The sequence below is a fragment of the Amborella trichopoda genome, chromosome 6 (assembly GCF_054954075.1).
Source record: "Amborella trichopoda isolate Santa Cruz 75 chromosome 6, AtrichopodaSantaCruz75HAP2 v2.0, whole genome shotgun sequence".
NCBI lineage: Eukaryota > Viridiplantae > Streptophyta > Magnoliopsida > Amborellales > Amborellaceae > Amborella > Amborella trichopoda.
This window is the reverse complement of record NC_142341.1, coordinates 33,211,314-33,277,207: the sequence shown is the minus strand read 5'-3', so window position 1 is coordinate 33,277,207 and position 65,894 is coordinate 33,211,314. Positions and strand designations below refer to the sequence as shown.

Here is a 65,894-nt window from a genome sequence, read left to right as displayed (position 1 = left end):
CAAATCTTAAAAAACTAGATTGGGGACCTAGATTGTCCATCAAGAAAACCAATCTGGATCCGCTGGATTTGGCCTAAAAAAAATTAAAAAAAAAAAAATCACTAAAATTTATTTAAAATTAAATTTTTTAGGTTTCCAATAAAAGTAGTATTGTATCATAGTTTTTCATTATTTTAACGAAAATTTTAAGAAAGATAAATAAAATTTCTTTAAAATCTTGTTTTTTTAGGTTTTCAATAAAAAATGTAGTATTGTACTATACTTTTTTTTATTATTTTAACAAAAATATATAAATACTGAGAATATGTATCATGTCCGAGTGTTTCTCATGCTTTTCCTTTTTAAAAAATGGTTACGATGAATTTCATTCACTAAAGAAGATTATAAGGGAGTATCAAAATAAGGGTGTAACCACCAACAATGATTGTTGTATACCACCCTTTGCTAATAAATCAACTTTAGCATTAGCCTTCTGAAATAACTCAAAAAGATCCACTTGTTAAAATTGAAAAAACTTCATAAAAATGCTGCCTAATCTCTACAGTAGCTTTGATTCTCTTTTTGCCCAAGCAATGGCATTATTTGAATCTCTTTCAATCACCTTATGACCACCATGATCTTTTAGTAATTTTAGGCCGTCCACTTCATTCAGTATTATATTCCCACATGGCCCCAAATAAGTATAGATATAGTTGCCCATATGATCTCTAATGGCCCCACCAAGACATGCAGGGCATGGGTTTCCATACGAGCTTCCATCAAAATTCAATTTCACACAGTTTTCAGGTGGAGGATACCAATTTACCTTTCTTTCTCGTGTACAAGTATTTATCTTAGAACTTCAAATGGATTCTCAAAGATCTGTGATTAGGGAATAAACCTGCAATTCTTATAAATTGAGAACCATTCAGCTGCCATGGCTAAGATATTTGATTTTACAATATCAGCCTCACATTGTGCATCTTGGAATGTCGAATATCAGCCTAAGATTATGCATCTTCGAATGTCCTCCTATTTCTCTCACTCTCGAAATGTTCCACAAGGTGCTATCCCTTAAAGATCTCCATAGTATAGTCCCAATCATCGATAAGCCAGGTACATCCATTGTTGAAGGATCATATTTCTTGTATGTGGAATCTTTGCAAATTCAGCAATCTCCTACACCAAGCCCATAACTCTTGAGTAAAAGGGCAGTGTAACAGAAGGTGATCCACACTTTCGTAGCCTCTTAGGCATAGTCGACAATCATTAATTATTATTATTTCCCTCTATCGGTGATTATCAACAGTAGGCAACGTTTTTTGAAATGCCACCCATAAGAATAATTGGATCTTTAACGGCAACTGCAATTTCCAAACATTAGAAAGATTTTGATCAAGGAGTCTACGGTGATCATCATGTAACAGTCTATAAACTGATTGTACTGAGAAATCACCCGAGGGTGTGAGGTCCCAGACCAAACAATCATCTTTGGCGAATGCATAGTAGAAGTTATGCAGCAAATCCATGAGCAACTGAAACTCATGAGAGGAAGTATTTGTGACTCTCATGTGACTGCAAACAATGTTCCAAGAAGAGTTAGTAGTTTCTAAATCTTTCATTGAGGCCAAAGGATTAAGAACTTTGGTGAAGACCTTAGGGAAAAATTATCAATTAACGAAATCCCCCAGCCACTTGTCGAACCAAAATAAAGTGTGGTCACCCTTACCAACAACCATATGACAATGTCGAAGTTAAATAGGTCGGCAAAGATCAATTCCTCTTCAAATAATTGAGAAGCCAACTTTTGATCTAGGACTTTTGATTAAGCCAATCAACACATTCATACCATATTTCTCTTTTAATACTTCACCTCATAACCCTTCTTGCATAGAATGGAAACACCACCACCATTTCATCAATAAACTAATATTCATCAACCTTAGTTTCTTGGTCCCCGCCCCACCATCTTTCAGGGAGGCACATACACCCTCTCCCATTTCACAAGCTTAAGTTTGTTTCTCACTTCTCACATTGCCCCACAAAAAAGTTCTCATAATATATTCAAGTTGTTTGACAGCATGCTTCGGCCTCCAAAAATTGGATATAAAATAGACAAGTAAATTGGATAATGCAGATTTAATAAGAGTAGCTCTCCCTCCAAATGACAAAAGTTCTAATTTTCAAAGATCTAGCTCCCTATTAAATCTTTCAGCAATAGGTTCCCATATAGCTCTCTACTGATTTCCTCCAATTAAAGTGATGCCCAAGTATTTACAACGTAAAATGCTTATCCCACATCCAAGAATTTTAGCCAAAGCAGCTACCCTAGCCTCAGGACACCAAATCCCTATCAAATTTGTCTTTTCCAAGTTCACCTTTAGACCAGTGGCTAACTCCATACATTTTAGATAAACCAATAAGTTTTTTACTTCATGTTCCTCTGCGTTACAAAAGAAGATAGTATCATTTTCATATTGTAAATGAAAGACAACCAAGCTTCCAACTTTAATACCAGAGATGAGGCCTTTATTTACCACTGAATTCAACATAATTCTAAAGCTTTTAGTTATTATAGTGTACAAGTATGGAGAAAGTAGGTCCCCCTGTCGAATATCTCTTGAGGCTTTAAAATATTTACAAGATTTTCCATTAAAAAGGATAGGGAAGTGTGTTGAATTCAAACAACCATGTATCCCACAACGACCATCTAGATCTAAAGCCCATCTTCCCCAAAATTCCATGTAAAATTTGAAAATCCATTTTATCATAAGCTTTTCCAAAGTCCATTTTGCAAAGAAGCCTTGGAGTTTGGTCTGTCAACCCAGTGTGTATGCATTCCTACGCTACTAAGATGATATCCAGTATATGGTTGTCTTTAAGAAAAGCAAATTGAGGGCTTTTAACCACCAAATGCGTAGCCTTGGAGTTTGGTCTTTCAACTTGTGTTTCTCATGATTTAATTTGGAATCCAAATAAAGCAGGGAAACAAATGAATGTAATGAAAAGCGGCACTCAATTACTCATAATATTGGGTCTCTCTAAATAAACTGAATAGATGACTAAAGCGGCTCCACAAATTAAACAAAAAGTTAAAACATGCCTTGTCCTGCCATCCTAGATCTATCTGCTTTCAAAATAATTGAAACAAATGCATCTGAGGGGGGACATGGTGGTATACTTAAACAATAAATTAAAAATAAAGAACAATTAGTAAGATTTACTTCCGGAGTTTGGAATAAGGCTCATCATAATTATTCTACTATTAAAAAAAAAATTTCAGCCATAGTAAAAGTTATATTAAATTCCAAAGTGATATCTTAAATCAAAAGTGTTTACTCATAATTGATTATAATTCCGCTAAAGAAGTCTTAGAAAAAGATGTTACAAAATTTGACATCTAAGCAAATATTTGCCAAATGACAAGCTATTTTGTCAATATTTGAGTTTGCTATTGAGTATATTAAAGGAAAAAGTAATTCTCTTCATGACTTCCTAACTTGTAAATTTATGCAAAATGGCGTGGTACAATCCCAAGGGCAAAGCCAAACTGTATGCTGATAGCAAAGCATTAACAACTAATTCTCCTTTGAGCAGCGGAATAAATTTCTTTAAAAAAGTTTATCTTCAACTCATATCCATTGAAGAAAAAGAATTGCAAATTCTTCCCCCAGATCTAGAGAAAAAAATATTTTGGTCCTAATACTCATGTCCCTATAAAAACTCCAAAAGAGGATCATTCATGAACAAGTTTTGATTCAAACAAATAGTGTTCATGTAAACCATCAATACCGAGGAATTCAAGACGATTATGCTTATTCTTGGATAATTTAAAGTGTTGTCTGCAGAAGATTTTAATGATAAACCACCCTATTTCTTTAAAAGATTAGAACATAATGAAGGTTCTAATACTCGATTTAATTATTTCGGTTATATCGAAGCTTTGACTTATGTTTTATGCATACAAAATAAAAGATTACTCGTACTTGGTTGTTATGGTTTACTGATGATTGTATTTAGATAAAATTCCCTAAATGGTTTTTAATTTTGTGGAATCACTTTGGTGCAAGGCATGACATATTACCAGATAGACTTATTAATTATTTTTATTAAAGATGTGGATATGATGAAACGTTGTTACTTCACTTTATAGCTGAAAAGCACATTCCCTGGATAATAAGATGGAGATATATTATAAAAAATGACTATCAACCCGCAACTTTAGCAAGAATTATTGAAGCTCGTTGGTATGAAAAACATGATATTGAACGATACTTATAAAGAAAGTGAAGATCAAAATGAAGATTTTTCTCAAAACTTAGATCCTGAAGACCCTAATGAGGGAGAATGGCTACCCAGCCCAGAAGACTGGAGCCAAGCTTACCAGGATAATTATCTTGTCAAAAGATTCCTAAAAACTTATTTATCAGCCTTGAGTTAGGCAGATCCACTCCTTGTAATACCTTGAGTTTGGCAAGAGTTAGGGACAGAAAATTCCCTCTCTATTCATTCTCTCGATCGAGATCAAGGAAGCCAAGTCATTGTTGTACAATCGGCCTCAGATCTTATACTTTTCGGTGCCTGTTTTGCACCACTTTACCAGCAAACGTAACGCCTAGGGATTGGTCTACAAGCCTCGCGTTTGAAATGAAAAATATGAAATGAAAGAAAGGATCTCCCATTTGCCAGAAAATTTAGTGGAATTTGTGTCATTATTGGACTCCAAAATGCTAAACCAGGGTTTTAAAACTCTGATCGGAATCACCCAATCTAAATTGGTAACCGGTGGGACCAGTCCGATTCCCACCATATATCGAGTCTAGATCGATAACCAATGGCACCAGTCTGATTGCCACCATATATCGAGTATAGGACGGTTCCTTCCAAGATGCTAAACCATTTTAAAACTCTGATTGGAATCACCTGATCTAGATCGATAACCGGTGGGACCAATTCGATTCCCACCATATATCAAGTCTAAATCGGTAACCGGAGGGACCAATCCAATTCCCACCATATGTTTGATTGGAATCACCCAATATAGTTCGGTAGCCGGTGGGACCAGTCCGATTCCCACCATATATTGAGTCTAGATCAGTAACCGACGGGACCAGTCCGATTCCCACCATATATCAAGTCTGATTATCGAGTATCAATTCGACCAGTAGGAACCGTTTGATTTCGCTAAGAATTCCCGTTTCGCTAAGAATTGGCTGCTAGGCAGCCCAATACCCACATGTGTTTTTTTAAATTTAGAAAGTTTTTCTTTTTGCATCCTTACACATTTCATTTATTTGAATTTTTTTTAATTTAGAGAGAAGTATTTCTTTTTCATCCTTACACATTTCATATATTTGAATTTTTTTTAATTTAGAGAGGGATGGTCAAGTGAATCACCCCTCCCTTTCCAATCGGGCAATTTCTTTGTTTATAAATAATTTTCAAATAGTTATTATTCAAATTTTTTTATTTACCAAAGGGCCAAGACATCCATGTGAATGGCCCATTGGCGTGATGGGGTAGGAAGCCCCTAATTAGGTTGTCTTTTATAGAGCAAACTCCCCCATATTTAACCTACATCCTCAATGCGGGATAAAACAAACCTAGCAAAAAAAAAATGTTCAAACCATATCAAGCCTATGGTTTGCATTTGGTTTGTTATTTTTTTAGTTTTATGCTTGTTTTCGCATTACCATCTACCATTCTGTGTTTGTTATTTGAGAAAAATAACAAACAAAATTGAGTTTAAATGCATCTTAAAGTCAAAATTTCAGTTCACAGTGCAAGTAAACAACTAAATGAGCAATATTAATAACCTATATCACAATCAGCGATGACTAATTTGACATAATAGATAAAATTGAATTCAAAGCAACTTTTCAAACTTAATTTTAATCATTAATCTAACAAATGATAAACTGTGAATAATCTTTCATGTTCTTCAATAAAATTATTTTTTTAAGCTATTTAAAAAAAAAGCATTGTCTACAAAGAGTCTATTTATCTTTTTGGACATGGAAGTCACTATCATTCTTATCTCTTAAATTTAAAAATGGGTGGTTGTAAGTGTGTCAGTAAATAGACACAAATTTCAAAAAAAATTCTCGGACTTCGTGACTTACCCCAAGCCATCCAATTTAACATCTAATGAGTGTGAATGATTGTGACCTTCTTGTGGAAAAGATAAATGGTCTCTTTGTAGACAATCTTTTTGAAAAATACACCATTTAGATGAGGAAAAAGTTTATATAGAGCCGAGGCTCTAACAATCAAATTTGAGCCTACCTCAAACATTTCACTAGAAGCGGTTGTTTTGATGCCCTAATATCTTCAAATTGATAATTTCGACATCAAGATGCAAGGACATGAGAAAAAAATAGATTACAAGTTTTGGAAATAGTGTATTTTGTAACGTATTTTTTTACTATTAATTTTCAAGATTTTCAAATTTTCATATATATGTCGGATCTATACTATTTTTGAAGCTTTAAACTATATAAATAAATATAAAAATATACTTTAAGGCTATCACAAAGATTTCCAATATTTAAACCACATTTCTCAACATTATTTGAAGGTAGGCTCTAATTTGATTGTTTAGAGCCTAGGTTGTATAAAAACCACACCCTTTAGATAATCTTTCCAAAAAATATACGAATAATTTTTAGGGAATATGCATTTGTAACATAGTTTTGCGCAATTTCATCCTATCCAACCAAGCACATAATTGAACCTCATCTCTCGATAAAACACATCAATATTATGAAGTCGACTGCCCCCTCTCTCTCTCTCTCTCTCTCTCTCTCTCTCTCTCGAAATGCATGTTGGTACCATGAAAATAGTATCAAAAATCACATTTTCCCTCATTTCTTCACTAAATTCACATAATAAGAATTTAAAACTTTATAACAGTATTGTATCAAAATCAATATAAAAATTAATATCAATAAAAACAACGTCTCACATTTTTGCAAAATGTTGAGAGTCCATAATGCACTACTCTCAATTTTTGGGAAACACCGAAAAAAAAAAAAAAAAAAAAAAAAAAAAAGTAGTACAAGGATTTTTATACTTTTTAAAAAAAAATTGGCCATATTAGGCCAATCCATCAATCCACCGAACGATGCAATGGCCGATCCAAACCAGTTTTTAAGATTGGCCATGTGGGTCACTAATCCAGTTTTTCTTTTTAACATTTTTCTAAACAAACAGCCATTCAAGTTCAGGTGTAGTTTAGCCATTCGTTTTCAATTTTTGATGCTTGATGCAACACAATCAGGGAATAGATGGTTTGTACTTTTCTTTACCTTTGGAACAAAAGGTAACAAATCACCCTTAGTTGTTAGACTTGTAATTAGATACATGGTTATGTGTAACTCAATATGCTCATAGTTCAAAAGCTTTTTCTCAAGCTTGGTAACTCACTTTATTTGCTTGATTTTAGGGCTTAGGACTGCCAAGACTGATAATCATTCATGGGCAAAAGATAAAGGATTAGGTTTCTTTAGGGCCTAGGCTTTATGAAAACGTAATACAGCATCACTTCAAATCCTCATCCAAAAAGCACTTTTGGCAATAAAAATCTCTCTAAAATCAATTTCCAACACCAATAATGAAAGTCAAAACTCAAAAAATAGTGCAGATCTTGTGGATCTATGAACAATTATTTTTGGGGCGATAATTTATTACAATAACTATATTTTTAGGGCTTGCAATCCTTTTTTTTCACAACCATAATGTTCAAGGCAAGATGATCGCTGTAAAATTTTTCTAATGCTTGAATTGCAATTTTGGATGAATTATAAAGTAAGGCTTTACTTATTTCCATCGGGATGTAGCCCTATCAAACCATTTTCCAAAGAGAAATCGTCTTATAGCATGCAATCCTTACTTACACATCATCTGCTCATTGTTTCATGAAGTTGAAGTTTCTATTTTCTTTCCTCAAACTTCACACACAAACATTTAGCGGAAAACCCACTTTATCAAATGCATCTCCGAGTTGCAGATCAATAGGTCATAGTGAACTCAGGCTGAACTAAGAAATATACAATCACATGGAATCACCAAATAAACAATTAGATTGGCAATGCAGGTCACTAATCCATTTTTTCTTTTTAACATTATGCTAAACAAACTGCCACTCAAGTTCAGGTGTAGTTTAGCCATTCGTTTTCACTTTTTTATGCTTGATGCAACACAATCAGGGAACAGATTGTTTGTACTTTTCTTTACCTTTGGAACAAAAGGTAACAATAGCCGTCAGACTTGTAATTAGATACTTGGTTTTGTGTAACTGAATATGCTCATAGTTCAAAAACCTTTTCTCAAGCTTGGCAACTCACCTTTAGTTGCTTGATTTCAGGGCTTAGGACTGCCAGGAGTGATAAAGGATTAGGTTTCTTTTAGGACTGCCAGGAGTGATAAAGGATTAGGTTTCTTTAAGGCTTAGGATTTATGAAAACATAATAAAGCATCACCTCAAATCCTCGTCCATAAAGTACTTTTGGCAATAGAAATCTCCATGATGGCTCTAAAATCAATTTTCAACACCGATAATGAAATTCAAAACTCAAAAAATAGTACAGATCTTGCAGATCTATGAACAATTATTTTTGGGGAGATAATTTATTACAATAACTATATTTTTAGGGCTTGAAATCTTTTTTTCCACAACCGTAATGTTCAAGCAAAGATGATTGATGTAAAAGTTTTCTAATGCTTGAATTACAATTTTGGATGAGTTATAAAGTGAGGGTTTACTTATTTCAATCGGGATGTAGCCCTATCAAACCATTTCCCAAAGAGAAATCGTCTTATAGCATGCCATCCCTACTTATACATCATCTGCTCATTGTTTCATGAATTTGGAGTTTCTATTTTCTTTCCTCAAACTTCACACACAAACATTTAGCTGAAACCCACTTTATCAAATGCATCTCCGAGTTGCAGATCAATCAGTCATAGTGAACTCAGGCTGAACTAAGAAATACACAATCACATGGAATTGCCAAATAAACAATTAAATGGAATGTGAACAAGGTTTGACAATCACTGAATCTCTAGAAATTGAAAAGTTTGAGCATCCAAAAACACAAAGTTCAACATAGATGAGATACATATATGCACAAGTTTATTAGAGAGAGGGAGGAGTGAAGGGAATAGATGAATGGGGTGTTAACATTTGACCAAATAAATCTCCTCTATAAGCTATTAGTCCTGGGGTAGTGTGAAACCATTTTCAGTAAAGGTATTTTATTGCCAATCTCAAGAGTTTATATTCAATTACAGAATGATTAGTAGATGAAACAAGAAGGTTATAGAAGGAGATACAGGAATGATACAACCACCTCATGAACAGAAAAATGGTGAAGGATTGACATGAGAACCAGGGTTATTAACTTGTCAGTGGAGGAGCAATTATCTACAGTGTCGCTTTCCACGCGTAAACTGTTCCACCTTTTTCCTTGTGCCTTAGCTTCTGTTTAGAATTGTGACATGACGAGCCTCACTTAGGGAATGTGAACCAGATAGCCAACATGTTAGGTCACTAGAATCATTAGAGAGCATACGAAGGGGTGATGTCATGTTCACCTCCTCAACAATTCCATCACCAGATGATAGAATGCGGAGGACGCATTAGCTAGTAAACTCGTTGGTGAATCGTACTCCACAATGTGCCCTATAAGTATCCCGACGAGCCAACAACATAAATGTCTTGCCCATGTATCCCAAGTAAATATAACATAGATTCATGTTAAAGGAATAAATAAATGTTTGCTGCTCCCAGGCAAAGCAAGCAGAACGTAGAGCCAATAAGAAAACCTCAAGGGATTGGTTGGCTGCAAAACCCGCTTGCGATCATCAAGTTACAAGATTAAAAAAAAATGCAGCTGGAGAGATTTTAAGTACAATATACAACAAACATTTCTTGTAAGCTAATTAAAAACTATGTTGTTTTGAGAGTAACAAAGCAGCCCATGGCAGCAATTCATGAACCAATATCTTCTATGGAAGCGGACACTAACTGAATACTAGATCATATCAGTTATTCTTTCCTGATAACTCCATAGAAATATTTTTGGATTGTCTATGAAGAGACCATTTATCTTTATTACAAGGAGGTCACAACTATTCTCACTCATTAGATGTCAAACTGGATGGCTTGGGGTGAGTCATGAAGTCCATGAAATATTTTTCAGAACTTTATATCGAGAAATATTTTTCGGAACTTTATATCTATTGACGCTCTTACAACCTCCAATTTTAAAATTTAAGGGACAAGAATGATTGTGACCTCTTTGTACAAAAAGTAAATAATCTCTTTGTACAAAAAGTAAATAATTAGTTGTATTTGAAAAGTTAATGTACCAATTCCTTACAGAAGCAAATGTGCCTGGCGATTTGTTGAAATAGAAATCATGCAATTTAACCTAAACATTTTCCTAATTAATTTCCTAATTTGTGTCTCATTCGAGTCAATCATACCTTGGTGGAGAACTAGCACAAGGTCACTGTCAATTATAGTGGGTATCCGATGGGCTATCGTGATCACAGTGCATTTGGATGTCTCTTCTCTAATGGTCTTTTGAATGGTTCTGTCAGTCACACTGTCAACTGAAGCAGTCGCCTCATCCAACACAAGAATTTGGCTCTCTTTCAATAGTGCCCTTGCTAAACACACCAATTGCCGCTGTCCCAAACTCCAGTTATTTCCATCTTCACCAACTGCATCCCACCACATCTCATCACTTTCAACACTAGTTAATCAACATTAAATTAGTACATGTTATGCACGTCTGATATTCCACACACACACAGACAGCAGTAATAGATGTTAGGGAATATGAATCTTGTAATCAGTTGCCCCAAGTAATACTTTTAGTTTTTTCTTTGGCTAAGTTATACATGTGGTTGTTACAAAAACTAAAAAAGAAAATATAAAAATTCAAACGAAGGAATGAGATCATTATGATAAATATATTCACCAGGTGCATCGAGCAAGCGTTGATCACGCCTTATTACGTCCACCAATTGACACTTCTTAAGAGCCTGTAAGGTTCAAAACCCAAGAATTTATTAGCCTTCCCAAGCATAACTTTTGATCTATAAGAAAAAGTAGAAAAGTATAAAAGAAAGAGTTGTTAGTCGCTTACTGCCCAAATTTCAGGATCAGAGTGCTGCTGAAGTGGGTCCAAATTGATTCTCACGCTCCCTTGAAACAAAGTGGGGTCTTGTGGAATGATACTGAGTCTAGACCTCAGATCATGCAAACCCAAAGATGATATGTCCACTCCATCAATCAGAATCCTTCCTTCTAAAGGTTCGACTACACGAAACAAGGCCTGTATGAGTGTAGATTTTCCACTCCCTGTTCTTCCAACAATTCCTATTTTCTTGCCTCCAGGAAACTTACAAGAAATCCCACTTAAAACGAGAGGAAGGTGTGGCTTGTACTTGACTTGGAGATTTTCGATTTCAACTGTGCCTGTTTTAGGCCAATCTGGACTCAGTATTGAATCCTCAATCATCAATGGGGCTTCGCTGGGTAATTTGGTGAATTGAAAAATTCTTTCTACAGAGATCATCTTGTTTTCAACATTGCATAAGTTCCATATAATCCAGGCCTGTAACACGTTCAGGTTCAGGCCATATGTTGCTACCAAACCAGAAAGGCCTGAAAGAACAACATCCCATGTTAATTATAGAATTGAATTCCCCAAAATTTCATATAAATCTTTCCACAACAGTATGTTGGCAAATTTTACTTCAAACAGTGAGCCATTTTTGGCAGCTCAAGATTGAGACATTTTCATGATGCATGTATACCCTACTACTTTAATGAGATGCAGTTAATTTATTAGACAGTCAATTTATGAAAAAAATAAAAAATCAATAAGATTGAAGTCCTTTTCTTTTGGGTAGGTTTGCTTGGTTTGTATAAGAGAGGAGCCATAGACCTCTCGCTCAATGCAGATCAGGTGCCTCATAACTGTGCCAAAATTTTGATAGCGGATAAAAGTAAATTCCAAAGAACAGAGAAATTCAAGTTAGTTCATCATTCAACACTGGCTGAGCATATCAATGTCGGAAGCCCAATTCAAAAGAATTCCATAAGTCACAAATGTTGAAAAGGAAGAAACAATTCCAAAGGACACTTTTATTTTATGCAGACCATTTTTCTAAATAGAAAGGCAGAGATTAGTTAAAGCAACATAACAATGGGCAAATAGCAAGAAAGGATGAGACGAACTCTTGTAAGTTGAGGGGAGAAAATGTTCACAGAGAGAGAGACTTACTTGTATGAATTACATTAGTTGGCAAGCGAAGTATGACAAGGAGGAGACAAAAGAAGGCCATGTTGAAGAGGAAGTTGATGCGAAGGCAGAGCCACTCCATGGCAGCTGAGTTGTGGAAGGCAAGACGAGAGTAATTATCGATAAGACGGAAGTTAGTAGTTAGGAAGCGGTGCTCCTGCCCAAAGCATCGGATGGTAGTGACACCAGAGATTGTCTCAGACAAGTGGTGGAGAATTGGAGCCCTTCTCGACCCAACGTTTCTTGCTAGCTCTCTAGCAGTGGAGATGTAATATACCTGGAGCCACAAAATTTATCAGTTTATTCTTTCCCAGAAGAAGGTTTGAAAATGAAATAAAATTCTGAGGAATTGATAGAATGATGGAGAATGGAATGATGCTTGCCTGATACCACGCAGAGAGTGAAATGACTAAGAGGAAGATGAAGAAGAGAGAGAGAGAAAGGAACGAAGCAAGAGTGACAAGGGCCAGGAGCTGAATGAGAGCAAAGGCCAGGCCTGCCACTCTGTAGGGAATATCTGTGTCCACTGTGCTCTGGTCCGTTGATGCCTGTTCATTTCAATTCAATTCCATTCATAATATAATATGTGAAAACCATGAAAGTATGCTATTTTTTAGTAGAATATTGAAAAACCACAGGCCGTAAGGTCATCACCCTCCATTAAGATCATGGATGATGATGAAGAGAGATTGAGAGACCATATCATTTTTAAGTAGATCATTGTTTCTTAAATCCACTCTCTCGCTCACATCACGTCAATGGAGAGTGATGAGCCAATTCAATTTCTTTCTATTTTCTAGTTAGTTCAGTGGTGGTGGGTGCCCTCTTTATGATAGGAATAAAATTTAAGACGTCATGTTGTAATATCTCACCCGACTTAATAGGTTCTTTCTCTACAATAAGGATGAAACTCAAGATGACATGTTGTGGCGTCCCGTGATAACCTTGACTAGTGAAGAAATAGTTTTACTATACTGAGCCATGTTATACGAATAGTTTGAAATTTGGATGCAAGTGGTCAAAACATAAGAGTTCACAATTTTTGCACACACAGGAGAATAGTTCACAAATAAGAGAGAAGCTCCTTCTTACTCGTGAAAGAATGCAAGTCGAGGGCGTGGAGTGAAAGAAGGAGAGTGGGGCTCGAAAGACAGAGTGTAGCATCCTGTGGAAGAGACGTTGTGCCGTCTCAACTGCAGCCGTAGCGAGGAGTAATGCACGTGCCAACACGCACAGGCAGCTCCCAGCAGATAGCACCGCATACCCCACCATCATCCGTCGAGCAACGGGCGCTGTTGCACCCACACCATCACCGTCTGGTCGGGTGCACCAAGCCATCCAATAATTACCTCCCATCTGAAGGCATTGGAACATCACGTGAGAGCCTAGTATCAAAGGCACCAGGGCTCCCCCATAAGCTGCTGTCACAAAAGCCTTGTACACTCTCCATTTCACACTCCCTCTTTCACTCTCTTCTCCTTCTGCTGCTGCTACTTCTCTCTCTTCAATCACTTCATCCGTTAAGAGCTGGTTTGGAAGGTGATGGGGGCGATTTTGGTCGACCGGTGCGGCCATATCTCGTATAAAGAGATTGTGTGCCAGCATGAGTTGGTTTAGCTCGCCACTGTCACCCTTACTCACCAATTCTTCCAACCTGCCTACCTCTACGATCTTTCCATCTCTCATCACCTGTTAAATTTCCTCAAACTCTTGAGTGCTCATGCCTTAACAAACATGTTCTATAAACAAAGCCACTACCTTATTTCATTTGCATCAAGCTCTAGGGTTTTTTGTCGTCCTTTTGTCCGGTATGTAATTTGTGCTTTTCTTTTAATTATTTTTGTTGTCTTTTTATTTTTTAAAAAAAATACTCACTCAAGTTTTATTGAATTTCACTTATGGCTCATCACCATCCAAAGTCTATTAAACAGTCATAATTGTCTGATAGTATTTAAATTTTAATAATTTATTTACAAATATGATTAACCTCAAATTTTATGTGTGTGTGCACCTTTGATTAACCTCAAATTTTATGTGTGTGTGCACCTTAGTGGTGTGCAGCTAAATAATATATAAAAAATAATTCAAGTAATAAAAATAACTATATTGCCTCCATAAATATTTTAGGGATATTTTTGTCATTTTATTTTTATAATTATTCCTAAATACTTTATTGAGGTTTGAGTTGGTTAGATGCAAACAAGCCCCAACATTTTGATAAATTTGATTTATAAAAAAGTAATAAAAATTCAAATACTATTAGACAATTATGGCTATTTGATGGACTTTATAAGGATGTGACATCACTCACATAGAGCATTAAATGTCACTAGTATGCTTCATGTGAGTGATATCGCATCTCATGTGGATAATGTCACACCCCACCTAATAACCAAAAATAACCTTACTAAAAAAATATCGCATTATAAGATAAGAGTATATATAAGTGTCCAAAATTTAACCTATATATATATATATATATATATATATATATATATATATATATATATATATATATATATATGTGAGTACGGTTTGTATGGAGCCTAGGCTCTAATCAATCAAATTAGAGGCTACCTTCAAATAATGTCGAGAAATGTGGTTTCAATAATGGAATCTTTGTGATAGCCATAAAATCTATTTTCATATCTATTTATAAAGTTTAAAGCTTCAAAAATAATGTGGATCGACATATCTATGAAAACTTAAAAATAGTAAAAATTGACGATCCAAAATGCGTTACAAAATACACTATTTTCAAAACTTGCAACCTATTTTTTTCTCATGTCAATGCATCTTGATGTTCAGATGACCAATTTGAAGATATTTTGGCATCAAAACAACCTCTTCTAGTGAAATTTTTTAGGTAGGCTCAAATTTGAATTTTTAGAGTATATAAGTGTTCAAAATTTAACTCTAAACAATCAAATTAGGGCGTACATCAAAAATTTCACTAGAAGAAGTTGTTTTGATGCTCAAATATCCTCAAATTGATCATCTCAACATCAAGATGCATGGACATGAGAAAAAAATAGATTTTAAGTTTTTGAATAGTGTATTTTGTAAGGCATTTTTGGACCGTCAATTTTCAATATTTTCAAATTTTCATAGATCAGTCGATCTACAATATTTTTGAAGCTTTAAACTTTATAAATAAAGATGAAAATATATTTTTAAGGCTATCTTAAAGATTTTTAGTATTGAAACCACATTTCTTGACACTATTTGAAGGTAGGCTCTAATTTGATTGTTTAGAACCCACATACACACACATACTACAAAACACCTATAGGTGGAAGTTCTACAGTACTTCACCTACGGCCTTATCACCGTTCAAAATTTATCACACGGTCAAAGATGTCTGATAGTGTTTTAATTTTAATATTTTTTTTTTACAAACCATAATGATTTGAATTTTTGTAAGTGTGTGCGACTTAGTGAGATGCACATGAATAAAATATAAAACAAATAATTTGAATGATAAAAATTATGAAAAGTACCCCTATAAAATATTTTATTTTGGTACGACTTAGTCATATGTACACAAGTCTCAAATTTTAGATAAATCTGATTAGTACCATAATTATAAAAATTTAAATACTACCCGATAACTGTGACCGTATGAAGAACTTTGGACGGTGATAAAGTGTAGGTGAAGTACTGTAGAACTTCACCAATATGTGTTTTGTAGATGTTAATATATATATATATATATATATATATATATATATATATATATGTATATATATATATATTTATATATATAGATAAGTCGCACTTTCATATTTTTTCATAGCATGTAATTTTGTTATAAAATATTAAGATTATCTTAAAATCTATTTTCATATCTAATTAGAAAATTTTAAATTCCAAAAATGGTTAAAATCAAGTAGATCTATAAATATATGAAAATTTTGAAAATGGACAATTTAGATAATGTGTTGCAAGATGCTTCAAAATCGCTTTTTTTTTTTTTTTCATATTCATGCATGTCGATGTCGAGATGATTAATTAGAGGGGTTTTCAACAATTTAACAACATTTCAAATACATTTTTGAGGTGCACATGTAATTATACATTTGGGCAAGCTTTCTATGCTTCCCTTATAGCATAGAAGGTCTATCTTCCCCCTTATCCAACCGTCCATTCTGAATGGAGGGCTAAGAATGCCCCAATCACAATGTCACGTCTCTAGACTATTTTATTTTTAATTTTTTTCAATAAACTATTTTGACACCAAATTTTGGACGTCCATTCATCTATTAAACTGGCACTAACAAAAAATATATAAAAAAAAAGATTCAACAAAATAAAATGACCAAAATACCCCTAAAAGTTTCAAGAGTATTTTGGTCATTATATTTTATCGAAAAATCATTTTAAATATTTTCATAGGTGCATCCCAATGAGAAGATGGCATATACCAAATTTCATATTTATACAATTTGTATAAAAAAAATTAAAAATAAAATACTTTGAGATGTCGGATCTAAGATCGATCGGTATGTGGCTCTCTTGATCAAAATTGGACGGTTGGATACTAAGGGGAGGATAGAACTTCTTGTTGTAGGGGAAGCATATAAACCTTTCTCAATACATTTTAAGGTTGCAACCTTATACAAGCTTATATATATATATATATAAAATGCCTATAGGTGAAGTTCTACAATACTTCACCTACAGCTCATTACCATTCAAAGTTCATCACACGATCACAGTTGTCCGATAGTACTTGAATTTTTATAATTATTGTACTCATCAGATTTATCTAAAATTTAAGGCGTGTGTACATATGACCAAGTCGCACCAAAATAAAATATTTAAAAAGTTATGTCATATAATAAAATGATTAAATTACTCTTAAAACTTTATTAGGGTATTTTGCATAATTTTTATCATTCAAATTATTTGTTTTATATTTTATTCATGTGCATCTCACTAAGGTGCACACACCTACATAATTTCAGGTCATTATGATTTGTAAAAACAATATTAAAATTCAAACACTATCTGGCATTTGTAACCGTGTGATAAACTTTGAACGGTGATAAAGTCATAGGTGAAGTACTGTAGAACTTTACCTATAGGGGTTTTGTAGATACTATAGGGAAAACACTACAAAACGTCTATAGGTGAAATTCCACAGTACTTCACCTACACCTCATCACCGTCTAAAGTTCATCACACAATCATAGATTTTCGGTAGTATTTAAATTTTTATAATTATTGTACTAATCAGATTTATCTAAAATTTAGGCCATGTGTACATATGACCAAGTCGCACCAAAATAAAATATTAAAAAATAATAGACATAAAGATCCCTTGTAACTTTATAAGGGTATTTACGTAAGTTTTATCATTCAAATTATTTGTTATATATTTTATTCATGTGCATCTCACTAAGGCACACATACTTACAAAATTTCAAATCATCATGATTTGTGAAAAAAATATTAAAATTCAAACACTATCATACATTTATGACCGGGTGATAAACTTTGAATGGTGATAAAGCCAAACTTCACCTATAGGCGTTTTGTAGTGTTTCCCTCTCTCTCTCTCTCTCTCTCTCTCTCTCTCTATATATATATATATATATATATATATATATATATATATATATATATATATATATATATATATATATATATATATATATATATATATATATATATATATATATATATATATATATATATATATATATATATATATATATATATATATATATGTGGGTGTGGTTTCTATAAGGTTGCAACGTTCAACAATCCAATTAAGGTGCACCTCCAAATTGTATCATAACATGTAATTTTTGTGTAAAAAATTATTAGGATTATCTCAAAATCTATTTCATATCTATTGTAACAGTTGAAACTTAAAAAAATTTTAAAATCAAGTAGATCTATAAACCTAAGAAAATCTTGAAAATGGATGGTCTAGATAATGTATTGCAAGATGCACTATTTTTTAGACTCAAAATCTTTTTTTTTTCCATATTCATGCATCTCAATGTCAAGATGACCAATTAGATATTTTTTCAACCTTAACACAACATTTTCCGATGGATTTTTGAGGTGCATATTTAATTCTACATTTTAAGTTTTCCCAACACCTATAGACGCCTACCCTCATAACCGTCCAAAGTTCATTGTACGATCACGATTGTCTAGTAGTGTTTTATTTTTTATTTTTTTCTACAAATCGGAATGATCGAAAATTTGGAGCATGTGTACATCTTAGGAAGGCACACATAATAAAAATATAAAAAGAATAATTTGTAGAAAATAAATTGACCAAAATACCCCTGAAAGTTTTCTATGGTATTTTGGTCAATTTATTTTATGTAAAATTTCTTTTTTTATATTTTTTGTAGATTCTCCTATTTTTTATTAACACATACTCCAAATTTCAGATCATTCCGATTTGTAGAAAAAAAAATGAAAAATGAAACACTACTAGACAATCGTGACCGTGCGAAAACTTTGGACGGTGATGAGGGTATCGAAATCACTGTTTATTTTTGCCATATGTGTTTTGTAGTATCTTCCATTTATATATATATATATATATATATATATATATATATATATATATATCAATGCTACGGTGAATCCACTAACTGAAGGAATAGTATAAGCCCAAGGGCCCAGATTGAATATGAGTCGATCTGATGGTCAGGACTGTATATCGATAATATAATTTTAATATTTTTTATATAAATCCATATAGTATGAAATTTGGAATATAAACTTTCTCATCAAAATGCACCTAATAAAAATATTAAAAAAATAATTCACATAAAATAAATTGACCAGAATACCCCTATAACTTTTTCAAGGGTATTTTGGTTAATTTAATTTATGCGAATTATTTTTTTATATTTTTATTAGATTTTACTATTCTTGAAGAATAGACGCTCCAAATTTCAAATAATTTGGAATTGTAAAAAAAAATTAAAATTTCAATTACGAAATATAATAGTGATTATTTGATCGGTCCAGATTCAATCTAGGCTGTTGGGCTTAAATTGTTCTAAGAGCCCATGAGCCGATAAGAGCTTTTTCCTATATATATATATATATATATATATATATATATATATATATATATATATATATATATATATATATATATATATATATATATATATATATATATATGTACGTACGTATATATATATGGAATGGATGTTGTCAGCCCATAGCCTGATTGCTACAGTGTTAGCCAATGGCTCAGATTGACTATGGGCCGATCTGACAGTCACAGCCTTATTTCATATTTAAATTTTTATTTTTATTTTACAAATCTAAATCACTTGAAAATTTTGACGTACATTCTACTCATCAAAGTACACCTAATAAAAATATAAAAAAATAGGGAAAATATCTACATATCCCCTATTTTGAAATTTCATTTCTTGATAAACCTAAGGTTTCAAAAAATGTCTTCTACCCTTGCCACTTTAAACCTATTTTTTAACCTAAACAAATGTGAGAAGGACATGCTCTTTCTAAACCAAATCATTTCTCTCTTCAATTATATACCCCAAACTTTTCTCTTTCTCTCTTTTCCTACGTCTCTCACTCTCTCTCCCCTCCCATTTTCTCCAAATGCCTCTCTCTCCTCCCTATAACCTTTCACTTTCGTGAAATCTACCCCAATCTTTTCTTTCTCTTCACTTATATACCCCAAACATCTCTCTTTCTCTCTCTTCCTATGTCTCTTACTCTCTCTAAAAAAGTGAAGAGAGAAAAAAATGAGGGGAGGGAGAGGGAAAAGATAAAGCTAGAAGAGGTTCGAGGATAGAGAGATAAATTTGAGAGTATGAATTTTAGAAAAAGCATGTCTTTATAGATTTGTTTGGCTTAAAAACCAAGGTTTACATTACCCTAGGGGGTTATAACCCTTTCTAACTTTAACTTTTGTATTTTGAGGGGTTGTTAACTCTAAGCAAATAAATTAGAGCTTACCTCAAAACATTTACTAGAAGAGGTTGTTGTGATACCCAAGTATCCTCAAATTTATCATCTCGACATCAAGATGCATGGACATGAGAAAAAAATGGATTTCAAGTTTTGGAAATAGTGGATTTTGTAATGCATTTTTGGACCGTCAATTTTCAAGTTTTTATAAATCTGTCAATCTACACTATTTTTGAAGCTTTAATCTTTATAAATAAAGATAAAAATATATTTTAAAGCTATCACAAGGAATTCTAATATTGAAACCACATTTCTCGACACTATTTGAAAGTAGGCCATAAATTGATTATTTAGAGCCTGGGCTCTATACAAACTGCACCATATATATATATATATATATATATATATGTTTGTTGTATTGAAGAAGTTTGTAATTGTTCTTCAATGGCTTTATATTTAATTTCTTGTTTGAGTGTACAAAGAAATCTTTCTTTATCCTTTAATTGGCTTTTGACATTATTTAATTCTTTTAATTTTGGTTTATGAATAAAATTAAATTGTATGGGAATATTTTGAATTGTTGATGAGATTCTTGTTTCATCTATGGTTATAGGATAGAGCAAGGTTAAGAATGGGACTCCTAAGATTACTGATTGGCTTAATCCTTTAACCATGATAAATGGTGTATCAATACACTGGTGATTGTTGCATACAGAAGCATTAGATAATTTATATTTAATAAATAATCTACTGTCATCTGCTGTATTTAATATTTGAGTGGTTTTGTCAAAATATTTGGAAGGTACGAGTCCTTCATTTATACAATTTAAGTCAGCTCCTGAGTCTATCAGAGCTGTGGTTTCAAAACTATAATTTTTTGCAACTATAATTTTGACTTGAACAAACCATTTTTGTACAACTATTTTGTTTATTAAGTTGACAGAAGGAATTGGGACTGTAGGTACTTCTGAGGATTCAGGAGTATCTATTACTTGATTTGGATCCAAATTTATTAAGTCATTGAATTCTATTTCATCTGTATCAGACTCTTGCTGAGACATTTGTTGTAATTCAAGTGATTGAATTCTACTTTTTAACTGCCCTATTTCTGTTTTTATTTCTTTAATCTCTTTTTTGAGATCTGCGATTGTAGGTTCCTTTTGTTGAGAAGTGTGTTGATCACTTACTCTTTTTATTATGGCAGAAAAATTATATTCATCTGGATTTTTATTGATAGGTAATGGTTTTGATTTGTTTTTGGTAATATTAATAAATTAAGTAATGACAGCTCTTTTTTCATTGGGGTCATTAATTTTGTCAATAATATCTAAGATGAAATTATCTTCCTGAGTAAGTGTGTGAACATTATGTTGGGGTAAGGGACAACTACAATCATTGTCTTCTATTGAATTAGAAGATTCTGTATCAGTGGTAGAATCACAAGTTTCTGTCCATATAAGATCATCATCATCTATTTGGTCTAGGTGAGAAGTACTAAAAGTAGAAGAAGAATCATAAGAAATTATGTTATACAATTTTGATTTTATTGTATCATCTAGATTTAATGATTCTATTTTCTTTTTTAATTTACATTGGTGTTTATAATGTCCTATTTTGCCACACTTATAACATACTGGTAGTTTTTTCTTTTTCTTTGTATTAGGAGAAAAATTATTTATTAGTTTTCTTTTTTATTTATAATACTTTCTATCTTTTTCCTTATTTTTGGATTTATATTTTTCCTTTTTGTATTTTTTCTTTTTCTTATATAAATTGTCAGGCATAGTTTTCTTATCAAGGTAATATTCAAATTGTTCACAAAAATCACCTAATTCCTTTCTTTTTGTGATCTTTTGTTTATCTAGTTGTCTTTTTAATTTCATATCAGTGCATAAGGCTAAGCCTTCAGCACATATTTCTGCGGAGAGTTCTCCGAGTGTATATGATGAATATACAATTAGTCCATTATGTTTCTTTCGCAGTCTTTCTTTGACTTTTTCTGCGAATAGGTATGGAAGACCAGCTATGAATTTTTCCTTCTAATGATCTAGCTGACAATCTTCTCTTATTAACAATCTTGAGAAAAATACATCTTTATACCATTTATAATGAGATAAAGTAGGACAGCGTAAGTTAGAGAGCAGATCTTCTAATCTTGCTGCTAGCAATGATGTACTGCCTACAAAGTGTAGAGTAATTGTATATATGAGAGTGTTAACCGCATCACTCTCTGTATATATGACTTCTTGATTTTGTTCATTTCTTCCTGTCCATTGTCTTGTATTATTAAGAATCCTTTGTTTTGTATCATCATCTACATAAAAATCCCACCATCCTCTTAACCATCCTGTGAATCCATTAACTATTGCTTTAGCAACCTCTTGATCATGGTTGCCTGTCATTTTATTTGCAGAGGCATACATTGTCATATGTCCCATAACATCTAATATTTTTAATTCAGATAACCCATCAATTTGCCAATTAACTATTGATCTCCCTGAATAGGATACTGCCTGTTGTATAGGATCTTCTTCCATTTGAATATCAACAGGGGTAGGTCTCTTATGATAGGGTAAGGCTGTTATGGGTTTCCAATATTTTCCATAAGCTATCTTATTGATGGTGTCAGTTATAGGTGTAGTATCCATAAAAGCTTTTTCTTGGTTTTGGATAGTATCTTCTATAATTGGTTCTTCTTCTGCAAGCATCATTGTTTCAGGCTCAGGTATTGCTATGGCTTTTCCTTTGTCCGAAGTCTCAGGTGGTTGAGATATAATGGTTGGAGGAGGAATTTAATTTCAATATTACCATCTGTATGTTCTATTATTTGATTGGGAATATGATTTTGAGGAATTTCTTGTGGTTGATTGGCATTTTGTAATGCCCATGATTGGGGTAATATAATATCTGACCATTTTATGGTTTTTGGGACAATCATATTAGATTTTTCTATATTTGTTTGAAACAATATTGTTTGATCTTTTTGATCAAGTTGTAAAGTATTTGGACTTAAAGTATTCATGACTTTATAATATATTCGATATACTATGGCCAAATTTTGTGAACCATGGATCATATTGAATCCATGTGTTTTTAGATTTATTGTTAATATGTCTAAAATATTTGGGTCGGTCAAAGAAACAGAAAATATAGGAAAACAGTTAAAATATATTGGACCACTACAAAGGCTGGATTCGACCATGCCAAGTAGAGAGTCTGTGAATATGATGTGTCTTGTCTCTCTTAGGCATACAAGCACAGAAGTGCTCAACCCTAGACGGGTCAAAGGTTTCACGGTTATTTGAATAAGGCCAATGTGTAAATATTTGTAATGATTTTCTTTATGTTTTTCAATATCTTTCTTTGAGAGTAGGTGAAAGTCTTCTTGGTTTTGTGTTACTGATAGACTTTCTTCTACAGTCTTGATGGCATAACCCATCCTGAGTTTAAATGATCCTTTAATATCATGAAATGGTAATAAGCATTGAATACTTCATTCATTATTTTCTGAAATTCTGATGGAGCATTTTTTAATCCAAAGGGCATAACATTCCATTCGTATTGACCAAATGGAACATTGAATGCAGTTTTATATTTATCCTGCTCTTGGATTTGTATTTGCCAGTATCCTGATTTCATATCAAATTTTGAAAATATACATGATTGAGCAACTTTATCTAATAAATCTTTTTTATTGAGAATAGGGTATCTTATCCATTTTAAAACTGTATTCAATGGTTTATAATTTATAACAAGTCTTAGAACTCCTCGTTCCTTTTCGGCATTTTTGTTGACATAAAAAGCTGCACAACTCCAAGGTGAAGAGCTTGGTCTTATGAGCTTTCTTTGTTGGAGTTCAGTTATTTCTTTTTGGCACATATCTAATAGAATAGTATTCATTTGTATTGGTCTAGCTTTAGTAGGGATTTGTTTTTCATCAAATCCTTGTTCATATGGTAAACTTATACTATGCTTTTTTCTTTCCCAAAAAGCATTAGGATGTTCACTACATTCTTCTATACTGGGTTCAATATTAGATGTTGTGGTATGAGATTTAGATGTGTATGTGGAAATCACAACATTATCTGTGGTTCTTTGTGTTCCGTGAAATTGAATATCTGAATTCGATGAAGAAGGTTGATTAGGAGGAGGTAATATAATAACATTTGGATTGTGAGAATAAGATTTTCTACTTGGTATTCTATTTTTAATATTTCTTTTCCTATTAATATTAATATCATCCTGTACTTGTGGTTGTTGGAATTTAATTTCAATATTACCATCTGTATGTTCTATTATTTGATTAGGAATATAACTTTGAGGAATTTCTTGTGGTTGATTGGCATTTTGTAATGCCCATGATTGGGGTAATATAATATCTGACCATTTTATGGTTTTTGGGACAATCATATTAGATTTTTCTATATTTGTTTGAAACAATATTGTTTGATCTTTTTGATCAAGTTGTAAAGTATTTGGACTTAAAGTATTCATGACTTTATAATATATTCGATATACTATGGCCAAATTTTGTGAACCATGGATCATATTGAATCCATGTGTTTTTAGATTTATTGTTAATATGTCTAAAATATTTGGGTCGGTCAAAGAAACAGAAAAATTAGAAAAACAGTTAAAATATATTGGACCACTACAAATGCTGGATTCGACCATGCCAAGTAGAGAGTCTGTGAATATATTGTGTCTTGTATCTCTTAAGCATACAAGCATAGAAGTGTTCAACCCTAGACGGGTCAAAGGTTTCACGGCTATTTGAATAAAGCCAATGTGTAAATATTTGTAATGATTTTCTTTATGTTTTTCAATTACTTTCTTTGAGAGTAGGTGAAAGTCTTCTTGGTTTTGTGTTACTGATAGACTTTCTTCTACAGTCTTGATGGCATAACCCATCCTGAGTTTAAATGATCCTTTACTATCATGAAATGGTAATAAGCATTGAATACTTCATTCATTATTTTTTGAAATTCTGATGGAGCATTTTTTAATCCAAAGGGCATAACATTCCATTCGTATTGACCAAATGGAACATTGAATGCAGTTTTATATTTATCCTGCTCCTGGATTTGTATTTGCCAGTATCCTGATTTCATATCAAATTTTGAAAATATACATGATTGAGCAACTTTATCTAATAAATCTTTTTTATTGGGAATAGGGTATCTTATCCATTTTAAAACTTTATTCAATGGTTTATAATTTATAACAAGTCTTGGAACTCCTCGTTCCTTTTCGGCATTTTTGTTGACATAAAAAGCTGCACAACTCCAAGGTGAAGAGCTTGGTCTTATGAGCTTTCTTTGTTGGAGTTCAGTTATTTCTTTTTGGCACATATCTAATAGAATAATATTCATTTGTATTGGTCTAGCTTTAGTAGGGATTTGTTTTTCATCAAATCCTTGTTCATATGGTAAACTTATACTATGCTTTTTTCTTTCCCAAAAAGCATTAGGATGTTCACTACATTCTTCTATACTGGGTTCAGTATTAGATGTTGTGGTATGAGATTTAGATGTGTATGTGGGAATCACAACATTATCTGTGGTTCTTTGTGTTCCGTGAAATTGAATATCTGAATTGGATGAAGAAGGTTGATTAGGAGGAAGTAATATAATAACAGTTGGATTGTGAGAATAAGATTTTCTACTTGGTATTCTATTTTTAATATTTCTTTTCCTATTAATATTAATATCATCCTGTACTTGTGGTTGTTGGAATTTAATTTCAATATTACCATCTGTATGTTCTAGTATTTGATTAGGAATATGATTTTGAGGAATTTCTTGTGGTTGATTGGCATTTTGTAATGCCCATGATTGGGGTAATATAATATCTGACTATTTTATGGTTTTTGGGACAATCATATTAGATTTTTCTATATTTGTTTGAAACAATATTGTTTGATCTTTTTGATCAAGTTGTAAAGTATTTGGACTTAAAGTATTCATGACTTTATAATATATTCGATATACTATGGCCAAATTTTGTGAACCATGGATCATATTGAATCCATGTGTTTTTAGATTTATTGTTAATATGTCTAAAATATTTAGGTCGGTCAAAGAAACAGAAAAATTAGGAAAACAGTTAAAATATATTGGACCACTACAAAGGCTGGATTCGACCATGCCAAGTAGAGAGTCTGTGAATATATTGTGTCTTGTATCTCTTAGGCATACAAGCATAGAAGTGTTCAACCCTAGACGGGTCAAAGGTTTCACGGCTATTTGAATAAGGCCAATGTGTAAATATTTGTAATGATTTTCTTTATGTTTTTCAATTACTTTCTTTGAGAGTAGGTGAAAGTCTTCTTGGTTTTGCGTTACTGATAGACTTTCTTCTACAGTCTTGATGGCATAACCCATCTTGAGTTTAAATGATCCTTTATTATAAACATCATGAATTGGTACCTTAAGAATGTTCCAATTTTGAATATTTTCCTCAATATCATTTATAATAATTTGTTCTTTATTTTTTACTCTAAGTTTTGAAGATGAAGCTACAGTTTTTCCTGTAAGATTCCTTATGAGATTAGCCATCCGTAGGTTGCAGATAATGACAATCTGGACATTCAGTGGCCTTAGCTTTTTTCCCTAAGCGGCTCTCCTGGCCTTGGCGGTACTTTTCGCATCGGCTTTCACTTGTCTCTTGTCTTAACTCTCGGACCAACTTTCTTGGTGGTCATTCTCACTTAGTATCTTTTGGTAAAATGTAACTTTATCACTAACTTATTGAGTTAAAAGAACAGTTTGGGATATCTTCCAAATGGATCTCACCAAAGCCACTCCAAAGAGAATACCTCCAAAAGCACCTAAATACCAGGAAAACCCAAATACTGCAAACACCTCATTTGACTTTCCAACTTATCTCCGAAATATGTTACAAACCAATCCCCAGGCATCCAAAGAAGAACTGAAAAAACAAATGAAAGAAATTTTTGCCGAAGCCAGAAGAAAGCCAACCTCTTCCGAAGAAACCGTACAGTCCTCTCCACTACATACGAATAGGTATCTCCAACTTAACCAAAATGATCCAGAAGAAACAGATCCGGAAGAAACAGATCCGGAAGAAGATGATCCAGACGAATTCAGCCAGAGACCATAACGTCATCATCCATAACACAAAAAGACAAACTATTCCAAGATTCCATCACCGACAAATAGCATCGGCATCAAGAACACTGTGCTCCATTATAGCAATAATGTAATATGGCCAAAAGTGCCACTGTACAGAGATGCTCTTTACTTTTCTTTTAATTTTTTGTCTTCTTGCTTTTTGGATATCTGTCGTCTAGTAAGAGGCGAATCTCTTTACGCCTCCACCTTCTCACCCTCTTTTGTCGTCTTGCACCGACAAATCTCCACTCACCTTTGTCGTCTTCTACCGGCAAACCTTTTCGTTTGTCATCTTCTACTCTCCCTTTATTCCTTTCTTCATGAGGAAGGAACTCTTCCTCTCTATATAAGGAAGACAGACCCTCTTCATTCGATAGGGCCTCACTCCTCTAAGACCTTACTCCAAGGGTCTCATCTCCTCCTCTCATCTCTTCTTCTCTTCCTTTACTCAGACCTTCAAGGTCTCACTCTGTAACCTACCTCTGCAACCCTATCTCTGTAAACCTGCAACCTACCTGCAACCTGCAACCTACCTGTAACCTGCTACCCACAACCTGCAACCTACCTGTTACAGTCGAACCTAACTTCTGAAATACTTTTCAAGAATTTGAAGCTATCTTCGCCCTCATAGCTCGACATAATCAGGTTCTTTCTTACCTTACTTTGTTTAATTATGTGTGATTGTAATATCAACGATTTACCCTCATACTGCCCTCATCACTGGAAGTTATTTTCCAGTTACTGTTTGTGTACACAGTAAGTTCTCCTATCTCTTCCCTATTCTCAGTTTGACCGCTCTCTGAAACATACTCTTTTCCTTTCTCTTCTTTATCTTATATATCTTTTTCTCTTTTTGTAATATACAGATTTGTAGCATCTCTTATGTAAAAAGCACATGTGTAATAAATATATGTTTGCGTACATGTTATAATTATGTAATTTAAGATTTTGTTTAATATTAAGATCGGAGAAAATAGTTATGCTCAGTGGATAGTATTAGATATATCAAATATTATGAAGCCATACTCATGGAAACAGGGTCCATCTCTGTTGTCCATTACTTCCAACAAAATACTAGAATAATAGCTTATTCTAAAGTTCAAATAAAGAAACTTCTTTCTTATGATGAGTGGGGTTCCAATCCCGCACAGGGAAAGAAATTACAAAACCCAGAGTTTTCTTATAAATATTTTAAATATGCTGAGTATATAGAAGCTTGGCACAAATTCTTCTATTACCAAAACCCCAATAATACAAACAGCTGGTATTTACAGTTCTCCTCTCATCTCTTCTTCTTTTACTCAGATCTTCAAGGTCTCACTCTGCAACCTACCTCTGCAACCTACCTCTGTAACCTACCTCTGCAACCTACCTCTGCAACCTACCTCTACAACTTACCTCTGCAACCTATCTCTGTAAACCTGCAACCTACAACCTATAACCTACTACCTACAACCTGCAACCTACCTGTAACCTGCTACCCACAACCTGCAACCTACCTGTTACAGTCGAACCTACCTTCTGAAATACTTTTCAAGAATTTGAAGCTATCTTCGCCCTCATAGCTCGACATAATCAGGTTCTTTCTTACCTTACTTTGTTTAATTATGTGTGATTGTAATATCAACGATTTACCCTCATACTGCCCTCATCACTGGAAGTTATTTTCCAGTTACTGTTTGTGTACACAGTAAGTTCTCTTATCTCTTCCCTATTCTCAGTTTGACCTCTCTCTGAAACATACTCTTTTCTTTTCTCTTCCTTATCTTATATATCTTTTTCTCTTTTTGTAATATACAGTTCTGTAGCATCTCTTATGTAAAAAGCACATGTGTAATAAATATATGTTTGCGTACATGTTATAATTATGCAATTTAAGATTTTGTTTAATATTAAGATCGGAGAAAATAGTTCTGCTCAGTGGATAGTATTAGATATATCAATAGTCCCTTTATTAGGAATAATCTTGTTCTGTCTTAACTATTATAGAATTTTACAATCAATAATCAAGTACAACGGTTTGTTGTTCACATACTTATTATAAATTAAATATTTACACTCTGAAGCTAGATAACAATAAAAATAAGCAAAAGTGACAGTGCTGTAGATCCTGGCGAAAGTGGTATCAGAGCCATAACAGTGAAACACTGTCAACAAATCACAACAGTAGAACTGTTCAACAATGGAACTGTGTAAACAGTTACAACTGGAAAATTTGTAAAATTGTTCTTTTAACTCAATAAGTTAGTGATAAAGTTACATTTTACCAAAAGATACTAAGTGAGATTGACCACCAAGAAAGTTGGTCCGAGAGTTAAGACAAGAGACAAGTGAAAGCCGATGCGAAAAGTACCGCCAAGGCCAGAAGAGCCGCTTAGGGAAAAAAGCTAAGGCCACTGAATGTCCAGATTGTCATTATCCGCAACCTACGGATGGTTAATCTCATAAGGAATCTTATAGGAAAAACTGTAACTTCATCTTCAAAACTTAGAGTAAAAAATAAAGAACAAATTATTATAAATGATATTGAGGAAAATATTCAAAATTGGAACATTCCTAAGGTACCAATTCATGATGTTTATAATAAAGGATCATTTAAACTTAGGATGGGTTATGCCATCAAGACTGTAGAAAAAAGTCTATCAGTAACGCAAAACCAAGAAGACTTTCACCTACTTTCAAAGAAAGTAATTGAAAAACATAAAGAAACTCATTACAAATATTTACACATTGGCCTTATTCAAATAGCCGTGAAACCTTTGACCCGTCTAGGGTTGAACACTTCTGTGCTTTACAAATTCTCCAGTTGTAACTGTTTACACAGTTCCATTGTTGAACAGTTCTACTGTTGTGATTTGTTGAAAGTGTTTCACTGTTATGGCTCTGATACCACTTTCGCCAGGATCTACAGCACTGTCACTTTTGCTTATTTTTATTGTTATCTAGCTTCAGAGTGTAAATATATTTTAATTTATAATAAGTATGTGAACAACAAACCGTTGTACTTGGAAGAGTGAGGCCCTATCGAATGAAGAGGGTCTGTCTTCCTTATATAGAGAGGAAGAGTTCCTTCCTCATGAAGAAAGGAATAAAGGGAGAGTAGAAGATGACAAACGAAAAGGTTTGTCGGTAGAAGAAGACAAAGGTGAGTGGAGATTTGTCGGTGCAGACGACAAAAGAGGGTGAGAAGGTGGAGGCGTAAAGAGATTCGCCTCTTACTAGACGACAGATGTCCAAAAAGCAAGAAGACAAAAAATTAAAAGAAAAGTAAAGAGCATCTCTGTACAGTGGCACTTTTGGCCATATTACATTATTGCTATAATGGAGCACAGTGTTCTTGATGCCGATGCTATTTGTCGATATATATATATATATATATATATATATATATATATATATATATATATATATATATATATATATATGGGATATTATAAACTTCACAACCCTTAAAATTACAAAGGTTCAAGATAAAGAGAGTAGTGAATGGTGGATTTATTAATTTTGTAGTCTATTTTTAAAAAAAAATACTTTTGTGAGGTTTCAGGACACTAACTTCTAAAATGCTATTGTACTTTTCTAAAAATTTCAAATTTGCCCTTGCTTAATGGTAAAGTTACCTATTTAAATAATTTTTTAATAAAAAAGAAACGATTATTTTGATAAATATACCCATCACCACCCCTTCTAACTTCAACCTTTGTATTTTAAGGGGTTGTTAACTCTAGACAATATATATATAAGAAATGATCCTATAGGACCCTCCCCACCCATGTATGTAGGACCTCAAAGGATCGCCATGAAATTTGGCACGGATCTATAGAAAAGCCAAGTCCTATACCCATACCCATGTGATAACTTTTCTAAAGATCCGTACCAACTTTAATAGTGATCATTTGAGGTTCTACATACATAGGTGGAGGAGGGTCTTATAAGATCATTACTTTCTATAATGGCCTAGATTGAAGTGGGCTCACAAAAAAAAAAACCCAATGGCCCAGATTGAATTGGGCCGATCTGACGATCACGGATGTCCGATAATGTTTGAATTTTAATTTTTTTTCTACAAATCCAAATCACTTGAAATTTTAAGAGCGTGTTCTTCTCATCAATCCGCACCTAATAGAAATATATAAAAATAATAATCCACAAATAAATATTGACCAAAATACCCCCGAGGTATTTTGGTCAATTTGTTTCATATAAAATATTTTTTTGATATTTTTCAAAAGTTAACCTATTTTTTATGAAAACACGCTTAAAATTTCAAATAATTTGGATTTCTAGAAAAAATTTAAAATTAAGACACTATCGGGGCATCTGTGATCGTCAGATCGAACTAGATTCAACCTAAACCGTTGAGCTCTTTTTAATTTGTGAGCCCACTGGCTCACAGGATCATTATATATATATATATATATATATATATGGAATAATCTAAATTTCACAACCCTTTAAATTACAAAGATTAAAGATAGAGAGAGTTGTGAAGGGTGGATTTACTAACTTTGTAATCTATTTTTTAAAAAAAATTATTTTTTTGTAATATCTACATCATTAAGTAAGGGCAATTTTATAAATATTACTACAGGACAAGGAGTATTTTTGTCGTCTCCAAAAAGAGTAAAGTTGAAATTTTTACTAAAAAACAATAGCACTCTATAAATAAAATTACAATACACTAACTTCTAAAATACCATAGTACTTTTATAAAAATTTCAAATTTGTACTTACTTAATAGTTAAGTTACCTATTAAAATAATTTTTTAAACAAAAAGTAATTATCTTTTTTATATATACATTCATCACAACCCCTTCTAACTTTAACCTTTGTATTTTAAGATATTATTAACTCTAGAAAAACCTACAACCTTTGTATTTTGAGGGGTTGTTAACTCTAGGCAAACCTATATATATAGGCGAAAATGAACAGTGATTTCGCCTATCCTTATCAATATCCAAACTTTATCGCACGATCACAGTTGTCTTGTATTGTTTCAATTTTTTTTTGTTTATTTACTAATCGAATGATCGAAATTTTAGAATGTGTGTACATCATATAACACAGTAGTGTTTAGACCCCGACAATGCGAACCTGTTCAAAGCTCCGAATTTCGAAAACATTGAGTTATGTGGTGTTTCTTACCAAAACAAGGTCTGCATAAGACAAGAAGTCCAATTGATGGGTGACGTAGATAACAGTTTTCTCCGCTAGCAGTCCCAAAACGCACTCCTGCACCAACTCAAAATCAACAATTTGCCTATGAGTAAATTTTTGTCTTGCTGATTTTTTATTAATTACTAAATGCAATGATTTATTTTGACTACCTTTCAAATAGCGTGATGAGAGTCACTTTAGGGTAAAAAGTCCATGTTTGTAAGTAGTTTGCTGTTAATTTAATAAAAGTTAATTTATGAAACTACCTATGAGTGATATACTATTTAATATATATTTACGACTATTCCAAATCATGCTATGTGCCTTTTGGTAGGTATTTTGAAACTAAATCAAACTATATCGGTAAAATATTAAATAGCTCATACGGGCGTGTTGATAAATTTCCCTTTAATTAAAAACATATGTTTATTAAAAATTCATGTTTATAAAACACTAACCTCACCTTTTACATATTTAAGGGTCCTTAATTTTTGATAAGCCCTTGCTAACTGATTACCCAATGGAGTGCATAAAAGAACATTAAAACTATTTGGATTTTCATTAGATAAGAACTCCCAATTCTAAGGAAGCATGGCCCATCATAAATAGTAAAATAAGGAAGAAATGGCATTTATGAGGTCTTTTCTTCTTTAATGTAAACCTTATATGAACAATCGGCTAGCACCGCCGTAAACACTCAAAAAATGGCAGAATGATAATACAAATAATATAGGGCAAGGCTTTGTTGCTTCCCCTACTGCATAAAATTTTTAAACTTTACCATATCTAACCATTCATTCTAAATGGATCACTGAGATGGCCCCAATCACATTGTTACGTCCCTACACTATTTTATTTTAAATATTTTTTTCTACAAGATATTTTAGCACCAAATTTTGCACATCCATTTCTCTTTTAAACTTGCATTAGTAAAAAATATATAAAAAAAATATGTTTTAAAAAATAAAATAACCAAAATACTCACAAAAATTAAGTTTTTTTTTGTTTTTTTTGGATAATTCTCTGGGCAAAATGAATCCCAACTCATCTTTTTTCGATAGATTAAAAAGTTACATTTTAAAAGCGTTAATTAAAGGTGTCGGTGACTGTAGGGATGCTGCCAACACGAACCTAGTCCTTCTCCTTTTAGACCTCTGAATCCGCAGGAACACTCCAATGTCTTAGAATCTAACAATTCAACACGAGGTCCCAAAGTGGGACCACGAATTTATGAATTTGCAGATGTGATGGTGAGTCTCTAACAGTTGTTAGAAGGAACCGTAAAATTTGGGTGGGTGGGGCACAGCAGCAGTGAGTTGTCGCATGCCCTTTTATTGTTTGAGAACGTGTACCTTGTTTTTGCCCTTTTCTTTTGGAAGATTCTGTTATTGGGTGCAGTTGGCATGCAGCCGTTGGTGTCGAGGTAAGGTGCACTTTCAAATTTTATTATGTCGTAAAGTGCACTTTTAAATTTTATTATGTTATATAATTTTGATGTAAAATATTTTTAAGATTATTTTAAAATTTATTTTTATATTTAATTATAAAATTTTAAAATTTAAAATTAGTTAAAATCAAATAAATCTATAAATATATGAAAATCTTGAAAATGAACGGTGTAGATAATATGTTGTAACATGCACTATTTTTTAAACTTAAAATCTTTTTTATTTTCCATGGTCATAAATCTCGATGTCGAGATGATCAATCAAAGGATTTTTCAATTTTAAACTACATTTTCTAATACATTTTTGAGGTGCATCCGTAGTTCTAAGGTTGCATCTTTACATAAACTTTTTCACTATATCATATACGAGTTTTATCTTTTCCAAAAAAAAAAAAGAAAACCATCTCAAAAGGAAAACTATCTAAAAGGAAAAATTTTTCATATACCGAATTTATTTTTTATTTTAAAATTTTAAAAAGAGAAGCTATATCAAATTTTAAAGAGAGAAACTACTTAAAAAATTTAAAGAGATAAACTATCTCAAATTGTCGAGAAAAAGAAACTAAATCAAATTTTAAGTTTTAGAGAGAAAAAGTATCTTAAAATATTAGACAAAGATTATATCACATTTTGGAGAGAGAAATTACTTAAAAACTTTAGAGAGAGAACCCTTATCAAAAATTTTAAAGAGAGCATGATATAGTTGCTCAATTATAAATTTTAGATGAATAAAGTATTTTAAAATTTTAAAGATATAAAATATATCAACTTCTAGAGAGAAACTACCTGAATTTTTTAGAGAGAAACTATTTCAAGAATTTTAGAAATCAGAACTATATCAAATTTGAATTTTTATAGAGAGTTAAAGTATCTTAAAACTTTAGAGAGCGCAACTAATCAAGTTCTAGAGAGATAAACTACTTACAAATTTTTAGACAGCGAAACTATCTCAAAATTTTAGAGAGAGAAAGTATCTCAAATATTAATTTTTAAATAAAAAAAGTATCTCAAATTTAAGAGAGAGAAACGACCTTAAAATTTTAGATAGAGAAACTACCTCAAATTTCAAGTTTTAGAGAGAAAACAAATCTTAAAATTTTAGAGAGAGAAACTATATCAAATTTTAGAGAGAGAAATTGCCAAAAAAATTTGAAGCGAAACTATTTCAAATTTCAAGTTTTAAAGAAAAAATATTGTAACATTTTAAAGAGTAAAACTATATCAAATTTTAGAGAGAGAAACTACGTAAAATTTTAGAGAGAGAAATATATGAAAATTTTTAGTAAGAGAAACTATATTTAATTTCAAGTTTTAAAAAGAGAGAGTATTTTAAATTTTGGAGATATAAACTATATCAAATTTTAGAGATAGACTATTTAAAAACTTTTAGGGAGAGAAACTATCTCAAAATTTTTAGAGAGAAAAATTATCTTAAATTTCAAGTTCTAGGGAGAGAAAGTATCTTAAAACTTTTGAGAGAAATACCAAAATTTTTAGAGAGAGACTATCTCAAAATTTTCGAAGGGAAATTATCTCAAATTTTAAGTTTTAGAGAGATAGAGTATCTTGAAATTTTAGAAAGAAAAAGTATATCAAATTTTAGAGAGAGAACTACCTAAACTTTTTTTAGAGAATAACTATCTTAAAATTTTTAGATGGAGAACTATCTTAAAATTTTTAGATGGAGAAACTAACTCAAATTTTAAGCTTTAGAGAGAGAAACTACATCAAAATTTAGAGATAAGCAACGTGAAACTTTTCAAAGAGAGAACTATCTCAAAACTTTTAGAGAGAAATTATATCAAATTTCAAATTTAAGAGAGAAAGTATCTGAAAACTTTAGATACTCAAACTATATCAAATTCTAAAGAAACAAATTACTTAAAAAATTTTAGAGAGAGAAACTATCTCAAAATTTTTAGAAAAACTTTATCAAATTTTAAGGTTTAGAGAGGGAAAGTATCTTAAAAGTTTAATGAGAGAAATTATATCAAATTTTAGAAAGAGGAACTACCTGATAAAATTTTGAGATAGAAACTATCTCAAAAATTTTAGAGAGAAATTTTCAACTATATGAAATTTCAAAATTTTAGAGAGAGAAACTATATCAAAATATTTAGAGAGAAACTATATCAAATTTAAAGTTTTAGACAGTTTTCACTCTAAAAATGTTGAAATAGTTTCTCACTCTAAACATTTTTAGGTAGTTTCTCTATTTAAAATTTTGATAAAATTTTTTATAATGATAAATTTTTTTATATGTAGTGTTGCATATCAAATATGTGTAACGTAATTTTCACATGAAAATGTTTTACATGAAAATGTTTCATACCTACCAAATGTGTCCTAAATAGTGTAAACACAAATTACGCAAGTAAATGACCCAAAACGAGGGATTTGCATAACCTAAGTATTATTTGCAAGATATCCAAACAATAATTTGTCAATAACCAGGTTTTGGCATAACTAGGGTTTGCATAACCATCCAAACATGGTTTTGTTTACCCTAGATCCATACGAGCCCTAAGCTCTAATCTAATAACAACATGCTTAAAAGTTCATTAAAACACCCTTAAAAATATCAACCATTTAAAATTTCACCTGTTTATCAACCCTGCTTAAGATATGAACCATTTTGAGTCATGACATGTGCTTCTTAATGAAATCTTTTATTTGATAAAAAATAGATGAGTTGATAAACAATTGAAAACTAGGATCTATTTTTAATAGAAACAAAATCCAAAATAGGAAAATACATATTAATATTACAAGATAGCAAAGAGATAAAGAATTTTAGAGAGAGAAAAAAACTCTTTGAGAAAAATAATTGTCCCCTACACAACTCTTGTGGTGATTCTTTTATTGTATATAATATGGTAATATAATCACAAAATATATACTTTCTTATCTTGTTATATTCTCCTCTCAAAAAGAAAGAGCAATATCTCTTTCCTTTCTTGTGATATGTATTTTCCTATTTTCCATTTTGTTTCTATAATTTTGACCAATTTTCTAAAATAAATAATGACAAATGCTATGAAAGTATGAAGCTTATAAAGAGCAAATATGCTTTGGGAATTTGAACAAACATGGACTAAAATGATGCCATTTGCAACCATATTAGGGCAGAAAATCAAGATTGTTCTTAGAAGAGAAATTATACAATTAGGGCTAACAAAAGGAGGGGCCTCGGGCGGGCCAACAACATGATGGGCCTGGAGGGGTCCGGGCCAGTTGAAGACCATGCCTTTCCCCCGAAGGCTGTTGTTCGGGCTTCTGAAGCCCTGATATTTTAGGGCCGGGCCGGGCCCGGCGCAATAGAATGAAAGCAATGAGGTAGAAAATAAAGGGGAGAGTGGAAGCACCTTGAAGAGATGAGCGGCCGTGTGCGCATCCAAGGCGCTGAAGGGATCATCGAGAAGGTACAAGTCGGCGTCAGCGTAGACGGCCCTGGCCATCTGAACCCTCTGCTTCTGGCCCCCACTCAAATTGGCCCCTCGCTCTCCTGCCCCCCACTCCCACTCCCACTCTCCTCCCCCCAACTCTCCCCAACTCAACAACCCGCACCCTCTCACCACCCTCTCGTACCTCTCTCTCTCCATCTCCCCCCCAAACAATATGTTCTCCTCCACACTCCCCTTCTGAATCCACGCCTCCTGACCCACATAACCTCTCCTCACCCCCTCTCTCACCCTAACCGACTCTTTGTTCTCAAACATTTCACCCAAAATGCACCGAAGTAAACTGCTCTTCCCCTCTCCCACCCCTCCACATACCCCCACTTTCCACCCCTTCTTCACCTTCAAACTTATCCCTTTCAGCGCAGGCCCTCCTCCTCCTCCTCCGTTCCGAGGTGGCGGCGGCCGCCCCCACCAGAAATCTCCATCTCTGATGTCCACCACCACCTCCTCTTCCCCTTCGCACCATGATGACTCCAATGTCGTCCCGGACCTCTCTTCTTCTCCCGATAGGAGCACTGAGATCCTGCTGAGAGAAATCTTTGTCTGAGCGGCCATGGAGATCAGCTCTGGTAGATTGTAGATTGGGTCCTGAAGAACCCTGAATGTGGCCAGCGCGGATAGCACCGAGCCGGTCGTCAATGGAGTTCCAACCAGTAGACACACCCCGAAAGTAGTGAGAGAGACGACCGCGGGGGCCGCCCAGAACAGGAAGGCCACTACTGCACAGGCATAGAGATACCTCCTCAGCCACCCGCTCTCAATGTTTCTCAACTGCAGGATTTTCTCTTGGTATTTGGTCTCCCATGCGTGGAGCTTCAGTATCTTCATGGCGTTGAGCGACTCCTTCGTGTCCTTGATCCTCTGGTCCCGTGCGTCCATGATTCCAGACTGGTACTTCTCCTGCAAGGTTGCGAGCGGTGTGTTGGCAGCCATGATAGCCAGCGTGGTGGCGAGGGCGGTTAGAGAAGCAGCAGGTCCCAGGTTGTAGTAGAGGATGCAGAGAGCCAGAAACACCTGAACCGGCAATAACCATAGATTGTGAATGTACCAGGCGAAGTCCCCAATCCGCTCTGCATCGACGCTCACCTGGTTCATCATCGTTGCTCCTTTCCTCACATTGCTCCCCTGAACCCCAAGCAGAGCTTTTCTATAAATCATGGCGATGAGCGCGGCCTTCACTTGTATCCCCAGCCTCTGTGCACCGAAATACCAGTGCCTTTGTGACACTGATTCCACTGTCTTTGCAATGAACAAGGCGAACGCCAGGGCATAGCCACGAAAGGACTCGGAAGGGGATTCTGAGAGGTGTTGGATGAAGAGGGTGATGAGGAATGGGCCGGCGTAAGACGAGAGGGTGTTGAGGCCTGCGAGAGCGGCGTTGAGGGCTAAGGGCCTCCAAGTGGAAAACACCAAGGCTTTTGAGAGTGAACCCAGGCGCTCCACAGAGCCATTGCAACTCTTGTGCTTTCTGAGGCATCGTTCCAGTGAGGCGTAGGCCTCCTCAGCAGTGTCCTCGCGAGGGATGGCTGGAGTGTCTTTCATTTGGAGAGTTTTTCGACGCCCAGATTCGAACAGGGGATTTAACCAGGTGAAGCTGAGCCTGGCCCATGTGCTGGCCCTGTCAAAATCAGATGGAGTTTCTTCACCTTCTTCATCTTGGTAATCTTCTGAGAGCAATTGCCTCTTACACTCTTCTTCTTCTGTGTTTTCTTCTTCATGAGCTTCGAAGACCGAGTTGCAGAGGAGCAATGCAGAGAAGAGAAAACCAATAATCTCAGAATACAACGAAAGTCCCGGAAACTTTGACTTCTTCCTCATGTACACAGTAACACGCCAGCAAATCGAAAAACCATTAAAGACTGATGAGAAGAAAAACCCTGAACAGAGCATGAAAGACACCCACTTCCTCTTTCCACCATTCTCACCCCTGTTTCGCACGTAACTTGCGAAGGTCGCCATGGACAACCAGGTCACAGCCTGCAACAAATCCTCTGCTTCAACCCAAATCGAATACTTCTCATCTCGTTTCGTTATCTTCCACGACCATAAACCAGTATAGAGGATGGACATGAAAGAGCAGCAGATGACTCGAAGCTTCGAAGAATTCATGGATATCTTACTGCTTCCTCGTGTGCCACTTTTAATGGAGGGCGGCGTTTCTCTACTGCTATTCCTGTGTAGAGAGAGGCATAGCAGGAGGACGAGGACCCACAGGAGAAAGATGGAGGAGGCAAGTATGGAGAGCTGGTGGAGGGGGAACCCGCCCATTAGAGGTGAGCAAGGGGGATTGAATGCCGGAGTTTTGAGCCCAGTGCCGTTTTAAGTCTGGTTCTGTGCTTTTGGCTTTTAATAGGAAATAAGGCTTCCTAATTTTGGTTTTGGGCGCTAATAAAATTGAAATTGGGGATAAAGAGGGGGAATGAATTTCCAAATTTAAGAAGACGGGAAATTGGGCTCTTAGGCACGTGCATGTCGCCAACTGTTAAACTCACGTGACTAAGCATGAGTGTCCCATGTGTATGACTTTCATATTCACATTCATGTTTGTTTTATCTCCCACTTAAAGCAACTTTCTTGGCCTGTCCTGGCCGGGACCGGATGCTCTATCCGGCTCGTACCGACCCTGTTAAAAATAAAAAAATAAAGTTTAAACGGAGCCTAACAGCTCGTGGAGAGCTGATCGGGCCATTGCCAGCCCCACTAATCTCCACGCTTGCGGCATATGGAAAGAGGACGCATCCAAAGTGCGATGCGGTGGGCGCTATTGCTCCATGTAGCAAGAGGCGGCTCTTTGTCATGTAAGCTGTTGCGTTCCCGACCTAACATTTCAACAAAACAAAGCAGGCGGATAAGTATGGTTTGAATGTTGGGGCCTTTTTTTTTTTGAAAAAATTTGAATTCTTTTGCAAAGTCACGTTAGATCCTTTGTATATATAGAGAGAGCAGATTTTGATTTTTGAGGTGCAAGCCGTAACAGCGGGAAGGTCCTTCGTGGCTCGGGTGCTCATGGGTCGGTGCCCCAGCTCGGCCTGTCTTAGGCCATCATGAAATGTGGCCCGAAGGCTCGATTAGGTCCTGGAAACCATGGTCTGAACTTTGAAGTATGGTCCTGAACCGGCTCTCTCTTTCTTTATTTTTTCTTTTTATTTTACTGGGCCTGGACCAGCCAGGCCTTTATAGCTGAGCCAGTGCTATGGGACTAGGACCGGGCTAAAGAACCCAGCCCAAGCCTGTTGCCACCCATTGTGCTTAATGACATGGCCTGATGACGTGGGACCTCGTCGTGGTACTTCTCTTCTCTTTTCCAAAAATGTGTTAGAAGATGTACTATTTTAAAAACTTGATATCTTTTTTTTTTTCTCATGTCCATGCATCTTGATGTCGAGGTGATTAATTTAAAGATATTTGATCATCAAAACAACATCTTCTAGTGAAATTTTGATATAGGCTCTAATTTGATTGTTTAGAGCCTCGGCTTCATATAAACTTTTTCCCTTTATTTTTTGTAAAAGATAAAATTCAGTATATGATATAGTGAAAAAGTTAATATAAAGATGCTACATTTTAATGTAGATCTACGGATGCTACTACAAAATCCATAGGAAAAGGTAGTTTTAATGTTGAAAACCCTTTGATTGATCATCTCAACATCGAGATGTATGACTATGAAAAATAAAAATATTTTAAGTCTTAGAAATAGTGCATTTTACAACATATTATCTACACCGTCCATTTTCAAGATTTTCATATGTTTATAGATCTACTTGATTTTAACCATTTTTTAAATTTAAAATTTTATAATTAGATATAAAAATAGATTTTGAGATAATCCTAAGAACATTTTGCATCAAAATTATATACCATGATAAAATTTGAAGGTACACCTTACCTCTACACCTACGGATGCGTCCGTATGCAAACTGCACCCATGATTTAGTATATCACGCTCTCTTTTTCACCAACGTTTCTTTTTTTTTGGTTGCCGACTTACAATAATAGTACATACCTCGAACCTATGGTTTAAAAAACGGATTAGTGCCCGGGATCGGGCACCCAAAAAACCCATTCGGATTGGTGAATCGGCGATCCGGATCAGGAATCGACCGAATCTGTCTGATTCAATCTTAAAAAAATCTAAAAAAATTCATTAAAATTCATTATAAATGTTGCTTGTTAGAAATCCAATAAGAAATGAGGGTACTCTATTAAGAACTTTCATTTTTTTACATCAATATACGAATATTTAGATGTGATATATGTATAACTATTAATTATAATTCTAATATAACATAAAAATAATTTAAAAATATTAAAAAAAACACTTCTATATAATTAAAAATTAATTTTAATGTATATAAAACTAATTATATTGACATAAATTAAACATAATTATATTAATTTATTAACATAAATAAACGACAATTTCATATAATTATGTTAATTTTTGTAAATTATTATATGGAATTTTATTTTTGTAATTAAAGATTAATTATATGTAATTACAGATTAATTACATAAACTTTATGTTTGTAAATTATAAAAAATAAATAAATATAATTAATCTTTTAAAATTTTAGACCATTTGATTTGATAGATGTCTTTGTATAAGAGAAAAATTTAATTTATACATCATTCTACGTATGAGAGAGAGAGTGCAAAAGAAGATCTTATATAGAAACAAAATTAAGGACAAAATAAATATAATTTTTTAAATAAATCTTAAATAGAAATGTATGATAATGAAATTAAACGTAAGATAACGTATGGTAATAAAATTCCTTGTATAAAAGAGAAACATTTGATAACTAAAATAAAGACAAAATTAAACGTGCGCTAAAAGCCTCAAATGCATAAGACAATGAAAATTGTCCCACAGCGAAGTGATGTGGGAGGAAGAGGGCATATAAATTTAATTGTCCAGCCATTACTGATGGATATTGGTGGGCGTGTTTTTGGTGGATGGCCGTGAATGTGCAGTCCTATTTGCGAGGCTTACTTTACATAAGTCGTTTTGTGACATCAATTCCTCGATTTATGTAGAGGGGGATTAATGCCTTGGATAGTCTGTGACTAAAGTCGTTTTGTGACGTCAACTCAACGATTTATATAGCGACTCGGATTTATAACTCGATTGATTTATATAGCGATTTACATAGAGTTAACTCGGTTTAGTGTAGAGACTCGGATTTATGGACGTGAACTCGACGGTTTACGATAGAGACTCAGCAGTTCTAGATACTAAGTCGCTTTGTGACGTCAATTCGGTGTTTTTACGATGGAGACTCAGCGGTTCTAGATACTAAGTCATTTTGACTCAGCGGTTCTAGATACTAAGTCGTTTTGTGACGTCAACGATTTATATAGCGACTTGTGACGTCAACTCGACGGTTTATTGTAGAGATTTGGATTTTATCGACCGATTCGTGACGTCAACTCGGCGGTTTACTATAGAGACTCAAATTTATAGAGCGACTCATGATGTCAACTCGGCGGTTTACTATAGAGACTCGGATTTATATAGCGACTCGTGACGTCAACTCAGCGGTTTTCGGTAGAGACTCGGCGGTTCTTCTCTAAAACTGGGTGATTTTGTCTCTTTTAATGGAATCGATACGGGATGACCGATTCCTGTGTCGACTCGAACGAGTCTCTTGCGACTCGCTGGTTTTTAAAACACTGCCCCAGACCATTGCTCGACATGAGTACAGTAGGGTTTAACGTGTCGAGTCGGGCATGCTCTACATAAAAGAAAAAAGCAAAAAAAAATAAAAAGACAAAAACTTTTAAAATGAGAATCTTACACTACAATTGTGCCTTCAAAATCTCATCCAAATTTCAAACAATTGTTTTTATGTTGAAATTTTATTAATGAACCTTGACTTTGAGGATATGAAAAGATAAATTTTAAACATAATGCATCTTGTAACATATTATTTGGATTGTTTCATTTTTAAGTATCTGTATTATTTTTAAAATTTTAAAAGATCTTTAAAATTTATAATTAAGGTTAAAAATATATTTTTACGCCTATGAGGATTTCCATCATCAAAACATATTTTTTGCTAGGGTGTACAAGTGCACCTTGCTTTGATTATTTGAGATCAACGCCTTATATAAATCACTCCCAAATAAAACTAATTTTTCCTACATATCTTTTATGAGGGAAAACTTTATATAGAACCTAACCTAGGCTTTAAACAATCAAATTAGAGCCTACATAAAAAATTTCACAAGAAGAAGTTGTTCCAATGCCCAAATATCATTAAGTTGATCATCTTGACACCAAGATGCATGGACATGGGAAGAAAATGTATTTCAAGTTTTAGAAATAGTGCATCTTGAAACACATTTTTTTACCGTCAATTTTTAAGATTTTCAAGTTTTCATAGATATGCTCGATCTACACTACTTTTTAAATTTTATAATTAAAGATGAAAGTATATTTTAAAGTTGTTACAAAAAATTTCAGTATAGAAACCATATTTCTTGACACTATTTGAAGGTGGGCTCTAATTTGATTGTTTAGAGCTTCGGCTCTATACAAACCACACCCATTTTATAGTAGGAAAGAGTTTATATAGAGTCGAGCTCTAAACAATCAAATATGAGCCTAACTCAAAAATTTCACTAGAAGTGGTTGTTTTGATGCCTAAATATCCTCAAATTGATCATCTCAACATCAAGATGCATGGACATAACAAAAAATGGATTTCAAGTTTTGAAATAGTGTATTTTGAGACGCATTTTTGGACCATCAATTTTTTAAGATTTTCAAGTTTTCATATATCTAGCATACTCTTTGTGAAGTTTATAAATAAAGCTGAAAATATGTTTTAAGGCAATCATAAAGATTTCAAGTATTGAAACCACATTTTTCGACACTATTTGAAGTTAGACTCAAATTTGATTATTTAGAGCCTAGGCTCTATACAAACCACACTCTTTATAATATATATATATATATATATATATATATATATATATATGGTACAGGTTTCTATGCTTCCCCTACAACATACAAGTTCTATCCTCCTCCTACCATTCAACCGTCCAATTTTGATCAAGAGAGCCACTCACCGTTTGATCTCAGATCTGATTTCTCAAAGTTTTTTATTTTTATTTTTTTTAATACAAATTGTATGAATACAAAATTTTGTATGTATCATCTTCTCATTGGGGCGCACTTATAAAAACTATTAAAAATAAATTTTCAATAAAATATAATAATCAAAATACCCCTTGAAATTTTCAGGGGTATTTTGATCATTTTATTTTATTAAAAATATTTTTTTATATTTTTCAATAGTGAGAGTTTCATAGAGGAATGTACTTGCAAAATTTCGTGTCAAAATAGTTTGTAGAAAAAAAATTAAAAATAAAATAGTGCAGAGACGTGACATTGTGATTGGGGCAATCTTAGCCCTCTATTCAAAATGGACAGTTGGATAAGGAGAGGATAGAACTTCTATGTTGTTGGAGAAGCATAGAAAGCTTGCTATATATATATATATATATATATATATATATATATATATATATATATATATATATATATATATATATATATATATATATATATAAGGTCGGCTCATATCAGTTTGGTTCGATCATTGCATTCGGAACAAGTTTTTTTTTTTTATAATAGGTATTGTAGGTGGGGCTTATTTTTATCTTATAAGGTTCACCACATATATGAATTTTTTCCTGGGTTCGGTTTGTGCAGAGCCAAGGCTCTAAACAATCAAAGTAAAGCGCACCTTCAAATACTGTCGAAAAATGTAGTTTCAATACTAGAAATATTTGTGATAACCTTAAAATATATTTTCATCTTTAATTATAAAATTTAAAGCTTCAAAAATAATGTAGATCAAGCATATCTATGAAGATTTGAAAATCTTGAAAATTGACATTCCAAAAATGTGTTACAAGATACACTATTTCCAAAACTTGAAATCTATTTTTTTTACATGTCCATGCATCTTGATGTCGAGATGATCAATTTGAGAATATTTTGGCATAAAAAAATACCTCTTCTAATGATTTTTTTGTGGTGTAATCCAATTTGATTGTTTAAAGCCTCAGCTCCAAATAAACTTTTTATTTTTTTCCTATAACCAAATCACCCCCAAAAAAAGACAAATATTTTAATATCGACCGAGGCTATTGGATTTGACACAAAGTACATGATATTGTTCTTAATAAAATTTGTTTAGTAAGAGGATGTTATTAGCATAGTTAGCAAGTCAGGGAATAATAATATATTGATGAACCAAAGTATTAGCAATAAATCAGTTTTTATCGCTGGTCGCCAAAAATTATGTATTCGGGCTAGACCACGTTTCTACGATATGCATCCCAAGTTATAAAGCATCCATCTTAAAGGTGTACAAATAGGTGATTCATCTAAAAGCAATTCAAACTAATGGTCCAAATGTTATCTTCATAAAATCATTATTTTTATTTCTTAAAATTTATTTACTTCTTTATATTCATGATCTCCATGTTAGAGATTACATGTCCTTAAAAATTGGGTCCAAAAATCCATCTCAAAAATAGATTTTTATGAGTCGACTCATTTCTACATAGACTCATAGAAACCATGTCCTTCAAATAATCATGAATACTTTGGAGTTGGCCCAAAAAATGAAATGAGAAAATCGGATATGCAAAGGTGACATGTGATAGAATTATGATATACAGGTGTTGTAGAGGTATATTGATGTAGTATAAAATTTATCGGTGAATACTACCCGGCAAAACTAACCGCGTTTAGAGAGAGAATTAAAAATCTTGAAGGAAATTACAAAAAAAAAGAACAAAACCTTGGATACAAGTATCCTGGCACGGGCCCATAAACACAAGAGAAGAATCAATACCCACAAATGGGCCTATCTTTCTACAAGAAACACTTTCTTTATTCCATAAAATTTCCCTCCCTTTTATAATAATGTGCTTTCTTTTTATAAAAGGATTCCATACTACATCAAAGGATCATCCTTCCTAAAAAAAAATCAAGGTTTATCCTTGTAAAAACCAACCATTCTAAAAATAATAAAAAAGATAACCCATTATCCCTCCTAAAAGAAAATGACCTCACACCACTTATATTTTCATCTTAACATCAAACCCAGTATTTAAGCCCAATATTTAGGAGGCAAACTATCAAAAACCACCCCTTCCTAAAAAGATAATTATTACAAAGCCCTCCTAATAGAAATGTACCTATCAACAATGGGTTACTGCACCAATCAAAACACAACGAATGTGTAATGAAACTGATAAACACTCGAGGAAATGATCGTTGGAGGTCCATTTTTCAGAGACGGTAAAAATTTTCAAACTTAACCTTCGAGAACACTACGTATACATCTGTTTCTTCGTCATACATCTCCATAGGCTCGGTCTCCTCTGGAATCAAGTTAACATATGTTTTTTCGTCATACATCTCCATAGCCTCGATCTCCTCTAGGATCAAGCCAATATCTTGATTCTTCACCTCTTTATCGATAAGAAAATTAGATATCATTGTTGCCTCAATGATAACTTCTTTTCTTTTATCTTGTTCTTCATAAAAAATAGCATCTTCATTAAAGATGGGCTAACATGTGGCATCGAAGAAAGATGATTGCAGTTGAATATCCAAAACTACACGTTCTATATCTTCAACTGGTTCTTCATCAAACTTTAGGTATATCAATCTCCCACCTGATGCAGTATAAAATTTAATATACAATCTTCATCATATATTAAAGTTCTTGAACAATAATCATATGCCCTCTCTTGATATTGTTCAGGGTCCTACTTGGTAAATTTCTTGTTTAAATTGTTTTAATATAACAATAATGTTTCCTCCGCTATTATGTCACAAAACATGCACTGATATTATTGGAATCGTACCAAAAAAGCAATAATAACGATACTAACACAACAATTACATTAACAAATAAAAAAATTATAACCCAAAGTTTAGGGTTGTTATTGGGAAAAAAAATACCCTTAGTATAGTATTAGGATTAACAAAAACATAAAACCGTTGTGAAATTAATCTAACGTTTGTATATAGAAAGAAATAATAAACGGCTTACTTGTATTAAACATTATGTGTATGCAAACTCAAATCCAGACGTTTGAACATCACCCCTAATTCCCTGTTGCCTGAAGTCTTATTTTTAATTGAGCATCTCTCTCTTATGATGTTCTTCTATTTCTTAAATCCTTATTCTTAATTAATCATCTCTCTCTCTTTCTTATGATGCTCTTCTATTTCCTAAATCCTTATTTTTTAGGGAAATTTTCGTATAGAACCTTAGTTCCTCGTATTATTTCAAACGGTATAAAAAAACCCCTAAATATTTCACCATGCCCCTCTTTTATTCACTTTTAGTCATAAAAATCAGTTCCAATAAATCTTTTTATACCATTTCAACCCAAAAACTTTTTTAATGGGTGAAAAGGAAATTTTTTTATACCATTTCAACCCAAAATGTTTTTTAATAGAGGAAAAGGGAAAGAGATGGTTTAAAAAAGTTTTTGGGATGAAATGGTATAAAAAAATTTGTTGGGACTAATTTTTATGGTAAAAAAATCAATAAAAGAGGGAGATAAGATATGAGATGTACGGTGAAATCCTTAAGTATGCCGTTTGAAAGAAAAAAACGGAAAGATACTATAAAATAATATGAAGAATTAGGGTTATATATGAAATTTTCCCTATTTTTAATTAACCATCTCTCTCTATCTCTTATGATGCTCTGTTTAGTAAAAAAAAGAAATTTCTTTATTGAGTTATTCTTCTTCTAACTCTACCTATTATTTTGAGATGTACAATTGTTTTGAAAGAATAATGAGTCTCCATTTAAAACATGGCCTTGGTAAAAAACAAACAAAAAAACTCTTTTTTTTTTTAATTCTATTAGAGTTAATCACAAGATCTTAAAAAAAAAATGATAGTTTTTATGAATCCGATACAAAAGCGTATTTTATCACTTTTCAGAAAAACTTTTGCAAAAAATTCTCCATATAACTATATTTTTCTTCTTCATTGATTCGATATCTTTGAAGAATTGTTTTTGAGATATGCACATTAAAATTGAGGTTAAATTAAGAGTCTTGATATAATAAAAAAAAATGGCATCAAAATTTTCACCAATATATTACCTTAATAAAAATTGTATTTAAAAAAAAAAAATATTGTATCAACGTATCCCAACACACCATCTATTCTTGTCCTTAAAGATGGAGATGTTTAACTTTAGCTTAATATGGATAACGTCCTTCGAAATGGGAGAATACCGATCTTCCTATGTTCAGAATCTCGGGATAGCGGATGCTGTGAACCAGTAATGAAAACCATGTTTTTACGAGGTGGGAAATGGTATTACTTTCAAGGCTACCTCGTATTGTAGTGATAACAAGGCAACCCCTCATATAAGCATGGACTGTAGATGTTGGATGCATCCCAACATTATGCTTCGTAAATACACGACAATTTCCCGTCTTCTGACGTACTTATATTTCTTCAACCTAAACTCTAAACAAAAACAACTCAGAAAATTCATGTCCACCGCTCTATCAAAAGGATGAGGTTTCTATAAGGCTTAGGTTTTATGCAAATCAAATAAATCCTAACATCAAATCCTTGTCTAGAGAGTACTTTTGGCTATAGAAACCTGTATGATGGCTTTAAAATCAATTTCAAACATTAACAATAAAATTTGAAACTAAAAAAATGATACACACTTAATTTATAAAACAAAATCAACATTTTAGACAATTTGTTATAATATATAATTTTTTAAAAATTTGAAATCGTAATTTTTTTTCACAACCATACTATTTAAGATGATCTAAAGGTTTTCCAATGCTTCAGTTGCACTTTTCGGTGAGTTATGAAGTGGGTTGCAACCCTATCAAACTATTTTCCTGATTCAAATTGAAAAATGGAGAAAATTGAAATAATTAATATTGGGCTCGAGATTTGATGACAAGCTTTTCAGTTTCCACCATGGGAGAAGAGTGTGGTTGTCTTTTGGCATGCGTACGGGGAGCGATTAGAAATGATGCCAAAATGAGCACATTAGTGTCGACATTATTTCCTTAGACTACGATGGACTCTGGAAGGGACTTGTGCACCATTGGTCCTCCTCCCCTTTCGTTGCTTTCCCATTTATTTGGTGACTCTACAATGACCGGTCAAAGCATTTATGCTCTTTTGGGATCATCTCCTCCAGTTTTTCCCTCATGAAAAACTCAATCTGTGAGAGTTTACATGCTCTTAAACTCCAAACTAGCAAGAAAAAAGTGATTATTGCTCAAAAAAATAAAAAATAATGAGTATTTGTAGATGCTTGAAAATGTTTTAAACTGAATAGAGACTGTCAAATTTTCTAACAGATCTAGGTGTTTAAAAACTGAAAATCTAATTTTCTTCGAAAAATAATTATCCGATGATTCTCAATTAGATCCCAGAATTCAATCGGAAATATTTATATAACTTCCCACCCTCTTTTCCCACGGTTAGCATATCAATTAGAAAAAGAGAAAAGAGCCTTTGAGCTGAGGGACTAGGTGTAAAATATGCTCATGAAGGAACACCATACAAACCCTCCAATAGCTAATGGCATCTGGTGGTGGGAGAAAGAGGGTGGTAGAGTGAAAAGGAGGACCACATTTGTGGCTGGTGCAGAGGCAAGATGCATGAGCACATGATGTCCTCTCTTGACCAATATTCAATCAAATTCAAATCCTTCACTCTCAAATGGAAGTGGGTCGCTTTCTTGAGATCCGGGGGTGGACCACCACAAGGCGGACTACAAGTGAGACAAAAGTCCACAATATAAGAAGATTAACAAATAACCCATGCTTTTATTTCTCTTCATCTCACATACAAGTTTTTTTAGATTCCAAATCCTAATCAAATTTCAATTTTTTTGTTTTATTTCTTTTAAAATGATTGCTGTGATGGGAAACGGGCTGGGTTCGTTGTGGTAGCACCCCCACCCTCTAGTCGCCACATTGTGGTTTTCAATCCCATTAACACGACCCTATTAACATATTAAAAACAACAAAAAACTCTTAAACTATTTTTTAAAACGGATAGGAACCTGTCTTCCCCACTGAATTACCCAAAAAGTAAAAAAAAGAAATAATTGTTGTGATGCATTTTTTCGTGTGCATTTTATCCTAAGAATGCTTAAATAATAGATTCATTAAAAAAAAGTGAGAGTATATTCAGCATGTTACCACTGTTCAGTACATAATGTATAGAATATTTGCTAAGAGACATGTTTCTTAAAAAATATATATATTAGACAAAGAATACTTGTAGTGAGACGGGTTGATGACAAGATACCAACCGGCTGAAAAAGGTCTAGGTGAGCTAGCTTGATACTGCGCAGCTCTCACCACATAGAGGGACCAGCGGGGAGGTGTCATTGTTATCTCTATCTAGGACACGGTTTATGTGAGTCCATGTAGAAATGAGTCCCCTCTTAAGAATATATTTTTAAGATGGATTTTTTTACCTAATTTTTAAGGCCATATGAACTCTAACATGGAGATCATGAATATGAAAAAATAAGTAGCTTTTAAAAATTAAAAATAATAATTTTATGAAAGTACATTAGTGTTGTCAATTTCAACTCTTTTTAGATGGACCACCCATTTACATCCATCTTGAAGATAGATGATTTATACCTCGGGGACGAAAATTTTGAAATGTGTCCCCCAACATATGGAACAATTTTCCCTCTCTGTAATTTTTGTTATTTTTAATACATTAAGATGCCTTCAAGTGTTGATAGATGTCAAAGTATACTACGATGTCTTCACGTGTTGACATGTATCCAACTATAAACATGGGTATTTGAAATCGGTATAACATGAGTTGAAATAAGCCATAGCAAGTGGTTATGCCTTCCACCAACATAGAGAAATAAGGAAGCCTCATAATTGAAAGGCAAACGTCTATATAAGGCTGCAAACTTACACTATAGAAGAAATGTGTATCTCAAAAATTCAGCACAAAAGAGTATGTTCCAAAATTGAAAAAACTCTTAGTTTATCATCTTGGCCTCGAAATGTATAGACATGAGAAAAAAAAAAGTACAGTTTGTAACAAGTTATATGGTTCGTCTATTTTCAAAATTTCAAGTGTTTATAGATCTATTCAATCTATAAACAGAAAATAGTGTTCCGAAGTTATATGGACCATTTATTTTAAAAAATTCAGCAAACAAAAGAGCACTGAAGTTGGAAAAACTCTTATTTTTTATCATTTTTCAGTTTTAATAATTAAGGAGAAATATAGATTTTCAAACCATCTATAGGTTTCCAACATTGAAACTACATCTTATGACAAAAGTTCGAGACAACATTACTTATAGTCTTGTACAACAAATGTAGGCACCTTATACAAACCTCATCCAAATTTAAATGCCTAGAAACCCTCTTAATTTTTCCAAGGAAAAATTTCTCTAATTATGGTAACATTATGCCACAAACATCCCGGCCCGATCATTAGTACAATAACCCCTAACAATGATGATGATCATGGCGGATCATAATATCCCTCTCTCCAAATAGGTCAGTTAGTTTTTAAGGAGACCCAACTATAGGTAAGCCTCAACTGAGCCCAAAAAGAAAATAAAAAATTAAATTAAATTAAATTGGCAGAGGATCTGATGCATTTTTGGGAATGTGCCGCATGAAAAGATTCGTTCATTACCCATCCCCAGGTCCAGCCCTTCGTAGGACCACTTACGTATATTTTCTTGGAGCCGCATATTTTGAAAGTAATGGAAAGCTCATCTCGAGGAGGATTCGATTTGAAAAGTAGTTACGAAGGCGCGTGGTGAGCCGGACACACGAACGTAACAGCGAGGCACGAGTCTGCGCGTGGCGCCTCAGCCCAAGGAACCTCCACGTGTATTTATAGATAAATTATAAAAATAATTATAAAAAAACATTTTAAAATAGACTATCGATATAACTTACCCCACCCCAATCTTTTCTCTTACTTTTTTTTTCAAAATAACCTTTCTTCGCAAAACCCCCACAGTAAAAAGTTATTTTTTGAACAAAAATACCATTCTCATACAAACCAAATCAATTTGTTGGTCTCACGTAGCATATTGTAGGAAAATTGCATTGCCAGAGCGCACATTCAGAATGCTGGAGTACTTGTTTATACTATTGGAGCGCGGTCCTCCATTGCCGGAACGCTGTGGCTCCAGAGACTTCATTGCCAAAGTGGAATGCTGGAGCACGTCTTTGCACTACCGGAGCGAGTTCTCATAATGCCGAAGCACTGTGGCTCAGACCTGCATTGCTAGAGCGCACATTCATAATGCCAGAACGCGTGTTTGTACTGTCGGAGCGCGTGTGAAAACAGGAGAGAAGGCCGTGTGAAAACAAACACGGGTAGTTGAGTCTTATTTGATGCTATTTTTGAGTTGGGGGATATTTGAGAGGAAAGGTTGTTTGGGGAAAAAAGTGAGAGAAAAGTTTGGGGTGGGATAAGTTGCATAGATAGTCCATTTTAGGGTGTTTTTTTTGTAATTTTCCCTAAATTATAAATCATTACCCATGTAAGGAAAATGTTTATACAAGGTAAATAAAGATGCACCTAAAATATATATTAAAAAATATTGTTTTAATGTTGAAAAGCCCTCTAATTGATCATCTCCACATCAAGATGTATAAATATGAAATATGAAAAAAAAAAAAAAAAAAAAGATTTTGAGTTCAAGAAAGTGTACCATACAATACATTTCTAGACCGTCCATTTTCAAGATTTTCATATGTTTATGGATCTACTTGATTTTAATCATTTTTGGAGCATAAAAATTTATAATTAGATATGAAAATAGATTTTAAGATAATCTTAAGAATTTTTTACATCAAAATTATGTGTTATGATAAAATTTGGAGGTGCGCCTTAATTAGATTGTTTAAGGTTGCAACCCTATAGAAACCACCAAAAAATATATATAATTTATCTATAAGTAAATATTAGTCTGAAAATAAAAAATAAAAAAGTAAAAACATAATCACATCAACTTCAATGGAAGAAGTTTATATAGAGCTGAGGCTCCAAACAATCAAATTAGAGCCCACCTCAAAAATTTCACTTAAAGAGATTGTTTTGATGCCCAAATATCCTCAAATTGATCATCTCGTCATCAAGATGCATGAACATGAGAAAAAAATAAGTTTCAAGTTTTGGAAGTAGTGCATCTTGTAGTGCATTTTTGGACCGTCAATTTTAAGATTTTCAAGTTTTCATAGATATGCTTGGTCTACATTATTTTTTAAGCTTTAAATTTTGTAAGTAGAGTTGGAAATATATTTTAAGGCTATCACAAAAATTTCCTATATTGAAACCACATTTCTTGACACTATTTGAAGGTGTGCCCTACTTTGATTGTTTAGAGCCTCGGCTCTATATAAACTGCCCCAACTTCAAAATATGATTAGAATTCTATTTATAACTTGCATTTGAGGTAATTATGATTATAAAAACAATTTTAATTATATTTTTGGGGTGAAAGTAGTGAGAAGAAATATAACGACCGTGATGATAGATAGTATGTCCCTTGATAGAGTGGAATAGTAGAATAAGATTAATGTAGCCGACCAAATAGTTGGGATAAGGCTAGATGATGATGACTAAGTTATATAATTTACATTGGTTACTTAATTTTTGTTTTTTGTTTTTTTGGCATTTTCAATTATATCATTCACTATTATAAATGAAATTAATCTTACTTATAATAGTAAATATATTGTTTACTTATAACTAAGCACTATTTTAGAAAATTAAAAAATCCAAAAATATAGAAATAAAAATAAAGAAGGATTTGTTTTTTCTTTTTTTACATTTACCAATATAATTATAGACTTTTTTATTTTTATAGTAATATGTTATTAGACTATATAATTTGTAGTTTTGGTTAATTATGTTTTTTGTTTTATATAATTATATTTTTTTATTTTTACATTAATATGTTATTAGACTATAATTTGTAGTTTTGGTTAATTATGTTTTCTGTTTTATCTTTTCTACTTTTAATTATATTATTTTGTAGAATAATTGAAATTAGTGTTCATTATATTGGTGAATAGATTATTTACTTATAAGTAGATATTATTCTAAAAAGTTAGAGAAAATAATTTTTTTTCTTATTTATATTTATTTATTTTTGTATCTTTTGATTACTAATTTTCATTTTTTGGCTAATAAATATATTATATACTCATGTAAATATAATTATGAAAAATTGGTAAAATTAAAATACTTAAAAGAAAAGGAACAGTAAAATATTAGTTTTTCTTTCAAATAATTGTAATTTCCAAATCATGTTACAAAAACTTCAAGGTATGACTATAATTATATATATAAATTTTTGATATTAAACATAATTCTCATTAAAATATAAGAATTAACAAAACAAAAATCATTCATTCATATAAATGAAATTAGTTTTACTTATAGTAGCAAATATATTATTTTTTTTGGGTAGGTCAATGGAGGTGAAGGTCCCCCTACCTGAATATTTCATTAATAGGAAAAAGAAGAATACATAATTTTACAACCCTATAATAGGGTAGATGCACTAAATCATGTAATAATAGAAGTGAAGAAAGTCTGGCGGACAATAGTGCCAAATTATCGCACTTACAGAAGCCTATGTTTTCTTAGCTAGGGCATCAACTAGCATATTCGTTTCGCGAAAAACATAAGTAATTGTCCACATATGGGCCGAGAGCCTTGAATGGCAATTGTCAACTATCATTCGTAATTTCCATGGGGGCATTGCAATGATCCTGAGCAGCATGTAATAGCAAAGATGAATAACTTTTTATCTGTATTAGGAAGCAGCCCATCTGGATAACTAAGATAATGCCTTCCTCAAGAGCCTAAAATTCTGTATAATTATTAGATGCAACTCCAGCAGCCCATCTAGATAACTAAGATAATGCCTTCCTCAAGAGCCTAAAATTCTGTATAATTATTAGATGCAACTCCAAAGGTTGCCACAAATCCACCATTGTTGTCTCTTATTAACCCACCCCTCTTGCGATACCAGGATTGTGCAAGGATGCACCATCAATGTTCAACTTATAACACTGAACCTCTAGAAATGACCATGCAACTAGGACTGAGGATTTTAGCTTTTGCTGACTCCAGTTGATCTGTAAGGTTTTAATAACTATCTTTTCTGACAAATGGAATGCCTATTTTTTAACTTATGCTAGAGCCTTGACATGTGCAATAATACAAATTACAACTTGCTCCATCCTTCGAGAGTTAGATCTAACGAGTCATCTATTCCGCTCCTCCTATAGATACCAGATTGTTGTGAAAAAATAGTCATCCAAATATTAAGTAATCCCTGTGATTTGAATTTAAGGGCAAACTACCGACGAAAAATATTCAGGGCCATAATACCAGACACAAATATCTTGTCACACTGCCAAGCTAAAGATCGCCAAACAACCAGCAAAAAGGGACAATGAAACAAGAGATGACATGGATTGTCCTCGTTGTTTCTACCAAAAGGGCAAATAGTGGCCATGTGTATACCTCATTGCTAAAATACAGATGAATTCGGTAATCGATTATGCATAGCTAATCATGAAAATCACTTAGCCGAAGGGTGGTATTTTGAAGACCAAAGAGCACGAAATAAGGGCTGAGATGAGCTTTTATATCGAATGAAGTTCCATGCTGATTTGATTGAGATAGTTCCATTGGCAGAATGAGTCTATACCAATAAATTATCCTTAGACTACAAGGAAAAAGTATATCGCTCCACATCACCCCATATAGTATTTAGTACAATTGCAGGATGTGAAAGCAATCTCCATGATTATGGGTTACCATCAATAAACTCTAAAAGCTTCCGCTCTTCAAGTTCCCTCAAATCCATCTGTCCATTTCTATCTAAATAGTCCCGAATTGAATGCACTGATAGCCAAGGATCCATCAATAAATCCATCGTCTGGCCATTCACAATACACCACTAGAAATTATCCCTTGGCTGTGATAAACCAATATGAATGCCCTTCCAAGCATGAGAACAACTCTTATTAGCTACAGAATCCCAAATGGAACACAATCTGAAATATCTATGTTTGAAGAACCAGGCAACTAAAGAAGATGGATTTGCTAAAATCCTCCATGTCAGCTTCATCATACCTATAATATTGAAGTCTGACATTTCTCTCACCCCTAGGTGGGAGGCAAACTGTCCTCCACTTAACAAGATGAAACGTCTTATTTTTTGTAACTCTTGTTTATAGAAAGTTCCTCTGAAGTACCTCTATCATATTACAGGTTTTCTTTGCAGCACAAAAGATAGTATCCAAAAAATAAAGCAATGAAGCCTGACTTCAGCAATAGAAGACGTCATGCATAAGATAAACATAAGGCTTGCCATGTACCTATCCTACCGATCACCTCTCCAACCAGGCTTTGAAAATAACTATATCGGAGATGGCCATGAAATAGAGGCAGCCCCAAATAGCGCACCAGCAAGGAAGCCTCACTAAACCTTAGCTTTCGCAAGATTCGTGCTCGACTACCCAGTGGGACCCCAAAGAAGAAAACCTTGCTCTTCGTAGAGTTTAGTATTTGGCTAGTAGTATTCTCAAAATTAGTGATAATCGTCTTTATTGCAGAGGCAGATTCATAAGATACCTCCCAGAAAATTACGGCATCGTCATCATAAAATAAGTGAGAAATCCCATAGTCGCACCCAGAGGGAAAGACTTTGGGTATCAATCCCTACAACATAGTTTGGTCTGGTTGCCTACTAAAGAAATCCATGAGCAGCAGAAATAAGTAGGGGGATAAATGATCTCTTTGTCATAGATATTTTTCCCTTAAAAAAGCTTTTGGAGGAACCATTTATCAAAATAGAAAAAGTGGTAGTCGAAATACTTAGATGAATCTATGAAATAAATGCATCTGGGAAACCTAAAGCATATAACCTCCTCACAATAAATTCCTAGGAAACTCTATCATATATATTATTTACTTGTAAACAAATACTATTATGGAAATTGAAAACCTAAAAATGTAAAAAAGAAAAAGAAAAAACAAGGGAGAAGAAGAAGAAGAAAAATGAATTATCTTTTTCTTTTTTATTATTTACCTATATATTTATTAACTTTTTTTCCTTTTTATAGTAATATATTATTAACCTATATAATTTGTATTTTTGGTTAATTATTTTTCTTTTTTCTCTTTCATTTTTAATTATAATAATTTTATAATTATTCAAATTATTTTTATTTATATTGGTAAATATATTGTTTACTTATAAGTTGATATTATTCTAAAAACTAGAGAAAATAATTTTCATTCTTGGTTACTCTTATTTCTTTTCTTTTTTTTTCTTTTGGTTAATAATTTGTTTTTTTTTGGCTAGTAAATATTATATTTAATAATGTAAATATAATCATGAAAATTGGGAAAAATTAAAATGTAAAAAAGAAAATGAATGTTAAACATAATTCAAGACTTTGGTTTCTATACGGCCAAGCCCCCATATGTAAAAATGTGGGCCTCTTAATAAAACTATTTTTTAAATGGATTTTAGGACTTAAGGTTTAAGGACATGTAATCTCTAATATGGAGATCATGAATATGAAAAAATAAATTAATGTTAAAAACTAGAAATAATGATTCTAGTAAGAAAACATTTGGACCGTTAGTTTCCATTGTTTTTAAATAGAACAACTACTTGCATCCATCTTTAAGATGAATGCTTTACACTTTTTAGATCATATATGTAGAAATGTGCTCCAGCCAGCATGAAATAATTTTCCAAATTATATTTATGCTACAAAAACTTCAAAATATTATTATAATTATATTTATAGCTCATAATTATATTTATGTCACAAAAACTTCAAGATATGATTATAATTACATTTATAGCTTTAAGGTTAAACACATCTCTTATTAAATATAAGAATTAACAAACAATTTGTTTGTTAATCATTTACTTTTAGGTATTATGTCACTTATTAAACAAATCTTATTAATAAATTTAGTTTGCAGTAATAATATAATTTCTAAAAATATTATGAAATATTATAAAATTTGTATAATCCCTTAGTAAATATATTATCATCATCGTCATCGTCATCATCAAAGTTTTTCCCCCACCTTAGTTGTAGTTAGTTACATGAATCCTGGTCTGCCATTCTGCTCTATCACGGGCCATACCCTCAATAATTTTGGTATAGCCAGGAAATACCCTAACAATAAGCTGACAATATCTATTCACAATACATTGAAAGTTTGTACAAAATTTATGTTGGATGCTTACCTAAAACAACCCATCTCTCTTACTAGAGTTTGGAGGGGTTACGGGAAGTTTACGGTCCTCATCTTTCTAAGACAACCCTTAGCAAATATTTATTAATACCAAATTAGAATAATTTTTATTTATTACAATCACATGTAACGGTATAGAATTATGTTTTTTATATGAGTATAACCTATTCATAACATTTTCTCATAGTTCTAATTATCTTTTTGTTGTTATAATATTCACTATAATATTATGATTACAATAATAATATTATTATTAGTGATATTTATGTGTTATGATTTTTAATATTCTAACGGTTACATCTAATGATAATAATCATAATCAAAATTAGTAAAATAAATTTATTTAGTGTTAATAATTAATATTGCATTGAGGGGCGATAGAGAGAATACACTGAGAGAGAGTGACAGATAACATGCATGTTTGTGGGAGAGAGAGTAAATATTATTTTAAAGTATGAAAGATAAAGACGAGAGAGAATCTATTAAGAGGGGAATAATCTAGAGAGAGAGTACATGTTCATTTAATATAGAGAGATAAATATGAGAGATAATCTGTTGAGAGGGGAGAGAGTAAATATGATCATAAATATGGGAGAATAATAAATATGAGAGAGGAAATGTCCAAATTAGAATAATAAAAGAAGTTCTGAAAGTATCGCTAATATATCTATATCTTAATAAAATAAAATAAAAAAATGCCAACTTTCCAAAACCTCGCCTACACCATTTTTCTTAATTTTGGATTTTTTTGGACGAAAATAGCCTTCACGGTGGTCTTTCAACCGTACTACATTTTGACTTTTACAGTAATTAAAATACCATTATAAATTGAGATTCTATTATTGTATTTTAAATGCCGCAATAATATAAAGTTATATTACGATACTTCGAGTACCGTAATAGCTAATCTTTTATTTACGGTATTAAGATTACTGCAATGAATTGAAGGCTTATTATGGCAACCAAAATACGGTAACACCTTATAACCTTGACGAAAAACCTTATTCTTTCATTACGGGTTTGATTTGCTGTAAAACCCTAAACCGAAGGCCCCATTATGATTTTTTTTGTGTCGTGAAACCTTGAACAAAAGCATTCTGCCTTTATAGAGCTCAATCTTGCATGGTTCTTTCTCCCTCTTCAGATATTTGAGGTAAGAAATATTTGTGTAGATTTATTTTTTGAATCCATGTTTTGGGCTTACGTGTGATGATGGATTGTATTGTTTCTATATTGTAATTGTTTTTTTGAAGTTGTTCAGCATTGTGTATTTTTTTATTGTTATGCATTAGATATATATATACGAAATATGAAATATTATTAAAGCGCCATGGAATATTGAAACATGAAAGGGCGTTATGAATGATTCCTTCATAGAATTGAAAATTGTGAAATAATGGTTATTGCTCATTGTTTTGGTCTGAAATGAGATGTTTAGTTTTAGGTTTCAATTGTTTCATCATCATCAACATCATCATAGCCCTATCCCTGTTTTTGGAGGTTGGCTACACAGATTTTGTCCACTATTCGACTTTATTGATATTCATACTTTTGTCTACAAATTTTTTGAGGTTTGACTATATCTTCAGTCAGACATACTTATTATTTTTCTTCTCACTATTGATATTCATATTTTTGTTGGCACTCCCCTTGCCTTTTAGATCCTTCCATTAGAATCAAATCATTCATCCTAATTGGTGGTGTTTTAAGTGCACGCTGTACAAAGTTAAACTACCTATGATTCGATCATCTATTGGAGCTACCCCTATGCCTTCTTAGGTGGATTCGTTTCGAATACTCTTCTTTTTTTGTTTGCAACTTGTCCATCTCAACATTCTCATTTCAATTACTCTCATTTTATGGATAATGTTGTTTTTTGACTGTCCAACATTCTCTTTATAAATAACATTGAATTTTTTATGTATTACCTCGTGATTGAGACTTGGATATGCATATACCTCATTTAATATTTTCCATGAGGTGCCACTAATAGTAATAATGCTTACTCTTTGACTTTTTGATTTATGATAGCTTTTTGAACAACGATCATGGTTGAAGATGCACCCTTCCCTGGAGTTCCTGAGATTCCTAAATTGCTTACTAGACAGAGAGAACATATATCACAAAATATCTAGGAAGGAAATGTATGTACAAGTATTTCAAATTATATTTTTTTGTCTATCATGTTAGTTTAGCAATTTATTTATTTTAGTATCTGAAATCACAAATTAGACATCAAAAAGATGATGCCTACTCTTGAAGATGCATGAAAAATTATTCGGTTAAAGGTGACTAATGTAGCTGTAACTTTAAGGAGAGTGGAAAACTACAAAGACTATATAGTCTGCATGATATGATAGCTGCCACCTAGTCATAGCCATTCCATTATTTGGCTGACATGGCTGAGGAACACATTTAAGTGGCTACCATAGAACTCTAATTGCATCACTCTTCTACGATACACCCATGCCTACCTCTTATATCTAGTCGACTGCACAATATTTACGGATTCCACAGATGGTACGGTTCTTACAATTTATTTACAACTTTTTTAGGATATAGACTTAGCTGGTCAGTTTGCATGGGGTGTAGCTGCATTAGCTTTTTTGTTTTGAGCCTTGTCAAATATTGTTCGTCCTGATCATAAACACCTTAGTGGATCAGCCAATGTTTTGCTAATAATGCTAGTATATTAATGTTTTGATAGTTTTTATAAAAGTTGATAGATATTTGTTGTTGTGATTCTTATTTTTTTTTTATACATGCGTTTTAGAGTTGAGCGTACGAGCATTTCAAATGGTTGTCCCAATTCCCAAAGAAATAAGGGCAGGGCAATCTAAATCCCTCAGGTGGGCCCCTCATAGAGAATAGGATAACACTCATAACTTCGATTTCGTGGGGCGACATGAGATTGATAACGCGTGTATAAATGATGTTAATATAGTATACTTATAATTTATTTTGTTTATTTATAATTTAATTAATTTTAGGTGTAGGTTATTTAACTTAAAATTTGTCTTATTTTTGTCATAAGTCATATGGACCACATACGATGATTATCTTGACATAGGACAAGAAACTGCAGATGACATAGATTATGGGCTTCTTGTCCATCAAACTGCTTTATGTTGTACATACCTTATATGTGAATACATTTGAAAGGGGTATATGCCAGATCGTATCTTTCGGCAATTTGGACTTCACCAAGAGATACCGACAGATCCTTTGTACTGGGGAGATGAGCTTCAAGCAGAAATTGATATATGGACGAATAAGTTAAATTATATTTATCAAGCAAATGAAGATATGTTCAATGGGAAGCCGACACAAGAATACATCGAGTGGTACATGCTAAGAACTAGGCTCTTGATCCATAATCCATTTAGGAAACATCCCTCCAAATACGTACCTCAAGGTTAATTTAATGAAGATAGAATGATAATAATTTATTTTCATATTTCATATGACTTGATGCAATTTAAAAGTCTCAATAATCTAATTTCATATTTCATATCACTTGATGCAGCCTAATGATATCAGCCATACAACTGAATTTGTAAGTGAAGGTTACAGTTCAAAAAATTGGGACCTAATTGGGGAAGCATTAGAAGTGCTTGAATTTATGACCTAGAAATTGTAGGGGAAGAAGAATCTGAAGAATTGAAGTTGGATGACAACGTGCCCGTATGGTTTCCTTCTCGACCAGATGATGGGCTAAGTAATACACAACCCATCCCCACACCAATTCAACTAGAGAGGCCCAAATGGCAGTTACGTCCTTGTGTTGCAAGACGGGAGGAGAGCAGCTCATAGTAGGAGAGCAACTCAAATATAGAGTTGCAGTTACCACAGTAGGGTGAGAAGTTCCTAGTACAATGAAAGCGTTTATAATCATATATTTATTTGTTTTAAAGAGGCCAATAGTACTTAAGCTGGGTAAATAGGCCATTGGTGCCTATATTTTTTTTTGTGATATGTGTGATATTAGGCCATTAGTGCCTATACTGTTTTATGAAAAGTTGATATATATAAATATCGTTTGATCCATGGCTGGATGCATGACTGAAAAGTTGAAATATCAATATTCTTTGTACATGATCAGGATATGCTTATATACATGATCAAGATATGCTAATGTACATGAATCTTAGTATGAACTAATAACCAATTCATTCACCATATTATTCCAATATGTATGGTCCACATAAAGAAAGGCATTGTAAAAATCAGCAATACCGATTGATTGATAAAAATATAGTTTAAATAAAATATGAAGCATTACGGTCTTTTTATAACTGTAATGTTCTAAGAGGGCTTTACGGTAATGATATTACGTCATTACAGTACGCAAAATACCTTAATGCGTAAAAGTCCAATAAACTTTTGAGCATTACGGTCTTTACCATAATTCTCTAGAATGGTTTTATGGTAATCAAAGTACCGTAATACTTATTACGGTAATATCACTACAGTAATTTCGTCTTAGAGTATTACGGTAATCAAAAGATTGCTGGGCATTACGGTCTTTGGATTACCGTAATACTCTTGAAAGGCTTTACAGTAATTTGATTATCGTAATACTTATTATGGTAATCTCATTACCGTAGTGCACTCTAAGAGCATTATGGTAATAAAAGACTATAATGCTCAAAAGTCCACGGGAGACAATTGAGCATTACAGTCTTTTACTTATCGTATTGCTCTTACAAGGCATTATGGTAATCTATTTACCATATTAAGTTTAGAAAGCTTTACGGTACACAGCAGACCGTAATGCTCAAAAGTCCATTGGAACTTTTGAGCGTTACGATCCTTTGTATTATGGTAATTTTATTACCGTAAATACTCTTTCTATCATTAAGGTGCTTAAAAGACTGTAATGCTTCTGACCAAATTATTTTATTTAAATTCTTAAATGCTTCAAACCAAATTTTACCATAATGATGTAATATGTCATTATAGTAATCCGTCATTACGGTTATTAAAATAACGTAATGCTCTAAAAATCTATAAAATTACCGTTGTAAAATTTCCAATACAATTACCATAAAAATGCGATATAAAGATGGTGAAAATAATACCGTAAAAATTGAACAAGGTACTCATCAAAAAATTAAATAAGGGGCTACTTAAGTGAACTATAAACAATACGTTACTTTAAGATGAAGTCTTCTTTTTAAAATTGAATAAGCTTGAACACATACTTTTTAAAAATTGAACAGGCACTTATCAAAATCAACAACTTTAGATATTCAATTAATTAAACCAAAAAGTCATGTCAGTAGGCACTGGCCTCTTTACCAATTCAAAAACAAAATGACATATAAAAAAAAGATCAATTGACACTAATGACCTATTTATATCATTTTATATACTTGATTTACATGTCTTCCGGTTATGATCCACAACCCCGCGTCAGCTACACTTAAGAGGCCTAATCTCTTTATACTCTGTTTGCCTGCATCGTTTCTTTGGTCGACCAGCGGTTGGCCTTGCAGCTGATGGCATTACTATTATATAGACAATATCTAGTAACTCTAGTACATCAGGCATTGGGTTGAAGGAAAGGAAATATACTCTACGGTACATTTGAACTGTGAAATAAACACTGTAAAACTATGTAACATCTTCATGCATATGATCTATAGCAGCTATTGCATGATTGCACGATAACCCACTAACCTGCCACACCCGACAACTATATGTATGAGTCACCAGATTAACAACATATTTCTTATCTGCATTGATCTCATACATACTATCATGTGCCCATGTGACTGTATCCCTCCTTAGGTCTATTACCTTTTGAGCCTTAGGTGTAAGCACGCCATTGCATTCTAGAATATTGCCATCTTCTTTGAAAATTCTCTCATGAGCTTAACCCTTAGGCATTCAAGGAGTTTAATTATGGGCTTCTTCCAAGCCTGTAATATCTACCGATTAAATAATTTAGAGATATTCGATGTAAGATGATTGTATCTACACCTTTGAAAATATGCGTTTACCCAATATTTCGGATGCTGTAATATGTTCCAATCATAGGCCTCAACATTTGCACTCTTAATCTTTGTCATAAACTCATCAAAGTCTAATATAGACAAAGCACGTGCAGATTTCTAATAAAGCTTTCTGACCGCCGAATTTCTATATGCATTTTTGAAGTTATCGGTAAGGAGATTCATACAATAGCCTCGTTCACTAGTTAGAAATACTTTTTCAATTGCAGCTTGTAACCATTTTTAACGATCTGAGACAATAGTCAATGCTGACAAGTCAGGCTTTGGCAAAACTGCCCATTCAGAAGCTCTAGAAACCAAATCCAACTTGGTGTATTTTCACTCTCAACCACTGCATATTCTATAGGAAATATATTTTCATTCGCATCTACCCCAGTTGTAGCCAATAATATCCTTTTGTATCTTCCCTTTAAAAATGTCCCATCTAGTCCTATTAGTGGCCTACAATCAAACATAAAACCATACAAACGTAGACGATTGCCTATAAACATACGCTCAAACCTATCATGATTATCTATTTGAATAATCGTTATGGCTCCAGGGTTAGTGATTCAGATATTATGAAGATATTTAACAAGATCCTCGTATGACTTTACATGGGGACCCTCATTTACCTCTTGTGCAACCTCTTTGCCCTACCATGCTTGTTGGTAAGATAACATGATACTGAGATCACGTTGTATATTATTAACCACATCTTCAGGTATAAGATCCGGCCTATCATTCAACCGGTCTTTGATCTTGCATGCCACCTAGTGGCTTCAAGCAAGCGGCTGATGAGCCCTACTTATTCAGCCGGCACATGAGTGCACATTTACAAACTTGTTATATTAATCCTTAAACAACGCACTTGCCATTAACACCATCTGCAGCACACCTCGCCCATACACGTCTCACCTCGTTTTTTATAAACTTCATATTAAAGTTTTATGATAGGGCATAATCAATAAGGTGATTACGACATGCCTATACATCATCAAAATCTTGATCCTCTCGAAGTACAACTTCATAACGGTTAATCATCGTGGGGTTTTCTATCAGATCAATGTTGTCGATATGCCGCTCGATTTCTAAATCATGATCATCTTCTACGCCTATGCCAGTAACACA

General features: G+C 33.1%; 1 protein-coding gene across 7 annotated transcripts; it reads right to left on the bottom strand.

The window, feature by feature from the left end:
- Positions 1–9,217: 9,217 nt before the first annotated feature.
- Positions 9,218–40,774, bottom strand: LOC18435001 (putative ABC transporter C family member 15). Of its 7 annotated transcripts, none has more exons than XR_016058284.1 (9): positions 37,323–40,774; positions 32,499–32,585; positions 13,389–13,985; positions 12,680–12,844; positions 12,279–12,573; positions 11,136–11,656; positions 10,968–11,031; positions 10,468–10,739; positions 9,218–9,821 (listed from the first exon to the last, which is right to left on the bottom strand). XR_016058284.1 is itself a non-coding variant. In XM_088870482.1 (9 exons), exons 1-9 carry the CDS (start codon positions 39,684–39,686, stop codon positions 9,619–9,621), a joined length of 4,536 nt encoding a protein of 1,511 aa, XP_088726608.1. In that variant the 5' UTR covers positions 39,687–40,774; the 3' UTR covers positions 9,218–9,618. The 7 variants fall into 7 exon arrangements, 4 of the variants coding, with proteins under 4 accessions (XP_088726608.1, XP_006845121.2, XP_088726609.1 ...); XR_016058283.1 differs by having other exon boundaries at positions 9,218–9,661; XM_088870482.1 differs by having other exon boundaries at positions 10,468–10,707.
- Positions 40,775–65,894: the final 25,120 nt, after the last annotated feature.

Bases quoted from the DNA above. Each gene is read 5' to 3' on its own strand.
- LOC18435001 (XM_088870482.1), bottom strand. From the start codon at position 39,686: ATGGGCGGGTTCCCCCTCCACCAGCTCTCCATACTTGCCTCCTCCATC. The intron at 13,986-32,498 runs GTAAGAAACACC...GAAATTTAACAG, and splicing joins CTTATGCAGACCTTGTTTTG to GTGATGAGAGATGGAAAGAT. The intron at 12,574-12,679 runs GCAAGCATCATT...TTGTGGCTCCAG, and splicing joins CACTCTCTGCGTGGTATCAG to GTATATTACATCTCCACTGC.